This window comes from Sabethes cyaneus, chromosome 1, assembly GCF_943734655.1.
Source record: "Sabethes cyaneus chromosome 1, idSabCyanKW18_F2, whole genome shotgun sequence".
NCBI classification, from domain to species: domain Eukaryota; kingdom Metazoa; phylum Arthropoda; class Insecta; order Diptera; family Culicidae; genus Sabethes; species Sabethes cyaneus.
Window position 1 is genome coordinate 307,909 of NC_071353.1, and position 71,412 is coordinate 379,320.

At 37.1% G+C, this 71,412-nt stretch overlaps 6 protein-coding genes across 9 annotated transcripts; 2 read left to right on the forward strand and 4 right to left on the reverse strand.

The window, feature by feature from the left end:
* Positions 1-5,944: 5,944 nt before the first annotated feature.
* LOC128740512 (transmembrane protein 132E) lies at positions 5,945-34,766 on the reverse strand. Of its 2 annotated transcripts, none has more exons than XM_053836058.1 (15): positions 33,811-34,766; positions 33,519-33,661; positions 14,916-15,780; positions 14,689-14,862; positions 14,409-14,634; positions 14,201-14,344; positions 13,697-13,899; positions 13,331-13,643; positions 13,013-13,260; positions 12,760-12,952; positions 9,278-9,836; positions 8,233-8,413; positions 8,064-8,175; positions 7,176-8,003; positions 5,945-7,109 (listed from the first exon to the last, which is right to left on the reverse strand). In XM_053836058.1, exons 2-15 carry the CDS (start codon positions 33,550-33,552, stop codon positions 7,095-7,097), a joined length of 4,095 nt encoding a protein of 1,364 aa, XP_053692033.1. In that variant the 5' UTR covers positions 33,553-33,661; positions 33,811-34,766; the 3' UTR covers positions 5,945-7,094. The 2 variants fall into 2 exon arrangements, with proteins under 2 accessions (XP_053692033.1, XP_053692041.1); XM_053836066.1 differs by having other exon boundaries at positions 34,681-34,761.
* Positions 34,767-38,198: 3,432 nt separating this feature from the next.
* Positions 38,199-40,929, reverse strand: LOC128732927 (zinc finger protein 678-like). The gene is made up of 3 exons (XM_053826397.1): positions 40,820-40,929; positions 38,840-40,761; positions 38,199-38,781 (listed from the first exon to the last, which is right to left on the reverse strand). The coding sequence occupies exons 1-3, from the start codon at positions 40,828-40,830 to the stop codon at positions 38,246-38,248; spliced, it is 2,469 nt and encodes an 822-aa protein (XP_053682372.1). The 5' UTR covers positions 40,831-40,929; the 3' UTR covers positions 38,199-38,245.
* A 2,484-nt stretch (positions 40,930-43,413) lies between these two features.
* Positions 43,414-45,172, forward strand: LOC128732624 (spindle assembly abnormal protein 6 homolog). 2 transcript variants are annotated; one of them, XM_053825919.1, is made up of 4 exons: positions 43,414-43,634; positions 43,688-44,304; positions 44,361-44,911; positions 44,969-45,172. In XM_053825919.1, exons 1-4 carry the CDS (start codon positions 43,482-43,484, stop codon positions 45,079-45,081), a joined length of 1,434 nt encoding a protein of 477 aa, XP_053681894.1. In that variant the 5' UTR covers positions 43,414-43,481; the 3' UTR covers positions 45,082-45,172. The 2 variants fall into 2 exon arrangements, with proteins under 2 accessions (XP_053681894.1, XP_053681902.1); XM_053825927.1 differs by having other exon boundaries at positions 43,579-43,634; positions 43,677-44,304.
* LOC128732639 (coiled-coil domain-containing protein 12) lies at positions 45,096-46,374 on the reverse strand. Its single transcript, XM_053825937.1, has 3 exons — positions 46,289-46,374; positions 46,098-46,226; positions 45,096-45,495 (listed from the first exon to the last, which is right to left on the reverse strand). Exons 2-3 carry the CDS (start codon positions 46,220-46,222, stop codon positions 45,153-45,155), a joined length of 468 nt encoding a protein of 155 aa, XP_053681912.1. The 5' UTR covers positions 46,223-46,226; positions 46,289-46,374; the 3' UTR covers positions 45,096-45,152.
* A 9,230-nt stretch (positions 46,375-55,604) lies between these two features.
* Positions 55,605-58,535, reverse strand: LOC128742381 (zinc finger protein 883-like). 2 transcript variants are annotated; one of them, XM_053838728.1, is made up of 4 exons: positions 58,331-58,534; positions 57,056-58,273; positions 56,385-56,739; positions 55,605-56,325 (listed from the first exon to the last, which is right to left on the reverse strand). In XM_053838728.1, the coding sequence occupies exons 1-4, from the start codon at positions 58,339-58,341 to the stop codon at positions 56,014-56,016; spliced, it is 1,896 nt and encodes a 631-aa protein (XP_053694703.1). In that variant the 5' UTR covers positions 58,342-58,534; the 3' UTR covers positions 55,605-56,013. The 2 variants fall into 2 exon arrangements, with proteins under 2 accessions (XP_053694703.1, XP_053694711.1); XM_053838736.1 differs by having other exon boundaries at positions 56,194-56,325; positions 56,381-56,739; positions 58,331-58,535.
* An 8,171-nt stretch (positions 58,536-66,706) lies between these two features.
* LOC128743498 (zinc finger protein 420-like) lies at positions 66,707-69,902 on the forward strand. The gene is made up of 4 exons (XM_053840097.1): positions 66,707-66,759; positions 66,824-68,940; positions 69,002-69,244; positions 69,298-69,902. The coding sequence occupies exons 1-4, from the start codon at positions 66,749-66,751 to the stop codon at positions 69,561-69,563; spliced, it is 2,637 nt and encodes an 878-aa protein (XP_053696072.1). The 5' UTR covers positions 66,707-66,748; the 3' UTR covers positions 69,564-69,902.
* The last annotated feature ends 1,510 nt before the right edge of the window (positions 69,903-71,412 follow it).

Consider the following 71,412-nt stretch of genomic DNA (forward strand, 5'->3'; position numbering starts at 1 on the left):
CTAAGATCAAAACCTATTATAATGGATAAAATGATTACAGTTTATTAATTTTTAAAATAAACAGCGGCGCTTCATCTAGAAACATGGCCCAGCAGCAATTCGGCTAGTTTGAGTATAAATTATAAAGTATAACTAGCGTTTCTCGATTTGTCGGTTAGCGAATTAGCGTATTAGCGGTGCCCACCACTGCCCCAATATCTAGGGTACGCGAGGGTATTTTCACCAGGTTTCTAAATTAAGCCTATTTGCCTCTTCTTTCGTCAATAAAAATACTTTGCCGACATACAATTTTAATATGTTATAACTATTTTCTCAAGACTGTAAGTAATCTACTATTTTTTATTCATAGAACGTCAAAACCACCTGTTCTTCCACTAGAACTAGGCCATAGGCCGAAAAAATAGAAGCAATCGCTTAATGGGCTGAAAATACCCTCCCGTGCCCTATATGAAGAACATGTGCAGCGAAGTTACAACATAAAGCGTGGTAAATTATAAAATTTATAATAATCATGATGTTTTACGCTGGTGTTTAGTGTGCATTTCTACACGGGTTCATATTTAAGTAGAATTGTCGACATTCGCATCCAGTAGCAGAGTATTTTTTGTGCAAAATAATTCACCTCATGGACACACCAGCACCACTACTACTTACGTAGGGGTTTCGACGTCTGCTGATCTTACGGGCTCGTGAATTTTTTGCTTGCTTCTGCCAAAATGCATATGAACAGGATTTCTTTTTCAGCGCTTTTAACCGTTAATGTAAACGCATCAATATAAGCACTTGTTTATTTATACAGATACAAATAATTCTTCGTCTGTTTGTTTACAATTTTAATAACTTAAATAAAGTATTCAATTAATATCATTTTTGTGTGTTTTTCAGCTTCATCGCTCAGCCAAATATATTGATCAAAACAAATCTTGATCTCCATGCACCCTATAAACGCGGAGTAATTTATGTTGAGCCATTATTCATCAGTGCTATAAATTGTGGCGGCTGTTTTGTATTGTAGTCTAAAAGCGTTACCTTTTCTAAAGGTTATTATTTACGATTTGTAGCATTAACCTTCCTTTAAAATTCTTGTTTAACTCATCGATGGTAACTGAATCTACTTGATAACTCACAAAAAGAGCTATTTGCACGACTCTTTTTGTGGAAAACTATTGGAAGAAAAGTTGCACTTACTGTAAGTAACCGAGTTCAAAAATGCACATGCAACCATGAGAAAAGAACAAAAATCAATAATAAATTAACTGTGTATAACCTAAAACATTAAAATTAGTCAACGAAAAATATGATGGCAATGTTTTCTCATGAATGAAATATTTGTAGCATTGTTTATAGCTGGAATCGCTACAAATCGTCTAAACTATTTTCACACCGATTGGCGAAGATTTTTCTATCTATTTCAATCATTTCAATTTTACATCTTTGAACATGCCATTTTACGTCATCACTTAGATATCTTGCCTTCAGAAAAGCGAATATAAAACCAAGGTATTTGAAAAGTTGAATGAATTGCCAAGGATATATATCAACGCGATTCCATTCTTGCGATAGGGTGAGGGCGCCATTATTAGAGCCATTAAAGGATGGGCCTTTTTATTTAAATAGTTGGCAGTTACGCTGCGTTATGCTAGCGTTGCAGTAAGTTACACTCCCAACTTCATCGTTGCTAACATGAAAATTTTTACATTTTAATTTTTCAAGACGTTAAATGATATTTTATATAGATAATTTATTGAGAAATAACGATTTTGAAGCTCAAATCTGAATCTTATCTTGGACCCATGGCCTTCAAATTAGTCCTAACACCAATTGCCTATATTGGTCGTATATACATTTTTGGTTCCTATATTAGTCATGAGGTCCGCCAATAGGTTACAGAAAACGCTTAATTTTTCAATTTTTTATTGAAAACTGTGAACCAAATCAAAACCATGCATAAATAGCGATACTAGTGAATAAAGGAGACTGTAATTTAATTGCTGTTTTTGCTTTGAACCAGTATTAGAGCCAGTATTAGAAAAACAATATAATTGACATAGCTGGTCTTATAAAACAGACGTAAAGGTTCACAAAGTCTTAATTAGATAAAATCAGTTTTCATGAAAATAGGCGTAACAGACCAAGAAAATTCACAAACGTTTTCAAAAATAGTTATAGCAACTGGATTTTTTGTTTTAATTGACCTTAAGCATATTTTTCATGCAGGTAAGATAATTAAGCGATGAGAAATTGTTGCAGAAATTTGAAGTGAAGCATTTCCAAAAATTCGATGGAAAACTTTTTAAAATACTATGTCAACCATAATTTGAGTACTTTTTGATTAAAGCATGGATGAAACTAACATTAAAATGAGAAAAACACCGAGATATTTATTTACCTATGTAGATATAAACGTTTGGACCGAAAATAGAACCTATATAGGCAATAGGACAAAAGACCCCCACCCTGTATATTTTTGTAAAATTTAACATAAATATTTTTTACGCCCTGTTTTAAACATAATCATGTCCAAAATCATCTATTTGAAAGCACAAAATGGCACGTTTACAAATTGTGAAAACAAACAAATAAAAATCGTAATCAAATCCATATAAATCCATCGGTGCTTTGGCGTATAATTGCGCTTTATATATATATTGTTGAAAAAACAAAAATTATGCAAATTATCTATTTGTTGGACCTATCTTCAACTTTTCATCAGTACGATATTTCTGCTGGTTTGAAGCTATCAGGCTCGTTTTCAATTTGAAGTGTACCTTAGGATTACAAAAATGAGAAAGGTTTAAGTTCAGGGTACAAAAGTTTCACAAAAATTGTACAGTGGGAATCAGATTGAACAGAACAAATGTCATACTGGATAAAATTAAGGCTCTCATCGTTTCTACCATGACAGTATAGTTCTTTTTTATAATTTGCCTCTTTCCACATCAAATTAAGAAATTGAAAAACAAGCTTTGTTTGCCTATCTGGAAATACTTTTGAATCAAACGTAATTAGATTGAGAAAGAGAATATTTTTATATTTCGTATTGCAGAAAAAAAAAACATTCAAAACTGAAAATATGAAAATAAAAAAAAACGCGGTGTTAAATAGTTAGAGAGAATCATACTGTTTTGTTTGTTCACGATTTTTCACTGGGTATAGATGTAGTTTTCTAGTGTTACTGTATATGTACGCGCATTTATAGAGGTTACGATTTTTGCGTTCAGTGAGCGAAAACAGCAATATATACTTATGATAAAGTTATTAGATTGAATTCACGTCTTGATTTTAAGCAGGTTTTGCGTTCAGCGGTTTAATATATAGTCGTTTACATTCTGTATGATTTAATCTTTTGGTTTGACCTATAGCCCGGCACGGTAAAAAACATAACGTCAAAGAAAATAATAGCGCCGAATTATAATTGGGTATTCAATTTAAGCCTGTATTTTAGTTTTGTTTTGACATAGATAACATATGGTTAAATCAAGATTTGAGACATAGGAATACAGGTTATTTTCGTATCGAAAAAATCCTTCTTGCCATGCTGGGCTTTCCATTCAATAGAATTGTGAGAGATTTATGTTTTTTTAAATATTACCTCGGATTGTTTGGTTGTTCTACGACTCTCTAGCTATCAAGTAGTATATTTGCTTTCCCTGAACTATTCTAAACACGCTTGTTACTTGGGAACATACATTCATGTATTGTTTTTTTTTGGTTTTATTTTTCATTACTTCCCCAATGCTCTCATCATAACCGATTTTGTGAATATATAAATAGTTCTAGAAATCATACTTTTGTCGCGTTATATCGGATACAAAATATTTGTATTTGTTCTTATGCATTAAATTTATCTATATTCGGATGTAATTTACTTCTTCCATCTGTTATGTTATTCGTTAGTTTGGTACTTGCGAAATTCGTGTATAATCAAGCTCATTCATAAATAATACACATTCAGCTGGTCGTGTGATTTGTTATTGTTGTTGCAACATTGTCGTTTAAAAATGATTAAGAACTCAGACACATGTTTTGAATTACGAAATGTATGTATTATAATGGTTTTCGTTAAAAAATTAACAATGCACAGAAATTTTTAGAAAAAAAATAGTTGCGTACTCTAGAGAGATCTAGAACAAAAGAAAACGATCACTTAGTTTTCTGCTGTCATGATTGAGCAAATTAAATTGATAAATCGACCGGTTTTAGTACCTTTTCAAAATTAGAAGTGAAAACATAGGAATTTTATCGCTCAAAGTAATATTGTAATTATCGACAGAACAGCACTAGATGATAGAAGCAAATTTGTTTTGAAAATCAAAATTGATTAAACATAAAATCTACTCGCTCAAAACTGATTTGAATGTTAATCAACTTGTGCCAAACGAGAAACGAAAGTTATTTATTCTTAAAATTCAAATATTTTCATACGAGCTGGGCTTATCTGCATATAGAGTGACAGTTCTTTACGAGATTTCACTGTAGAATGAAATAATTTTTTTATTCTTTTGGTATTTGTCATGGAGTTTGCTGTATAGTGTCTAGTTGTGATAATCTGATGGAAAGAAATTCATAAAAAGAACATCGTAATTCTTTGAAAAGAAATTTGGCATTACATAAAAAAATACAATTGTTCCACGTTTTACTTCACATACAAGTGATGAAGTTGAAAAAAGAAATGTTTGCTTCAGTGCCACTAGCAGAGCGCGAGACACATGCATTGATTTTTTCTATTCAATTATCTAGTCGATCGCAATACCTTTTCAACATTAATACTAGGTTACACCTTCATGTCTGATTGACATCATGTTTTGCCATTAAAAATTGATTTCCGACTAGCTAGGTACTAGGTATATTAACCGCACTATACTGAAACTCAATGCATGATTTCGCGAGTATTGCCAATAACACAATGATAGCTTAATTTTTATAAAACATATTTTATATGTATACTGTGCATTCGACTTACCATTCAATCAGCAGTTATAGAATTAGAATAATTTAATAGTGCAATAATATAATTAAAAAAATATAATTACAATACGGAAGGAAAGCACGGAGATATTAATGGCACTGGTGAAGGATTCATAAGGGTAATTTTAACATAAGCTCTACGATTTCGAAATAACATAAACTAGCTATCAAAAATAAATATAACCACAAATATAGTACTGATACGTGTTACTTCTTAACGGCTTGATTGAAAATATATTTTAGCATTGGACTTATTTTAGTAGAAATCGAGTAGGGTGTAACAGGGAATGTTTCAACGTTTCAGCGATGATGACAACGATGATGGCTGACTCCACAACAACGTCATTATTAATAGGTACATGCGATATTTTCATATTATTCTCAAATACATGGTTTCACAAATTGTGAATCGTAATGCCTGTTGCCATCGCTCTTTGTGAGAAATAAACCACTTCTACTGCTGCAGTTTAAGCCTAATGTGTCCTTAGCAAGCTAATTTTTGGTATCATTTTCCGTATAGACAGAGTTGAGTTGCTTGAAATTTAACTTTAATATGGCAGAATTCTCCTAAAACGCATTTTTGAAATCGTGTCAGAATACAGTCAATTTCTCGAATATAGAATTTCGAAATCTACTTACTTCACGCCTTATGTTGAAATATTATTTACAAAATCAAAGATGTCTAATTGATTCGTGTGATATGGATCTTTTTTATTCGTGTATGCGATTCGTTCCATACTCAATTAAATGCGAAGCACTCCAATATCTATTTCAACATATTATCGGAAACACCAGCCAATCAATTGAAATTTGCTCTCCCGGTGTAAAACGACTTCTTTTAATTTAAAGCTTCAATTGTTTCAAAGTTATCATTAATCATAATTAATAATGATATTTACGATGATGATAATAATAGTAATAATATAATATAATAATCATAATAATAATATTACTAGTCAATAAGGTATATGCATTTCGTTTTATACATTGCTTTCAACTTAACCTATGTAACCACTTATAATAATATATACTTTTGTCAATAATATCATATATTTGTTTTTTCTTCTTAATTTTATTTAAACAAATGACTAGATTGGTAATTTGATTTACTGATTTGTTTATAAATAAACTATAATACAGTATGATTTGTTTTCAGCTCGACAACGAATCGCCTTAAATGACGCTAATGTGTGTTTCTTACAGTTGCTGATATTCTTATGTAACTTTGAACATCAATATTTGAAACACTTTAAGCATGTATCAAATGCGCAGTTTGTGAGTGTTGATGCGTGTATGTAAGTAACGTTTGAGTTAATAAGAGTTTTATTCTATTAGCTCGACTGCCTAAGTTTGTTGTTTTTTTTTTCAATTTTGAGCAGGCAAATTTTGGGAACTGGACGCAAAAAGCTTTTTTGTGTTTTTTATTATTCGCGGTACGATCAAGCCAGAGGAATTTATGTACTTTTTCGTTTATCTGTATTTGATCATCGTAGTTAATTTGCTTACAGTTATAACGTCACATAACACAATCATACGAATATATTCATTTGCTTTCGCTTGTATCTTTTTAGATCATGATAGTTGTGGGTGCTGTACACATTGATTTACTGTGGAAGTACTGATATTGTATTATGTATTTCTTCTGTTAACCTAACTCCGATGTTCATGATGTTGTTCAAATTTGAATATTTGCGATCACTGCAAAGACGCCTTGTTAGTTCCAAACACATTTCAACGATTTTTGTAACTGCGTAGTAATAAATAGGAAAAATGAGATCAATCATAATACAGAAGTGTTGTCACTTCGAAAGATTTTTTTAAAATATTATTTTACATTTAATTGATAACTTCCTCAGAAGTGGAACGGATTAAGATTTATTATTATATGTGTTGCTGAGTAATACTTTTCTAAAATTGGTTGATATTCGCAGATGAAAACTAAATTGCAACAGAGCGCATTTATTTTAGGCATAAGATTCACTTAAATGTTCGAAAAAGTGTTCGAAGTTGGGGTCGTTGATACCGGGCACGCACATTGGGCTGCTGACGGGCGAAACGGCCACATTTCGGTACTGTTGTTGAAATGTGGACAGTATTTCGCGAATCTTTGCAATGATCTCCTGCACTCAGGCGTTCGATTCCTAAAAGAATGAAAATTATTCAACTGCCATTGTCTAGCAATTCAATCGATCTCGACGCAGTTTTACCTTTAAATTGTCGAAATAGTGCATTATTTGTTCATAGTCCATATCTAAGTCATCGAGTCCAAGACTTTCGCCAGGTCCTAACTCGCTATCAGGTGTATTAGCAAACATGGGATTTCCCACTACCGTCGGTTTGCCATTCTTTAGTAAATGTGGTGACTTTGGTATTTTGGATTGACTGTTCTGCTGATGAAGCACTTGAATATGTGTTTCTTCATTAGGAGGTGTTACAAAACCTCCATTACCATCTGAACTGGACGCTAATGTTTTTATTTCACTGGTACTGCTTTCTTCTCGAGAGCGTCGCAAGTTGGTCGACGTAGGAAGAGCACTAATTTCGGCAGTTGTTTGCACCATGACTGGTGAGTCTTCATTATTACTACTAACCTCCAAGGGGACACTATTACAAACAGAGACCACTGTTTCATTATTTTTGCTATTTACTGAGTTATTGATAGTGTCAAATTTGAAAACCGATTTCTGAGAACATTGCTGCACTAAACGCTCTGCCATATGAAGCTCTTCTGGATTTCTAGCGTTTGAAAAGTGTTGCGATTGCGGCAAAATAGAAAATCCCATGTTTTCGAACGAATGTGGCGACTTTACTGATTGTCGAACAATGGGCTGTACTGAATACTGGGGAATGTTGTTATTAAACAGCGCCGCATTAATTTGTTGCTGAGTAAAGGTTAGATTTCGTTGCGCTGGATTGCCATGAAGTTGGATTTCAAATGCTGGATTCGTTGTTGAACAACTGCTTGCACCGCCACGGTTGTATCGAGAGTTAAAACGTTGTCTTGGATTTCTCATTTGTATGACAGGTTGATGATGCTGAAAAGATTCGGAATAAATACGGTAAACTCTGTATTCTGTTTTCGAGTATTATAATACCCTGTTACTAATCACGCCTAGGCTTCTGTGAGGAGGAACTGGAGGACGATATTCTATTCCTTTTATTACTGGAATTCCATGTGGAGGTAGTGGTGGTGCTCTCTCGTCCTCACTGAAAAAGTTGTATTTTCATATAAAAGCATATCATAAATTCATACTTTGATCTTACTCGTTTATCCGACTCCCTCGTTCTCGTTTGTTGTAAGTACATGAGTTGATTGAACTGTCTCTGGTGCTGGATGGTTGATGTAGGTGGTTCGGATTATCAAAACTATTTACTTGTACGATGCTCTCTTCTGCGTCGCCATATTTTAGATTCATTGGATTATTAATAATATGCATTCGTGAATCTGCGAGTAAATCATACCATACAGAAAAATTGAAACAACGAGTTTATGTTTGCATTTTCATTGATTTGCATACCTAGTCGTCTTAAAAATATTATTACACTAGAATTTCTTGCTACATTTAATATATCATATTTAACCACAAACTACACAACGATCATTACAATTACTTGATCATTTGCATCGGTAGATGAGTTTAGATTTGTTAAATTTGCAAGTTGAAGTCTATGTCAAACTATGCTATGCTTTAAATTTGCAAGTTGAAGTCTATATGAATGGTATTCTACATAGATAACAGAGAAGTGCGGCTTATGGGCATAATGTATTCAGTTGAGCTTGCACTTGTAATATGAGAAATCTTATCAAATGTCGACGATGGTGCCACTGTACTGAATATCAACTATGTCAGAATTTGACTGGCATATTTGACAATAAACGAGGAACTACTTCTACCTACCAGAAATTTGCAGACAGATCACTTACACTTAATGCCTGAGCCTGTATTGAATAACAAGCATTACTGTGTGGCGAATTGAAATCATTCTCAAAAAAAAACGTAGGTATCTGCGAAGAAAATTTCATCGTCTGGACTATCTTGCCAGGATTTTCTTTAAGTAATGCTTTAATTATTCTAATTGTCACTAATGTGGTCATTTATTGGCACGGTTGGCACACTGAAAATTAACTATTTATTTTGCTAAGAAGGCGATGATGAGGTTAGTTTCATTTAGTGTAAACAATTACACATATCGAATACCAACTTAGATATGAAAAAATGTGGAATTACTCCATCAGAATTACAGCTATACTAGCATAGAAAAGTGTAAATATTTTTCAGACGACTGCACATCGAAACGGCACACGTACCTCTAGGATTTCCACTCAGTTCTTGTCCATTAGATGACCTATCCATCGTAGCGCGACCCAGCCAAACCCAATCGTGGGCATTCGTCGTCGATTCGGTTCCTTTAACACCCAAAATAGATGCATTTCCCATTCCATCACGCACGCTAGCTTCCCCAGTTACATCGATCGTTACCGGTCGAAATTTGGATGCATAAACAATACAAGAGATGACGAAAACACCTATTGCTAGACAGAAAGCACCCAACAAGACGTACATTCCAATCTCCAATGAAGTGGCATCAGTATAAACCACACTCTTGTTATTGGTATATCCCGGTATTCCCCCACGATGTTGGCGAGATGGTTGCAAAGCGGATGGCTGTTGGCTATTGTCATCCTTTAAGGGTATACCTATCAAGATATCAGCCAAATCACTTAATTCGCGTCCCGGTTTCCTATCTCGACCGGCTATACCATCATTTTGAACTGTATCTGGCCTAGTACCTATATCTGACATACTGAAGTCCACCTGAACCGAAGCTAGGGCACTAACCAGTGGACCCACCGACGATTTTATACTCTGAAAATACAAGCAAAATATGTATGATGATAATTTCACGCATCTTCCGCAATTTTTATTTTTTCCGAGCTATATATTCCATTTGAATTTGCTACTATAATACACAAATCATTAATAGATACGTATATTTACTCATCCTCCGTATCATTAGTGAACATTTCTGTCTAATTATTCATTGTACTTTATATTTTGATAAGAAATTAGTTCCTATTCAGATTAGTTAGCGTTAGTAGATTCACATGGACAATATTTGCCGCTGTTATGGTACAGAATATTAACAATCCAAAATCCGGTAACTCACGAGGCTCTACGGTTAGTGTTTTCAAATGTTTTGATTTTTGACACACATTTTTTTACATTTTGGTTGATTAACAGTCGCACGACCTGTGAAATACTGCTTATGTATCTGTATCGTTATACAGTGGACTCTCGGAAAAGTTAATCGATTGGGGAATGGGTCGATTAACTTTTCCGAGTAGTCCTAAAAATCTTTGAAAATGATAAATACAAAAGCGAAAAATGCATTCCGGGATATAGGATACACATTTTTATGTATTTGGAAGTTGTAATGGAAAGAAATATGTAGCAAGATCTTTATGTAATAATACTTAGTTCCTGTTAGTAAGTTTAAAATAGTCGGTTACATTAGTTTACTTTTCTTTTTTCGTAGTCTGCGACTACGTTTTGATAATGCTTGCGCTTATTTTTAGTTCCTTGCTGGTCATTCTTTTGCATTTTAAATTCATTCTGAGTTTGCGCTTTTCCAGTATGTTATCAATAATTCTGAAGTAACTATGTGGCCGTATTAAACTCTCCGATACAAGATTTAATCCCAGTTATGATGCGACTCTGTATGAAACCATGGAAACGCGAAAATAGACCGAAAAATGAGAAATAAAGATAAAAGGTAAACACACGTGTGTAGATGAACGCTTGGACAACCAACAAATTCAAACTCTCAGAAAAGTTAAGGCAAAAATTGACATGACATGCATGAGAGCTGATATTCGCTTAACTTTTCTGAACAATTAACTTTTCAGAGAGTTAACTTTTCCGAGAGTATACTATATTATGAATCCTTCTCGTGCAAAAGTTGATAATATATGTAACATCTGCCGTAAAGACGGTCTTGTGGTAGAAAAAACTTGGTAAACAATCCAGTTTAGTCTTTAGTGTTCATCCGGCGTAAAAGTATCCATTGTTTAATATTTGTTATAGGCTACGGCTCGTAGTTAAACCGAGGGGATGCGCTGTGCTATCCCTTGCTATGTATTTGACAGGGGATAACATCGCGCTTCCAAAACTGTCAACGCTTCCAAAAGTGTCAAATTTCAATGCAGTAACATAGCGGAAAAAAAGAAAAAAGCAAAACATCGAGTTTCATTGTTCGATGTTGTACTCGCTGCTCTCGTTAATGGAGCATTCCCTTGAGTTAAACATGTTGATGAAATAGAAAGTTCTACTGAAGAGTAGAACTTTCTATTTCATCAACATGTTTAACTACGAGCCTGAAGAGTAAGATTGATCAGATTACTGAAGGGTAAGATTGATCAGATGAAACACCCTTAATATAATAAACTGTTTAACACCATGTTCCATCACTAAGTGGCGCTACTGTGTTTATGATTTTAATTTTTTTCTTCAAAGAACAAAACAGACAGTAAGTTTCAAATGCGTCACTAGGGCCACCTGACGAGTGAATTTGGCACAAAACTGTTCGACATATCATGGGTGTTGACTATTTGAACATCATTGTCAAATGACTACAAACTTAATCGTCTGGTAAGCTGCGATTAAAAATTTCAAATCATATCGTTTCACCAGTTCCGCCTGGTGACCAAATTCAAATCAAATCTGATTCAAACTTTTTCCAAAGATATTTTTGAGTACAGGAATCTGTCATGTTAAGACAAAAATGATTTTCCCAATCTTGTCAAATGTCACATTTGACGATCTTACATTTCCGAATATTTTTGTTGAAGGAAAACCCGGTAAGCGGGCGGTACCGTTAATGCAAGTAATTACCGATGAGCATCTAATTCCGATCACTCAGCCAAAGTAGTTGATTTTTAAAAGATTGAACTAAAAATCTTAGTTTAGGGGTAAGCTTTGATCATGAGGATTCTCATTAACTATGATTGAATAAAAATCTTCTAAAAATCGACTACTTTAGTAGAGTGACCGGGATTAGGAGTTGATCGCAATTACGTGCGTATGCGGTAAGCATTTCGTGAAATAAATGATATAGATACAGCGTGAATTGCTTAATTGGGTCACGACTGTACTCCAGCAAATTCGCTAGTTGAGCCGACTGACAGGTGTTAAAAATGTCTAAACTCAAATGTCTAAATTCAATAGAATTTTGTCATTCAAGCTCGAGCATGGCCCAACTAACGAACACTCAATTATTGCTGTATCAAAGTATCCCATTTTTTATTGATTTTTACAACAATTCCTCCATGCGAAAGTTTATTAAATTACTGAAATCTGCTAAGTTTTGTTGAGATATGACAATTCAAAATCTAAAATCGCATTGACTCCAAGTTACAGACAACGAAAGTTAAAATTAAATTCTTCCAAAAATTCTGAACTTCTGAAAAATAATATCCTTCTTTGAGACGCCGAGGCATCGCAACCTCTCCTAATACACAGTATTAAATTGATATCAGCATAACCTCCTAGTTAGCTTCGAGATACGATGCAGATCTAAACAGCAGTCATGCTTGAATTTGTGCTGGACGGAACTGCTAGAGCCAATGAAATCGTTACACTAGCCTCGTAATTGTCATGTACCACCCGGCTGCGAAGTCTGATGGCAAAAAAAAGGTTCAAGTCTCAGAAGATGTTTAAGTTAAAGGCTTTTTTCATTATCGGTAAAATAAATAGATACTGTCTACAGTTCCGCTTGAGGAAAAATGCCCACCTGTTTTGACACTGGAATGTTTCTTCTAAGTCGGCACTCTTCGGATAACAGTAAGGTAACTCTTAGCAAATCGCCGTTACCTTCTCCGACGGCAATAACCCTTGGGTGATGAGATGCTAGCATCGGAGCAAACGCAACAACTTCCGTGTCTAAACTTTCTACCAATAGAAAATAGTCATCCACCGAAATGTCTCTGTAAGAAATAATAAAAAATTACAAGTAACATTCCGCTTTCTCCAGTTACACTTCTCACCTGAGAGGTGTTTTAGACCCGTCGGAAAATTCCAAATCAATATCTAATAATCCTTCCTGATACTGAGCGGTTAGTTTTCTAGTGACCGAAGTTTCCGCAATATAACCATTTTCAATGGCACTGTCGCTGGTTATGGACAATTGTAATCCTGAAACTACTCGTACCAATAGTCTATTGATACTAACTTTGTCGCTTCCAACGCGCACTTCGCGTGCGCCAATGACTCGTCCGGTTATCGGAGAAAGGACCTACGGTTGGAGAGTAAGATAGTTTAAAATTTGGTTCATTATTGCAAAAATTCAGAATTTGGCTTTTTACCTGTACATCGGTTCTTCCCATTGCACGTCCTTGCAACGTTCTTCCTCTCAATGTTGCAATTTTAGGATCGGCTACTCGCAGCAAAGGTTGCACTAAATCTGTTACCCTTAATCCGGTACGCCTTGAGATCAGGTAACTCACCCGACCGGAATCCTGATCCATTGCTAAAAATCGGGCATAAACTTCCACGGGGCTTTGCTGGTAACGGGCGCGACAGATATTTCTTTCCGAGGGTACACCATTGATGAAATCATCTGCATGGTGGTTCCATCCATAGGCCCGTTTCCGTCTTCGCATTTTTCCGTTTACGCTTCTGAAAATACGTTTTCATGCAATAATGGTTATTTTTATTGAATAAGAACATACCCAATATGATCTTCAGGGATTTTCCATCCTTTGATTTGTGACAGACGAAAATCTGCTACGGACACTTCCAAAGGAAACTCCGGCATCCATACTGTGAATTTTGCTAAACCGGAATAAGTTCCATATTTGACTAGTACAGTGGCATTGGATGAACCTCTGGCTTCTGAACCATCTACGTAAACTGAACTGCAGGATGATGAGACCTACAAAAAGATATATGGTAAATAGTGTTGAAATTGCATGTTAGTGCATGTTAGTCCTTGAATACACAAAGTTTTATTTAAGTCTGGAAAATACGCTGTTGACCCAAAACCGAAACCAAGCCAATTAATTCGACAATGCAAGTAAATGAAATTATGCTACATATATCTGTTTAAATTTTATAGTAATTAATTATCCATGAAAATTTCACACGATTTCCACATTTTCCGAGTAATGCCATATTCGGTGAGTTTAAATAACAATAACAATATGTTAGCAATGGTATAATATAAAAAGATTTACTTTAACAACACTCTCATCCTCTGCTTGGCAGGAGCTTTGTAGCGTTACATCAGCAACTTTTCCTCCTTGTGAAACAATGAATACTTTCATTGCTTGAGATACTTGTCGGCCAGTTAAAACTGCAGTATTCATCAGTTCCCAGTTCTGGAATATAAAACAGTTACAATGTTGTTTTTTGGATATGACGTTCAGCGAGACAACAACTTACCTTAGCAATTGGTAGCACAGCTTGTATATCATCTTTTTGAATTTCCAATTTAGCCACAATTTTCTTTTTGCCTTCCTCATGTGGTGCTATGGATGTTTCCGCAGAAAGTTCTTTGATTTTTGGCCCATCGTGCACGTAACTTACAGACCATACAATACGTCCTCCATCCCAATGATCTTTGGTATCATTGGCGACTTCTAAAAGCCAAGAGAATACTTCCAGAACTCTACAAATGTAAAGATAGTTAAATTCGGTCACAAATAACGTTATTAAATTATACTTAGTGGAACTTATATCATCAGTAGTGACGGCAGGTGAATCAGGATCTTGATCCTTGCGGAAAGCGGTTACTCTTGCAACGGTGTGCTTCGTGTTTTCTTTTTCTACAGAAACATTCCAATCATCAGATGATGCACTAGCACCAAGAATACGCATTCCTGCCTTAACACGAGCTCTACGAAAAATAAATATAATATTTTTTTCTAGTAAAAAAGTCGCATAATTTACCTCACGATGAATACTGCAATATTTTGTCCTGCTTCTGGATGTAAAAATACTGGCACATGAATTTTGGACAATGGATATAACGGTTGTTGAGGAACCATCATGGTGAGAGTCTCATCGGCTCGTAAATCTTTGTAAGCCATTTGAGATTGTACCAGGGGAACTTTCGCAAATGGTGTTAATGGCTGAATTTGTACTTTAGGTTCACAGAGTTCTGGGCTTCTAATTGGAGGCTCGAATACGCTGTATGATACTTGCACCAATCGTTGGGGAGTTTTCTGAGCAACGAACGTACGACCATCCCTTTCTGGAGGTGGTAGTGAAGGCCACCAATTTGAAGGGATGACTACTTCCGCGACACAAACTCCGTCTTCCCCTTCCGGCATACAACGGCCCTTTAATGGGGTTTTATTGCTTATTGACGCATGCAGTAGAACGCATATTTTTTGTCGTTGTAAATGTCCACCAGGATCTGCTCCGGCATGGAATAATACTCGTAATACCGGTGCATCGCGAGGAATATTGTTTTTGACAAGATGCGCAGAAATGTCCAGGTGAAGATTTGTTTGTTGTAAATCCATTAATGCTGCAGTCGTATTTTGTGATGAGTCGCTGGAAGACTCCATAGCATCTGGTACAATATACCTAGCAGGGACTGTCTGTTTTGTGGAGAACGGACCATAGCTTGCGCGAATCGAGACCGGTTGACTCGTTTGCACAACAGTAAATCTGTCTATCGACAAAACTGAATCCGCACTCAGGCGTCCTTTGCTTGATGACGTTGATACAGAACTCTGCCGTGGAGAATGTTTGAGAAAAAAGCCGCTGTCTGGTGTCTCAAAATGAACTTCGACTGCCGCCGCTGACACTGTATAAAGGAAATAAGCCAGATAAGAAATCAATTCTCAAGTCTATCAATCTTTTAACGAACTATAATAATCGCGCCAACAATTCGTAGTACCCGTTCATAGTAAATAGTAATAACATTCAAATAATTATCTTATCTATGCAACAGTGGAACAATGCAATAGCTTTGATAATTTGTGCTCTATTTTTGTAGTTAATTACAATTGCTGATAAGCAAATTATCTGCACAGGAAGTTGGGTTATTCTGATGAACGCGGTCGATTATTCGGATGAACGATGGTCTGTAAGGTGGCTAATATGTTTGATTCTATGTTTGAAAGCATAACGAAATACTGTACCTACAACGCTTTTTTTGGTTTGAAACAGATGGCTGAGTGCATGATATCTACTCCGGTGATCTATTATACGTATCATAATACAGCGTTGTTATTTATTTATCAATGCGAAATATTGACTCACATCGATACATCTTAGTATAATCTCAAAATGTTTAAAGTTCAGGCTATTTTGAACGCAATACCGTAGACCCCCGTTCGTTTGACTGCTTTTAATTTGAACCCCGTTGGTTTGCACGACGTGCAAATTAAAAATGGTTCAAATGTCATTCTCAACATGACAACATTTGCTTATGCAGACAATGCACATAAACACGATTTGTTTGAGCTGAACTAGCGTGTTTAATATGTTTCACATTGTGGTTTCTCAACGATTATGATAGAAATCCGATCGGAGAATGGAATATTCGCTGCTAGCAACTGCCAACTGAATCAAACCACTAAAACAATAACAAAGAGCAGGGCGACCAGATCACACAAGTTCCAGCCAAGGATGGTTCGATCACTTTGACTCAATTTTGATTTATTTGACAGTACCGTCTCAGCCGAGCAAATTTTGTTGAAATGAAGTATTGGACATTTGTAGAACTAGTTATTAACTACAATTTTGTTGAACAAAGTTTTGCTGTATCTTTTGTAGTTACGGTTCTACAATGCTAGTACCTTTAGTCACTAAAGAGTTACTAGCATTGTAGCGCTGTAACTACAAAAGATACAGCAAAACTTTATTCAGCAAAATTATAGGTAATAACCAGTTTTACACATGTCTCACACATCACATTTTCAAATTTGGCTCGGCTGAGGCGGTACTCTCTAATGAATCAAAATTCAGTTAAAGCGATCGAACCATCCCTGGTTCCAGCATATGTAGAGTTGCCAGTTGTTCAAATTAAAAACCAACCCTGTTAGTTTGCATGAGGAATCGTTCAAACGAACGGGGGTCCACTGTATAATATTTCAGAAAAGTTTCCATTTTCCAATGCAGTATACTAGTGTGATTTCTTTTCAGGCTAAGTGAGCTATTCTCCCGTGTGAATTGAGATGCCATAAAAGCAAAGCCTGGGTGCTGCATTCCACTATCGAAACCTTCTGTTTTTATATGACTGATTTTGTAGCCAGCTGTTAGAGTACTGGACAACTGCGGGGTAAATGCAACGATCCTATTGATTCTAATAGCCTCACCCAGCCGAGACTCGAACATACAATGACTGGCTTGTTAGACCAGCATCGTTCCTCGAAGCCAACTGGGATGCAAACATTTTGATTTAACTTTTTCATTTTCATATATCTACTCTTCTCTGAATCGTTATTAAGTATTTCTCAGTTACACGCATTACAGTGAGTTTATTAAGTAACTGAATTAGTCAGTGAAATATGTTTTGTCTCTGCTCACGATAGCCACATAAACATACTAGTTTTATTAACAGTAGGGACCGCTTCTTGTTAATCCAAAAACGGATTTATATCTCTAAAAGAAGCAATCAAGTAAAAAGTAATTAACAGTTTATTCTTACATAATTTACATTCGTAGACATCACGAGAGTGCTGTTGGGGCGGGCGTCCATTCAAAGGGTAAAGGAAAAATAACTAACGTCGATATAGTACTTGACTTTTGATATCTTAAACGATTGAGAGATTTTCAAAGCCATATTTTTATTCCTCACAATCGTGCTTAATTCGGCTCAGCAGCGTATGGACGAATATAGTGATGAGAACAAGACGAAAAATAATCGAATATATTTCATGGAACGAGAAGGGTAATGGAATTGATGCGAGCGCCAAATTAGACTGTTTTTTCTCGACGGTTTTTTAAGTCGGCCCTATTTTTGGATCTCTGGTTCTCCTTTCCCGCATTGCGATATAGCTTTCAACGAAACGTCAACAGGCGGGTTTAATATGAGGGAAGTAAAAAAATAATTTAAAGTGGGTGTGAAAAACACTTGGAAAAATCCACACTCCGCTGCACGATACGTGTATAAGGCGTCCACTCGAAGCATAACGTGCTTCAAAATCGGCACTACTTTGAAGTTAGAAAAGGACATAGTAAAAAATCTCCAATTGATTTTCCCTCATTTTTGACTTTAGTTTTACAGTGTGTTGGTAAAGTATTGTTTTGTCGACAGCGTAGATTTAAAATTTTATTACATGCTATTATTATACCTATTATGTTATGTAGTTATTGTAATCTTGCTATAGAACAACAGACCTCATAACTACCAGACAAGTATTGGCGCTGGTATCACTGGATTTTTACAGATCTGTTTGTTGAACCACTTACGTCAAACTTGTTTATTTAATTAATGTTTAGTTAATTTTTTTTGTGTATGGTTTATGTATGTTTGTTTTTTTTTTTTGTTTCCGATATTTGACAGTAAGCAACCAACAGCTGTTTCGGTAACAGATATAAAAGCACTAGAGGGGTCAGTCCCGGTGTAGTGGTTAGCATTCAGACCTCTCACGCCGAGGACCCGGGTTAAAATCCCAACCCAAGCTGTTAAAGTGACTATAATCTAACAAAAAAAAGCACTAGATGATGGGATGGTAATTGTATAGACATTTAAGCAGACTTATCGACAATTCGTATCTAGTTCCACAGTAAAAGATGCTGCAAGATAATTATCCTTGAATACAAGGGGCACACCAGCGCCACTACTTGTCTAGTGACTATGAGGTCTGTTTATCGAACTTAAAAGGTATGTATGCACTATAGATTTCTGCTAGTTGGCTTAGCCTAGCTTAACTTAGACTGATTGCATATATCAATGGTTGTACTCAGTGATTGATCCGAACCAGTGAAATTGCACAATGGTTCTAATGAATGTGCGGCCAAGACTTCTACTAATTTGAATCAAAAGTCAAATTATCACGGAAATTGTATCTAAAAATGGTAACACATCAAGCGGTAAAATTATACATTTTTCTCATTTCCTCGAAAATATTGAAATTATGTTTATTTTCATGGTTTTATTAATTAATACACCATCCAACATCATGAATAGTGAGCTAGGTTCTACCGAGTTTTATGGTGAATATATACTATAGATTCGATAAACAAACTAGATAATTAGTAATTTTAGTTGAGAAAATTTAGCTTTACAAATATTCAAAAAGTTCAGAGGTATTTGATAGTAATGACAAAGTACATAATGGACAACAATTTTAGTAGCAGGTATTTCGTCTGATACAGCGACTATCGAGTGATTGGCTAGTTGTTTCGAAGTACATATATTCAGTCATCTATGATGATTACTCGATCAAATGAAAATATCAAATGAAAAATTATGATATAATTTGATCTAGTTTATATCAAGATGAGTTACAAAAATCAGCATTCTGTCCTGCTTTATAACCAAATTGTAACAAAGCATGTTATAAGTAAAAAAGCGCGATAAAATCTTTGTAGAACATTTTATTCGTCGCAAGTTTTTCCGTCACATTTATAATAGAGTTTGATAGAAATATCAACTTGAGCTACAATTCTGTAATATTTTTGTTAGAATCATCTGATCGGGTGTCAGGCCAAATACTAGTGCGTTGTAATATTCATAGTACTAATCGTGTAAGTTTCAAAGATCTACGACCTGATCGGGAACTGTATCTGGGGTCAGTATTTAATAAGTAATTAAAAAATATTGAACTATTATTACATATGCTAAAAACACTTTGAAGAATAAAGCATAGCATAATTTCTCTTGCACAACTTGTTAGCCTCGTAATTTAATAAATGATTCAATGCCAGCTTAGAACATCAGCAGTTGCGAATCGTGAACTGCTTCGTCACATCAACAGCAACGGCTGCTGTCTATAAATTTTGCCAACCGGCCATTTCCAGTTGAACAGGTTTTACTCTCCATGTTTTGTATTTCTCTATTATCCACCGCAGTTCTTTTGGCGCTCTTTGTTTATCTTTCATTCTCGTTACATGTGTATGAATTTGCTGTTTGGTTGGGAATGAAAGTTTTCTGCTAAAGAGTCGGTAAGAGGTAGACCTTTTTTTAATTTTTGCATTAATGCATTTTTGTTCCATCCATTCATACAGATTAATATGTTAGAACTGAAAGGTCATGAACTTAAGCGAAACGAAATTCATTATCACTTTCATTGGGATATAAATCGCAACGTTTAACTGCAAGGTATCCTGGCAAGTGGCAATCATCTTTTGAAATTGAAATGTAGGTAATATGTATTCTAATTGAATGACTTTTTTCTGTTTCTATCTAGTACTTTTTGTTGATTAAAAAATAAAATTTCAACTCTAAAGTATTCTTAAGTTGAAGCTTAGATTGATTAAAGAACATAGACACGCCACTCAGAACAGCTCTGATCGTTATTAAAGTGGCTCCTAACGGTGAAAGAGTTTACTAACTTGTCAAGTGTTCGTTAAACTGCATATGACGTGTATTAAATCTATCGTCTGTCGCCAATACTTGAGAAATATCAGAATACCATACAAAGAATAATTTCTCATGCTTGCGAAACAATATTCAGGTATATCTGGCAGCACTGAATAGCTTATACTATTGAGTGTCAGATGTAAACAAACAGTGTTGGGTAAACTGCAAGATGTCGAACAAGATAATAATCGTTAAAAGTGTCGGCAAGAACAGTATACTATATAAATGAAGGCTTGGGCTATCCTGCACACCTACCCGGAAGACATACAAGGATCGTTCCATTACCACTGGACTGAACAGGGTCAAAAAAGTGGTAAGAATGATTAAAAATAATCCAGCGAGGTCAATGAAATCCATGTCCTAATCCGGCGAGTAATGGCCAAAAATCTTAGTTATAAGTCGTATAGGCTACGCCGAGGTCAATTTACGAATGCAGCGACCAGATCACGGGAAAACCCCTGGGAATGAAGCATTAGCCTCTTCTCCCACTGGCACAAAACCTTCACATCATTTCCACTTAATTACAATATAGTGCCCTTCCAGTGAGTTTAGTGCTCTTTTAAGGAAGAGCAAGAACTACTATAATATATTACTACAAAAAAACGATCAATTAAATCACGTATAAAATATACAGACGGACATCTCAGGTACGGATGGTTTTTTTGATGAGGAGGAAACATCAGTTATGCAAAGTAGGGTGATGTGCTAGAAGTTGAAAATACTACAGGGACGAAAAAATCATGAAATCACGCATATTTGCCTGAAAACGCAGGCTGAGAGACCTTTGTTTCTACCCCGGCCTAAAGACCGGGACGTCGTAATGATAGTCTTGTAAACGCGTAGGAGTCTTAACCCTTTATAAGGCAGTGGCAACTATATTGCCACCAACAAATATTTTTTATTTTGCTTCTATAATTATATTGATGTCATTATAGACGCAAAACAAATATTTTTCGTTGGTGGCAAAATAATTGCCACGGCCTTATAAAGGGTTAAAAGGTGGAATCTTCGCAATACAACAATTCCTCGAATAATGCAACGGGTGGTGCTGCTTGTGCGCCCACTGTATTTTCTTGGATGCTTAACAAACAATAAAGCTGATTTTTGGCAATTGGTTCTGGTTTGAATTGTTCCGGGCTTTTTTTTATTGGGGTAAATATTCGATTACATAAAATACTTAAGAGTAAATATCCTGTATCATATTGTGTGAAACGATGGTTCTACAATTGATGAAGGTACGGTAGGGGAAAGAAATGAAAATTTTTTGGTGAAGGAGGGGGAAGAGCGGAAAGGTGAGAAGGGAGGGGGGGGGTATTGGTAGCTACGCCTAACAAGTAGTCGTTTTGACTCCCACCTTTTGTCCCATGCTGGAAGGTGCATGGGTCGAATAGAAAATCGTGCCCCGCATTTCGATCGCCGCTCATCTTATAACACCTTCAAGCGCAAGCACAAGTCGAAGTCCCCTGCGAGATTCGAATGGGTCCGACGATCCACCCGAGATTCTCACACAGCACTTGATCCCATTCATCGTAACCATGATAAGTCTAGTAAGTTTACCCGGGAAGCCGTTTTCGTTTAAAATTTTCCATAGCTCTTGTCGGTTTACGCTATCATATGCGGCTTTGAAATCGATAAACAGGTGATGCGTGGGGACTCGGAATTAGCGGCACTTCTGGAGGATATGCCGCAGAGTGAAGATTTGGTACGTACGGTCTATAGACCGACCCTCCATGAAGTCGGCCTGGTAATTTCCCACAAATCTATTGGCTATTGGTGAAAGTCGATGGAAGATGACTTGGGACAGCACTTTGTAGGCGGCATTCAGGATAGTGATCGCTCGGTAGTTCTCAGAATCCAGCTTATCGCCTTTCTTGTAGATAGAGTAGATAACTTCGTTTTCCCACTCCTTCGGTAGTCGTTCCGTGTCTCAAATTTTGACAATCAGTTGATGCAGACAGCTGGCCAACTTGTCCGGGCCCGTTTTAATAAGTTCCGCTCCAATGCCATCCTTTCCCGCAGCTTTGTTGTTCTTCAGCCGCTGGATGGCTTCTTTAACTTCCCTTATCGATGGGGGTGGCACATCTTCGTTGCTTGCTACACCAATGTGGTCACTTCTTCCGCTATCATGGTCTTCCGCCTGCACGCCATTCAGGTGTTCATCGTAATGCTGCTTCCACCTTTCGATCACCGCACGGTCGTTAGTCAAGATACCTCCATCTTTATCTCTGCACATTTCGGCCCGAGGCATAAAGCCTTTGCGAGATTCGTTGAGTCTCTGATAAAACTTCCGTGTGTCGTGAAAGCGGCACAGCTGCTCGAATTCTTCGCACTCCTCCTTCTCTTGATGACGCTTCTTCTCCTTGAAGAGTCGGGTTTGCTGTCTCCGCTTCTGTTTGTATCGCTCCACATTCTGAAGGATGGCTTTACACAGCATTTGTACCCGCGCTGCGTTCTTCTCAGCCAATATCTGCTGGAATACATCGTCAAACCATTCGTTGGGTCGATTCGGTGCCACACGGCCTAGGACTTTCTTCGCTACGCTGTTAATGGCTGTTTTCACGGCATTCTAACAGTCCTCAAGAGGGGCTTCTTACAGTTCACCCTCTTCCGACAACGCGGTTTCGAGAGAAACGCATAGTTTTCGGCGACATCCGGTTGCTTCAGTCGCGCTAGCTTACTCCGTGGCAGGCGCCGGTATCGTATGTTGTTCACAACAGATAGTTTTTGACGTATCCTTACCATCGCTAGATAGAGATCCGAATCAATGTTAGCGCCCGGATAGGTTCTGACGTCGATAATGTCTCCTCAGTTTGTTTGGTTGGAATTAAAATTGTGATAAATTTTCAGGTAGTGAAAGAAAATTGGTTTAGTCTGTCAGAATGGAATTTTTGTGTACCTTCTTGATAAAAAGAAGTAGAATTGTTAAACATTAATAGTCGTTTAATTCCTGGAATAAGCAAATGTTAATGGATGCTCATGCATACACAAACACTTTAAGAACGTCGCGAACATGCAATGCTTTACTTTACCAATGTTATTATTTCTCAACGTATCCAGTCAGCTGAATTGTTTTCTCAATCAAACTTTTATGCGTCAAGTCGTAACCTTAGAACTCGAAAAATATTTATGGAGAATTCTCATATAATAAATTACGCGAAAAATGAACCCGTCAATAGTATGATGCGTCTTGATAACCAAAATTACAAATAAATTGACCTTACAATGCCCACAATCCAAATTAAAAAGCGATTTAGCCATAGGAATAATGTATAGTATATAAGCAAATATTGTAAGATTGGAACATCATTATTATTATATGTAGTCCACTTATGCTTGACGAATGAATATAAATAAATAAAGTAAGTATGGAGTACTACCACCAGCACCAAGCGTACGCAGATATTTTCTCTGGGTGCTGTGTTTTCAAACCTTTCGAAGCTTAGGGTTTCTCTCTTTTTCTCTTTTCAACTTTGAAAAAAATCTTCCTGTATGATATCCTATGTAGAAAAAACTGAAAACACCAGCTGCATGCATTTTGTTTTTTCTGTTTTGAAGGAATGATTAGGATGTTCATAATGAAAACGGAAAGGTATAAAAATCAGGTAGAATATGCGAGCTTTGAGCGAAAGAAACATGTGGTGAAAAATAATTCAATCGCATATTTACAGGTCGATACTTTACGTGAGATACTGGTTATCGGATCATCTGCATGACAGTTAATTCACCTGCCTGACAAATAACGCATGCTCAAACCACTAATGTTATTATTAAAGTTATATTTGAGAATTAGATTTTTCAAGAATACGAAAGCATGAATTGATTCTAAGCTATTTTTTTAAATAAAAGGACCCGGTATGAAAAAATAAGCAAAAAAGTAAAGCCATGGGTATAGTAGTATAAATGCCCTTAAGAACTTGACCCTTCTGTATCGACAGACTTCGCAACCGGTTATTAGAGTAAGTACAGGAATACTACGGGGAACGGAGCTAGTGAAAAGATTTGTTTGACTCAATAGCGGCACCGCCCAGTCGAGATTCGAACCCACGAAGACTGGCTTGTTAGACCATCATCGTACCCCGGAGCTAACTGGGCGGGCGGGAAAAAATAAGTAACTTTACCCTATTGCTTGATTTCACTCACTTATTGAATTAAGTTGAAAACAGCCTTCATTTTGTTTACTTGTTACCAATCAACAGACCCAGATGGTCCTAATTCATGCCATAGTGAGTAGTGCCAAATTTGGATGTATTTACCATAATAATTAGATATGAAATATTCAATATTGAAATGAAAAGTCAAAGAATTTCATCAATAAACATTCCACTAAAACTAATAGCAAACGAATAGTGTCTGTGTTATAACGGTTTTCATAAAGTTTAGGCGAGTGTATTAAAAGTTACACTAATGTGAATCGCCTCCCGTCTTAACCCATTTCTCCTGATTTGCAATAATTACAGAAAATTCCAAAAGTATTTTTCCGATTTTATCAGATATCGCGTATTCAACAAATTTATCACTCTTGACCAACCATCGTACACTTTTGTATAAAAATACAAATTTTCTAAAATATTTTCCGGAATATTTTCTATGTTAGTGGAAAACTTAAAAGAAAAATAAGAAAAGCAATGTTTTATTTCTGTCAATTCCTAATTACCTAAAAATTGCTTAAAAATGTTTTTTTTGTTTTTCCTGAGACCTGAGTCCGTTACCATCTCCAAACTTTCCGCTACATCTATCTTCCGCGCAGAAAGCAATAATAAAACCATTTCATGTACATAAAACTCGACTACAAAACTTTTCCGAAACACTGGTAAAAATGGTCAGAGAAAATACTGTGCAGAAGCTTATCAGTAGTGTTAAGATAAAAGTTAGAGAGCTTGTCTACTCTACGAAAAAAGTGCAACTTAACTTAAAAATTGAAAGAAAACACAATTATGAAAAGAATAAAATAATTTAAAAAGAATACACTGAAGTCGCTTTTTACGCGGTTTTTACGTGACTATTTTTACGCGAATTTCGGAATTAACGCGGTTTTTACGCGAATTTCGGAATTTACGTGGTTTTTACGAGATTTTCGGAATTTACGCGGATGTGCTCAAAACGTCTATATTTTCGCGTAGTGTTGAAATCCACAAAGTTTTTTACGCGAAATTTTTGGTTTTTTACGCGAATTTTGGAATTTACGCGGTTTTTTTAAGCGAATTTCGGAATTTACGCGATTTTTTACGCGAATTTTGGAATTTACGCGGTTTGTTTTTACGCGATTTTCGGAATTTACGCGGTTTTTTACGCGATTTTCTTGAGAGAAAACAAAAGTTTCGTCCTTAGCTTGACAAAAAAAAACATTGAGCTACGAACATGATAAGCCTTATGAAGCGTTTGTTCCACTTTTTATTTTTTCGACCAGACTAAATAAAATAAACTAAATAAAATAAAAGACTCAAAAAAAATTTTTTTAAAACAATTGATTCCTTACATAAAGAATGCCCTTCCTTGAAAACGCTGACACTGAAATCAGATACAGCATTACCTACTATTTCATATCTATGACCGACTACCAAGCGCCAAATAATTTTGTTATAAAGTGGCTCCAATAAACAAGTGTAGTTTCAGAAAATCCATTCTGTCACCTTCTATATGCATTGTGCGCAGTAAAATGCAGATTCTTCTACTGAGTGAATATTAAAGCTGTATAAATAGAATTTTAAACACCGGAGTGCACACTCGTTTATGCCGTTTAAGCCAAATGAGAAACATATCGCTGAAGCTATGTCATCAAGCATGCTATTATAAATAAATAGCGTGGTAACTATTCCACGGGATTATGATAATTGCTCCTACTATTTAAAATACCGGCGCCGAGTTGGGTTTCCATGTCACCATAGCATATGCAAACTCAAGAACATAGTTATAAAACCGTTTAAGCAGAGCAAGCACAGGAATAGAAAACAGCCTTTGCGATCGAAACCATAAAAAGCTAATATGATCTATAGGATGAATATGAATCCAAATATTCCACAGACATGGCGACACTTCTCGTGCTTTCATCTGAAAGTTACTTGTTATTCAAAGTTTGCGAAATTTCAAATCATTATATTTCAATGTAGAGGGATGTAGAAGGATGCTCAGATTCGTGTATTAGCCTGAATGACATCCTTTTGCGTTCAAACAATGGGATTTATTCCATTTTTTTATGCCAATGGAGATTGTAAAAAACAATCGCAGTAACACATAGGTACAATAGAATAAAAATGCTACTCGAAAAATTCTTTCACATGCCTGTGCTCGGTCGCTCGACGAACCAGACGTTATGCTCTAAGTAGGTCAGGTCAAGTAACTAGAAGATAATAATAAGCGTAAACGACAAACAAAAATCGCCAATAGCATTTATTCTGTTTATTTTAGTAATTAAATATACAACACTACCCTCCTTTTCTTGAGTACGTATAACAATGATTTTTTTTGCTCAGATAAAGAGTCCAAATATAGCGCAAAACTCTTTACAGCCAATCGATGTCGCCGGCTCTGCCATGAGGCCAATGATTGATTGATTGGCCGTTGGCGACCTAATGGCGTCAGTCTGAGAGTACTGTCTCTAATTGAGTGTTTGCTTCACGGCTCTGTAAAAGCAATGCTTAAAATATAAGTACTTTCGAAATCAAACTGAGAGATATTTATGTTTTAATAATTGGTAACGCAAAATACAACAATATTTTTCTGCGTGTGATATGATGACTATTGTCATTGATAATTATTAAAATATCTCATTTCTTTTGTGGAGGATTTCAAACCGCGGCTTGCGGTTTGCCTCACCGCTATTGCGTAACAAAACAACTATCAAATATACAATTTGTATATGTATATAATAGCGTCTCAGATCACACGTTATTTTCATGGAATAATACTTGTAATGGTCGGATAATCGGAAAAAATTGGCCTAATTGTTTCGAGAGAAAATTTGTTGAAAATTTTGATTTGTTCGATAGTCGGATGTAGTCACTTTGCTTGTGTTATTTCCGTGCGACCATATCATCTGTCTACCTTTCGTTTTAACCCACTTCTCCGAGAAAGTTCATGGCAATAATTAGCTTTGATCAAGGGGTTATACACAGTTGGGAGACCTAAAAACATATTATAATTTAAAAACCTAAAATTAAAAAAGAAGAAAACTTATCCAATTTAATTCTACTATGTATATTTTATTCACGACAGATACGTATTTCGCCTACGACTTGCAGGCTTCCTCAGTGTCTGTTTTCGAACTATAATTGTAAAAATAGTTTTTCAAATAGCTGCTGCAGTTCGTCTCCTGGAACACTTCTAAAACAGGGCGTCTTGCGTTGTGCATGATATCTATGGACTAAACCATAGGAAATTTAAAAGAACAAAAAGAATTTAGTAGGTAATTAAATATTTTAATTGATTGACAGAATACGCGAAATAATTTTTCGCAGTATGACAGTTTTTGCATAGATTATACTCTTAAATGTTGTTTAGTATGTTTAGAAAACTTGTGTTAAAATTTGAACTGGGTCGGTTCTAACGTCTTCGACAAGCTTTGAAAACACAGTTTTGTGAGAAACACGTAATCGTAGTTTCACACTCCTACAATCGCTCTGATACGTTTTTACAAATGTTCATGTAACGTCGTAAATAATTGACGAACTAGCATGAAATTTTCTGTATGCAATGTATGCGATTTTAACGCTATTGTTGCATTTGAAATGATTTTTAGCCCAGATTATCGCTGTATCAAATATGGAAAATATTGTGGAAACCTATTTCGAGATAGAGTTTTCCTGGATTGTCGATAGTTTTTTTTATATTTTTACCGTATAAAAAGGTAATGAATTTTTGTAACAAACGATATCCGAGGAAACCAAGAAATTTCCATTCCATTTTCTAGGAAAATTTGTAAACTCCTATTTTTTGAATATTGTTGTACATCATAGGTCCATAAACGACGTCGAAGTACAAAATACAATCAAATTCTTGGACTTTTCAGCCTTCTGGGTTGACCGTAATACCAAGATATAACGCAACTTTATTTTTATTCGTTACGTTATACCGTTATGTTATATTAGTCACGCAGCTAAGCACAATGTGATTTCTTTTTTCTTGTTTATTGAGCTATATGCTTTAATTAATGCTTGTGGGATATAATATTTATCAAACACAAGGTATTTGTCACAAAGCAAGACAATTGCATTCGTTATACGAGAAGCTTTTTAAAGAAAAAAAACGAATTTTCCGATTCAATTACAGTATCAATAGTTGCGCTAATATTACTCAATTAAGTTTGGCGTTCCTTTAACGTATGACGTCTATAGTTCGTCGAATTAATCGCGTCAACTCAGAGGCGCTATCGCTGGATGATATTGTAGCAGCCATCAAGAGTATGAAATCCAATAGAGCGCCAGGGAAAGACTGTATTTCAGCCGAAATGCTCAAAGCTGATCCATCTTTGTCAGCCCAGATGATGCATCAGCTTTTCAGCAATATATGGGAAACCGCAACTTTTCCGGTGGACTGTATGCAGGGCATATTGGTCAAAGTCCCTAAGAAAGGAGACCTAACTGAATGCGGTAACTGGCGTGGCATCACGTTGCTCTGTATTACTCTCAAAGTACTCTGTAAGGTAATCCTCGACCGGATCCAGGCGTAAGGTAATCCTCAACACTCTCCGGCGGCAGCAAGCTGCAAGCGCATTATATTGGAGCAGATCAACGAATTCCAGGACTCTCTTCTGCTGGTGTTCGTTGATTTCGAAAAGGCGTTCGACCGACTCAACCACGAAAACATCTGGGGCGCACTTAGGCGTAGAGGAGTTCCAGATAAGCTAGTCCATCTCAATGTAGCAACTCAGTACGAGGCGTTCTCGTGCAAGGTTTTGCACGACGGCGCGGCCTCTTGTCCGACCCCACAAGGGTTACTGCTGGCGTGAGACAGGGCTGCATTTTATCACCGCTTCGGTTTCTCATCGTTATGGATGAGATATTAGTTGGAGCAATTGACAGTAGACCAAATCGAGGATTGGCTTGGAATCCTCTAACGATGGAGCAGCTAAATGACCTCGACCTAGCCGACGACATTGTCTTGCTCGCACAACGCCGAAACGATATGCAGAGCAAGTTAGACGACCTCTCCGAGAGCTTCCAGACAGCAGGTCCCACAGTCAATGTAGCGAAAACTAAGTTTATGGTAGTGAACACTGACAATTCCACCAACTTCACAGTAGCGGGACAACAAGTTGAGCAGGAATTTTCATAAAATTTCTTTTATTGATTAAAGAAATTTTAGATTATAAATATTTTATAAAATGATTTTTTAATATCTCATATACTACTACATTTGTTATTCAATACCTTAACAATACTAAAATATGTTATTCTAAACTCTAAATACAGTCATGTTATTCGTTTGCTATTCAAATAACACAAGTAGTTATTCTTTTGGCCTTAAAGGAGTAAAATTTTGATATTATTTATTGTTATTTTACCAACTATGTCAGCCAAAACAAGACTAAATTTTGATATGAGTTATTCGATTTTCAATAACACATCTTGATATTATTTTGCACTTCGCTCCTGCTCGGGTATGCCTGCGAATAGTGGCGCGTCTCAGTGGAAACAACGCAAAAACTCCAGGTATTTATTAAGGTGAAACGGTACTGAATCCAACATGGCCGGACATCCTATATCCTCACAAGGACGCCATTGTTCCGGCCATGTTAGGATTCAGTACCGTATCACCTTAACCGGTGCCTGCGATATATGATTCGTGCCTGGTGGCCTGATAACTGGATATCCAATGAGGAACTCCATCGTCGATGTCATCAACGGACGATAGCCATCGAAATTCGTGAACGTAGTTGGAAATGGAGCGGACACACCTTGAGGAAAGGAGCGAACGAGGTTTGCAGAGAAGCACTGGACTGCAATCCACAAGGACAGCGTAGAAAAGGCAGACCCAGAGGCACATGGCGACGCAGCCTAGCCAACGACATCCGGGCTGTAGACGAGAACCTGTCCTGGCGACTGGTAAAAGCCATGGCGAGTAACCGTCAGCAGTGGAGATCTCTGATTTCATCCCTTAGTTCTGCCGGACCGGCGGACGTGGACACATAAGTAAGTAAGTAAGTTCCTTTAATTGTGTTATTCCGTATACATTGCTCAGTTGCTAGGTGAAAAAACATTGTAGCGCAAGTATAAAAATGAGTGCCTATAGTTGTGCGCTTCAACTGCGCCTATAATTGAGTTAGATTTTAGAAAATCAGCAATTTAGCAAATAATGCTTTTTGAATGGTATAGTCTAACTACCAATACTCCTAAGAACTTGTTTTATATAATGAACGTAATTGTTTTATTTAAAATGCCACGGTGACGAAAATATGCATTAAAAATGAATAGTAGCGCAACTATTGGTACTACTACAACTATTGGATAAACTATCCTACAATTATATTGAAGTATAAACGATTGTTTATATTTGAACAAAATTTATTGCAAATAAAAGGGGATCTTTTCAAAACATTAACTTTTAATGATGATTTTCATTTTAATGATTTTAATAATATCACTTGTGGCTGGAAATATACATTGAGAATTGCGCAGAAACGATGCGTGTGTAAAGGTTTTGGTAATTGAAATTTGAAATTCTATATAACGGAATTATATATCATCATATCATTTAAAAAATTACAATGGTTTTTGCACAGTAGAAAGGCGAAGTCGCACCACACAAGGAAGATAAATTTAATTTTTTTTATTAGTTTTCTGATTTAAAAAAAATACGATACATCGAGGTCAAAAAATGTTAAATCGAGTTACGTTATATCGAAGCTGCATTAAATAGAGTTTGTTTTACATCGAGATATAACAGTATTTAGTATGTGTAAACGTTGTTACAATTCGTCCCTAGTTTTTTAAAATGTGCTATATGTGTTTAACAACTATTGTATTTCTGTACTAGTAATTGTTTTTTTTTTTTTTGTATGGGCTTATCACTTTGACCACAACATTATTGATCTATTGTAATGTTGCCCGGGTGTATGCTGTATTCTGCACTGCATTTCTGTGCTTAATAATTGTTAGTAGTATAGTTTAATATTCACTGTAAATTGAAACCCATGCCAACCCACTTCTCGGTTGACGTCGGGATACGATACTGGGTCAACATACCAGTTGTCGTATGCTTAAACGTTGACTGGCTCCGGCTGTTACAATCTGTATATTGATTACATAACTTTAGGGGACCACATATTATTAATGGCAAGGCATCTCTGTCGATTTTTGTTGAGTTTCCCTTTAAAGTCAGGGAAATTGGCTTTTATATACTAGCAGGGTCCAGCGAAGTCTACCAAGTGTTAAGCAAACCATATTGTACGTAAATAATGCATTGTAATGTACATTTCACAATAAGTTGGATAGTAACTATAAATAAAAATTAAATATACTTTTTATAGTTTTAGGCGGCAGAGACAATAATGTTCTATATGGAAGCATCACGGGAAGTTACAATTAGGCGATAATTATTTTGAGTGAGAGTTGGAATTGGAATATGAGATACGGCGAACGCAGGTAATTCCGATCAATTCCTAATTTCGATCGCTCAACTAAAGCAGCCGATTTTTAAAAGATTGAATTAAAATTCATAGTTCAAGGGCAAGCTTTGATCATGAGGATTCTCATAACTAAGGTTGAATAAAAATCTTCTAAAAATCGACTACTTTAGTTGTGTGATCGGAATTAGGAGCTGATCGCTTCACGGTACATACATCTTTAAAATTATTTAACAGAACTAGTGACCATTGACCATGCGATAAGTAATCAAATACATCTAAGGCCCAAAAGAGTATTTACCCGAGTAGCACGCTTTAGGTCCATTTAGTTGAAGCAACCGAATTAAAACTGAAATTAGGCATATTTCGGTTACCACATCAACTTTGTAAAAGCCGTGGTGGTAGGGTATCAAACCTCCATCATCTTTCCGTCTATAACTATCATATCTATTACTCTTTCTCACCACTATATTCAATGACTACTCTCCCTATCTAGCATCATATCTAGCAGCATCAACAGGATTTATTTGACCCCTGCGGTTAGTATTCCGTGATGCGAATCTATTCCCTCTCTTGGCGTAATATGGACAGTGATTTGTCACTGGAGACCTGATCCTAGGCTCCCCTTAAGACCCAAACAGAATGCTGCTTCAACGCGTCTGTCAGCGTTATTCTGACAGTTTTCCCATGTGTTAACTGTCAAATTGACGCTGATGGAAGCGTTGACGCAGCATTCTGTATGGCCTATTATACATTCAAAAAGGAAAATGGAATGAACATTTTTTTCACATTCCTTTATATAACATTTAAAATACAAGTGCAATCCTCTTTAAATTTAATAATTAAGGGTTTGAAAGTCTCTCCTTTCATGTTCAATCAATTTCGTACAAATCGGTTAAGAAACATATACCTATTCAATCCTAATTTTTGAACTAAAGTTCGGTTCGGTTGTCAGAGTGATTCCGTACCTTTAAACTACATATTTATATACTGGAAAGGCCGAAAGGCTTTTTTTTAATGAAAACTAAAAAGCTCGGAGGTTGCTCAACACACTCGCTGCCAAAGTATCCCCGAATTCTTGGTTGCTTGTTGGTTATAATTCTATAACTATTGAATAGTTATAGAGGACGACGCAGTGAGAATGCGTAGTCAATGACTGAAGGGAAGTAAGTCGAAACGTCCGCTGAAAGCATCACAGTTTTTATTTTCATCGAAAAAATCAACGAAGGTGATATATAAAATTCCCGGTGACAAACTCGAACAATAAAAATAAACACCAAAAGTGTTTGAAAGGTATTTTTTATTGTTCAAAATGACTTTCTTTAACATTTCATCAAATTAATGATGTTCAGTTTAAGCTAATATCTACTACTTCTAACAAAAATCAATATGATCGAAATATTTGAAAATACATGACTGATTGACATTATGAAAAATGTAAAATATTTACCAATAAAAAGCAGTAGCGCAATCCGAAAATCCATGATTTGCTTCTAATTCATGAGATTTCTCACCAGATGATCACGTAGCTCCTTCGCTCGTTGTCAGAGTATTCAGCTGTCCTTACAACTTCCGTCAATGGTATTTAGAACCCTTAAAAAATGCAGTCAGTTGATTTTCAATTCTTAACCAGACTTTGGAAACACCCCTCGAAAGAAATGGTGTTTCTTCTCTTCTTCGGAAATGTATTTTTGATGAGAAGCGAATTGTTTTTATTGATTTTTTCCTGCTTTGCTACTCACTTGGCACTCGCTCTCAAAGCTCTTTTTTCGCTATCGGTATTGTCGCTGGCAAAGTAGGATTTGCTGCGGAATTTGCGCTTGTTAATTTCTGCGATAGGTTATCGATATACTTATTCGCTCATAAGTACAATATTCATTGACTACCAGCAACACATACACGTTATAGAGAAAAAAAACTTCGATAGACTTTCCATTATTTCCTGAAAACTTTCCAACATCGCTATCCGGCCACTGCAGGACTTCTGCCCACACAGATTGTGTCGCGTGTCAGACGTTCGCCTACTCTTCCCTGGTTACTTCCAATGGGTATACGCTCACTCGATTTCCTTCCAAATCATCTCTTAGCAATTAGGAACAGGAAAACTACGCTATTGACATTTTTACAATATTGCTGCCAATTTTTTACATCTTCATGTTAAAGCGGTGACCCAGAGCTTCTTCACTGCACCAACTTACGCTACTTCTATAGATTTTTTTCAGGCCAGAAACACACGAACTAAACTTCTCTGGCTTTTTCAATTTTTTTTTTCCTTTTCAATGCTTCCTTTTCTTGCTTGCGTTCTCGATGCAAAACTGGAAATTATTTCACTCTTTACTCAACATTTTAACTTTCTTTCACAGCTAAAGGCAGGCAGCTTTTATCACTCAAAATGAATACGAAAGAAAACTATTAGTATCGTAATCCTTGGGATACGTCTCCGCCTAACTCGACAGATAACACTTCTTTTCTGAACATTTCCCAAGCTGACACGCACATACTTTCTGATTCTTTTTCTCTCGTGATGCAAGAATCATGACGGACAAGAGGACTGGGCGTCAAGAGTGGGGTGTTATGTTATTATGCTGCCACCCGCCCTGTTCGTAACTCACACTTTGTTGCTACTGCTGTTGATATTGTTAGTTACTATGCCTAATAAGGGTATGGACGCACGCGGACCGACGAAAAGTAGCACGTTCACTAGCGACAACGTTTTTAACTCAACTGAGAACAGGAATTTCTTCGCTTGCATAAGCGAAACGCTACACAGTTGTTTGAACGAACAAAACTGACAGCATGTGCTCAGCTCATTCGCCATTGCAGAATTCGTTGTGACGACTAGATCGAGAAAGCGAGAGCGAAGGTGAGCTAAGAGCATAAACATAACCTACACATTCTTCGTCTTTACGGATGCTGCATGTGGTTGTGTAGGGCTTGTATCACATATTCGTCTACAAAATGTTAGTTTTATACGGCAAAATATGCGCTTCACTGTGAGTTAAAGTATCGGAAATGTGGTACATGGAGAAAATTTATTCATGCTATACATCACTGATGGTTATCCTGACGGCGGCCGTGCACGGCGTATGTGGTCCACTGGCCCACAGATGATTTGATAATGGAGACTTAAGGATATTTGAGAAATGATAAAAATTGTTAGTAAAGTTGTTAATGAAGGCTCGCATGACGCTTATACTGCCAGGCTCCATTGATATACATTATGCAAATACACGCTATCATAAAAAATATTCAGTTTAATATTTCTGTTGAATATAATATGTATTATCAATTGGTAACGTCTTTCTAATACTTGACTCTTCTTCATCGATAGCCTCCGCTGCCGGCTCTTAGAGTACAGCACAATTACCGGGCTAGTGCAAAATTCTAGACTCATCCTAGCCAAGATTCTATCATACGAAGACTGCTTTATTAGACCAGCATGGTACCTCAAATCTAACTGGGCGATTGGTAGTATCACATATGTTTCATAAATTTGTGATACAATTCAAATGTACGTCGTCGATTTCCAATATAACATACCTATGTAATCGGTTAAATCTAAAAACATTGCCAATTCACTGACCACCAAAAACAACAGGGTCAGTGCTGCCACAAATACAGATATTTGTGCATACATAAATTTTGGACCCATCAATTATTTCAGTTGCTGTGATTTCTGGCTCTACTAGTGTTCCTGAATTTTAGAGTACTCCATAAACTATTTATGTTATTTAAAAGATTAGACCGGGAAAACGGCAGGGTCTTAAATTTATGTATGCACAAAGATCTGAATGTGTGGCAGACCCTAATGTCGGAAGTAGTGCGCTGTATAGCGCAGTATTTTCGGAAGTTTAATTTTGTGCTAGAGAAACAATAGGTATAGGTATGTATATAAAATATAATATAAAGAAGGTAGGTAGGGTAGTTGATCCAATAGTTGTAGTAGTACCTATAGTTGCTCTAATATTCATTAATAATGCAGCACCGTAGCGTTTTAAATGGAACAACTACTTTTATTATAACTAGCTGACCCGACAAACTTCGTATTGCCACAAATTAATCTCGAGTTTCGCAAGTTTCTGAGGAGGATGGGTGTTTTAATATACAAATTTTTCTCACAGTAAAATAGAAAACAACTCCCCCTATTGCTTAACCTGATAAAATAATGCGGATAGCATTTAAATATTCGCCATCATTACACACGATTTCGCCGAATACCATTTTGCGGAACACCAATTCTCGGTTGACCATAACGCGGAATATAGAGTTTCGCAGAATACCATTTCGCGGGACGTACAATTTCACGGAAAATTTTTTCATAGAAAGTACCATTTCGCAGGGGTGACCCAACTGAAGGAAAGTAATAGAGGTCAGTAGATCTAGGAAAATAAATAAACCTAGATAGATGTAATCTCTACGAGGGGAAAAAATTTTTGCCCCCAGTCGTCGTATGTTCGAATCTCGGCTAGGCGGTGCTGCTAGAGTCAGTAGGATTTTTGCACTAGCCCCGTAACTGTCTTGTACTCTAATTGAAGGCCGTGAAGTCTGGCGATAAAGAAGGGTCAAGTCTTAGAACGACGTTTAAGCCCACTGTTTTTACTACTGTTTTTACTACATCTTTTAAAATTTAAGCAATATTTGCTAAAATACCGATGTTCTAAAACCAAACACTACTACAGGCGCAGCTGAAAGGCGCTCATTTCTATAGTTGGGCTACCCGTTTTTTCATCTAGCAACTTAGCAACGTCTATGAAATAACACAATTAAAGGAACATCAAATCAATGAAAGGAACTTTGGTACAATCCAATTAAATAGGAAAATTCATTTTTTTATAAGTGCGTCTAATTCTGCGCACCGCATATTGCACTCACATATTTTCCTAGTGGTGTTGTGTTGGGTGTATTCCATCGGGCCCTGCTCCAAGCGAATGTGTGTGTGTGTGTGTGTGTGTGTGTGTGTGTGTGTGTGTATGTGTGTGTGTGTGTGTGTGTGTGTGTGTGTGTGTGTGTGTGTGTGTGTGTGTGTGTGTGTGTGTGTGTGTGTGTGTGTGTGTGTGTGTGTGTGTGTGTGTGTGTGTGTGTGTGTGTGTGTGTGTGTGTGTGTGTGTGTGTGTGTGTGTGTGTGTGTGTGTGTGTGTGTGTGTGTGTGTGTGTGTGTGTGTGTGTGTGTGTGTGTGTGTGTGTGTGTGTGTGTGTGTGTGTGTGTGTGTGTGTGTGTGTGTGTGTGTGTGTGTGTGTGTGTGTGTGTGTGTGTGTGTGTGTGTGTGTGTGTGTGTGTGTGTGTGTGTGCAGGAGGGTGGGTGGTCGGCTCTACGACAAGTTTTGCGGGGCTTTCTCGCTCTATTCTGTGTATTTGTTAGAGTACTGAATACTAAGACTGGCCATGGTAACTCAGTAGCTCGTGAGTACTAGAGTTCTGAATTGAGAGACTGGCCATGTCACTCAAAAACTCACATCATTAAACCAACGACACTCACTGATTACGTGAAACGTGTGTCGCTGGTTTAATGATAACAAGTTCTCGCGAGCTACTGAGTTGCCATGGCCAGTCTTTCAATTCAGAACTCTAATGGTCATGTGCTCCCGTTACTTTTCTGTACAGAACCTGTACTTTTATTTGTGATGGTTCTGTTTTAATTCAAAATTTAACGTCGTTTAAGTGCCTTGTCGGGAGTCCATAATCTCTATTGGTTTCATTTACAGAGCCGACAAGGCACTTAAAAATCGCTAAATTTTGAATCAAAACAGAGAGTACCATCACAAATAACGGTAAGTAAAGTAAACGGGAAATGAGTCGTCCTTGAGTCTGTAAATTTCAAAAAGTATTTTTTGTTTTAAATAAAAATTCTGTCCAAGAAAATGTAATTCAAGAGTTCAGATTGACATTTCTAAAAACAGAACTCTAGTTTTGGGTCCAAAAACTGCTTCCGAGATTGGGCTTTCTAACGAAAAGTTAATGACTACTCATTTCTCCTTAATAGCTTCTTTAGGTGATGCTCCTATTAACCAAATTCACAGCTGGAGAAGCTGTCAGTAAAACTTCTGAGACATTTAAATAATCATGGACGAAGGACGAGTAATAAATTGGCACTCTTGTGAAGGTATAATTTCTTGATTTAGTTGTATCGAGATGTAAACAAAGTTCCTGAATTCCAGACAATTAAAAAGAATAATTTTCTAATTATTAGTGTTGAACGTTGGGCTTGTAGGTGTTGCCGAATTAGGAGTTTTGACTTTACACGTTTGCTCCTGATGTTGTAATATTGTTTGCGGAATCAGTAGCTTCGCGTTCAACGCTACATGTCGATCCTGATGCTTTGTTGCTGCGTTCCGATTCTCGGATTTCCCAGAATTTACCTCAAAACTGCCAGTTACCATGTGGTTGTGCGATGAGCGAGCGAGCGATTGTGACTGAGAAAAACAATTCAAATCTTCGGATGCATGAATAACGGTTGGATCTAAGTCAATCAAATCTTTTGCTTCCGGCAATTGCAGTTCTTCCTCGGCAACAAGTCCAGATCGGTTTATCAAAGCAACAGGCATGACTTCAGGAACAATTGACTTGTTTTCTATTTGATTACTTGATTGCCTAACTTGATCTCCAAATAAAAATAACCTGCTCTTTGTTTTATAGTGAGAACGTTTATGTCTGTTCATAGTCGAACTGTGATAAAAGTTTTTATTACACAGATCACATTTGTAAGGCTTCTCTCCTAAAAGATCAAAATATGCAATAATTATCGCATTTATTAGAAGCAATTGAATTTTTACCAGAATGAATGCGTTTGTGTACTTTAAGGGCTCCACTTTGCGAAAAACTTTTCCCACATAAATCGCACTGAAAAGGAATTGCGTCATTACTGTGTAGACGCTGGTGGCGTCGTAGATTAGAAAGCTGTTTAAATATTCTTCCACAAATGTCACACTTTATTGAATTAGGATTCCGATGGTTGTATTCATGTTCTACCAATTGCATGGCACTCTTAAATCGCAAATCACAGAAATCACACTGTGTCTCTTCGATAACGGCAGAATGTTCGCTGAGGACATGATCTTGTAAATCACAATACTTGTCAAAAACAACTACACAAAACCGACATTTGCACTCCACATTGATCTTTGGCGGATTGCATTGCATGATATGTTCCTTCAGCAGAGGTTTAATTCGAAAGCTTTGGAAACAAAATTCGCACGCGAACGGACGTTCTCCACTGTGAATTCGACGGTGCTCAATAAGCCTTATTGTTTCTTTAAATCCACGACCGCAAATTTCACATTTGTATGGCGCATTCTGCAGATGCGTTCTTTCGTGTTGTAGTAAACATGATGATTTACTAAAAATTTTACCGCAAACCTTGCAGATGTATTGGATCTTTCCTGTGTGAATATTTTCATGCCTCCGAAGCGTGCTTAACAAAGAGTACGAATTTCCACAATAACCACATTCGTATCGTTTCATGCCATCTACTATTATTATCTTCGTTGAAATACGCTCACTTTCGATTTTTGCAACAGCTTCCTCGTCCGCCTGTTTTTCCTGAGTATGGGTCCGTTCGTGAGCTTGGCAAGCTCCTACTGAGATGAATCTTTCATTACAATATACACATTTGATAGGCTTTTCGGGCTCCTCGTGAGAAGCCAAATGCTTATTTAATAGACGGACGGACGTGATAACTGACGAATCTTTACACTGTTCACACGAATAGGGTACTTTATCGACATGAATACTTAAATGAGCATTGAGAGCTTCTTTCGAGTCACACGGTTTGGAATCACATAAGAAACACTTATTCCTTCTATTTAAAAACGACTCATCGCTGGTAATTTTTCTTTCGTGATTTCGCTCATGGCGTTCAAGATTAAATTTAGCAGCAAATCGCTTATTGCAATAACGACAAATAAATCGACGATTTGCATTTCTGACGGTATCGTTTTCTAAATCAACCTTATGGAAGCGTCTTTGATGAGCCGTTCTATAAATTCTCAACGAAAAACGCGCTTCGCAGTAATAACACTTATGGGGTTTAGTTAAGTCATGCATTCCAAAGTGTCGGTTCAATGAACAAAGGCTTTTGGCTTCACTAGAGGCACATTGGACACAGCGAAATGGAAGCATGCTGGCATGATTTTTCTGCAAGTGACGTTTTAAAATGGTTCTTGTTGGCAATTTAAGAATGCAAATATTACATTTTGGTTCCGGATGATTTGTGTTGTTTGATTCACTAAATCTCCAATCGTCTACTAAACCATTACTATCATCTGAATCCATGCTATTTCTGCTAGTATTCTTATGTATTTTTATGTCAATCTTATTGGATTTCCGCTTTCTGGCTCTGATTCGGGCGGCCAATGGAACTTCATCTTCATCCTCGCTTTTCAATGAAGGCTCAACAGACTGGATATTACTATTGCCTATTACATTTTTATTAATTTCATCCGATGGAATTTGCAAAACGTTCGCGATCGTCGTAACAGAAATATCGGTATCATTACATTGCTCATCTTCCGGTTCACTTTTAATTTCCACTGGTATCGTTTGCACATTCGTTCTAATTATAGGAGCAACCATTGAAACCGACACAGCACCATTTTCCGGAAGAAGATTTCCAACCGGTGGGTGATCCTCGTCGCTGTCATCTTCCCGTTTAACTATATAGATCTCTTCTATTGCATTACTAGCTGAAATAACTTGCCTATAAGGTATACAACGTTTAGTCAGTATCACAAAAGATTACATTAAAAAATACAAACCTTAAAAGCATGTTTTCATGTGACTTAGTACTTAATGCTAGTGGTTGGCAAAATATTTCAAAAGTTTAATTATTTAACAGATGCAAGACGGCTAAGGAAATATTTTTAAGGCCCGTTTTCCGACTGACCTTTGCTTAACAAATTATTTCTACACAGACACACTGTTTTTACTACGCAGAGTTGCCAGATTCGTAACAATAACATTTTTGTAATGTATCTGTTTAATATAATTTAGTCAATTTAGCTGAAAGTACACTGAAAGCAATAAAACTATCGTTAAAAACAAACGCAAATGAAAGTATCCAAAAATAAAAATAAAAATAAATTTTACACGATTACGCTCTTCGAGCCTGGAACTCTCACTCAGTTTGTTTACATTCGCTGAAACATTGACCATAGTAATTGTTACCATATCAGGATGTAAAATTAAGAGGACACACTAGTAAATTTTAGTTAAAAAGATTATATACGTTACTACCGGTGTTATCCCAATGCATAAGAAAAAAAACATAATCGTAGTCCAAATTAGTGGACATTGAAAGGTGGTAAAAATATTTGAGAACGTGTTACCACATGGTACTTGTACCACAGAGAACAGACATCCATTCAGGAACAAATTTTTCGGGAATTCTTGGATAAAATTTCAAATTAAAATCACCTAATATGCTAGCGTCACCACCACTATAGTTTCCCAACTAAATGATTCTTTTGATTTGCACACTGACAACCTTTGGCTCCTCTGGCGCTAGTATATATGGACTAAAAGCGTTATGCTAGCGCCAGAAGCTAGCTGTTGTGAGTTTATTGTAGAATTGTATGCGCCTTCAGCGACATCATCACTATAGTTTCCCAACTAATTTGACATAAGTTTTATCCAAGTGGGGACCTTTCGCTTGGATGTCTGTTCTCTGTGCTTGTACGAGAATCATGGTAAATTTAAAGAGCTTTTTCATGGTACTAGCGTTTTCAAAAACATGGTATAAGATACCATAGAGATTGCTGCTATTTACCGCACGCACACTTCACCGCGTATACGCATATACGTAGTTTGGTAGTATTTGTAATTTTTTTTTCGAAGCGATAATTTTTACCTGACGCACACAAACCACTAATAGAGCTTTATGACAGCTCATGCACCCACACAAGCGAACACCGAAATACGTGTGTATACATGTTGTTTGCCTCATATTGGGGAACAGCTGACGCTGGAGGAGTAAATCTAAAAGTAGCGATTATTAAGGCCCAGACACAATGAATACGGATTTTACTACGTTGCGGAAATTTGACAGTTTTTCCATAGGTTTTCTGTCAAATATCCGCAACGTAGTAAAATCCGTATGCATTGTGTTTGGGCCTTTATAGTTGTGTTGCTCCGTTTATCACACTGCAGAGCACATATGTCGACCAACATTTGAAAGGGGCGGATAAGCCAATTGTCAAACAGAACGGGTGAGAGTTATTTTTTGCTGGAGCAGCATAGGAAAATGAACTCTCACTCGTTCTGTTTGACAGTTGGCTTATCCGCCCTTTTCAAATGTTAGTCGACATATTTTGGTCAAATTTATCATCCTGTTTCCGATTCAAGCACACAATTTGAAAATTTGCTGGTATTTAAGCCAGCGGAATACGAAAATAATTCTGTACCTTGGTAAGCTTTTCAAAATCCAAAATGCAGGAGTAATGTTAAAAAAAACACACTTTATTTTCATAGAACTAGTCATTTTCAATACCCGCCAATGATTATTTTTCGTAAAAACCTGCACATTTTACCTAGAGTGACTATATACAGAGTGGCGACAATGTCAAAATTGGAATGATAATTATCTGTCAGTGTCATTCCAATCGAGCAGACGACCTTTCCAACGCGTATGCAGGAAAGAGAAAGAAAAACCTTGGAAAAACCGCATTGCATACATTTGGGATGACTTGTCGCCACTCTGTATATAGTCACTCTAATTTTACCATAATTTCAAATTTAATTTCATAAATCAGGGATGCCAATTCACCTGGTTTTCTATCCGCCGAACTATCCAGCTTTTTACGCGCTATAATGATGGCCGCTATAAATTGTGTTCGTAATATGCGAACAATCTTTTTGACAACTCTGCATACATCAAATCTGGCATTTTCTCTTGCAACACTACCGTGCTCTTTCTTTCCTTTACGTCAAAGAAGGAGAGCAAAAATGTGCGAAATGTAAACAAAACTATTGCTCTTCTTCTTTTGCGTAAACGAAAGAAAGAGCAACACTGCCGTACATGAGAAGAGTGCCCAGTTTTGATGGATGCAGAGTTGTCAAAAAGATTGTTCGAATATTACGAACACAATTTATAGCGGCCATTATTATAGCGAGTAAAAAGCTGGATATATATAGCAACTATACGTCCAAGCGGTGCGTCGTAATGTTGGTTGTAATTATTGTTGTTGGGAACCCCTTTACGGCTTTAGCTTTACCGCAACCGCAGTTAGCTATATAGCCGGTTTAGCTCTTCTCTGACATTTCCAATTTCAAAAGCATCATATAGCAGATCGTAGATCGTAGTAGATCAGTAACTTTTATAAATATATATTAAATAATATTGGAAAGCAGGGATCATTATTTTCTGGATAGCGAATTAATTGAATAAACAGTTTAAAGTTTTGATGCTCAAAATTAGTGAAAATGGATAGCAGTTTTATAGATATTCATCGAAGAAGAGGAGTAAAAGTGCTATTTCCCAATTATCAATTACCGTTAAAGGCGGACAACTACGGAATACAGACACTTCAAAAATATAACGTTGTAATGGAAAAGATGGACCTGCAAAATCTGATTGTAAATATTGTTAAGTCGAAGTCTAAATTCCTATTTTAAAAGAATAATTTTAGCAAATTCGCCTGACTGAATGTAACGATCAATCAAAAATGTTTATCAGTACAATAGATAATAATAGCTATGAACAGATTCGATCAGAGCAGTCACTGCATGTCACGTTTCAAGGATTTATTGATCATTTGACAAAAATCTTAGAATGCTGCAAAAAAGAAGAGCTTCACATGAGCCTGGTGCGAGATAACAACTTCTATTTGTTGCAGTTTTACGAAAAAAGCCCATTTAAAAACCTAATTCACCTCTTTCTGCGAATAGAACCAGCTACAACTGAGACTGTCTTGTTCCACATCAATCTTTTACTACAATCGTTTCAGGATCAGGCAGCAGACTGTGCATGTCAGGTTCAAAAGTATCAGCGTGAACTAACTTTGCGTGATGATACAATAAATCGATTACAGAATGACCTGCGAACTTTAAACACGAAGCTGCAGGATCAGGAAAACATGATATTTAGTCGAAATACAGACGAAATAAATCGACTTCAACAAGCAATCAAGCATTTGACTGATTCAAAAGAATTGGAAGAGAAACGGCTAAAGACAATGATTTCTGCTATGCAAGAAAAAATCGATCAGCAAAATAAGGAATTATTAGCTAATACCGAGAGGATACTGTAGGTTACTACTTCGCAAATGCGTTTTCCTTAATGATTACTACTTTCCATTACAGTCAAGACACCAAACGCTGCGAATCTGTACGAGAGGAAAATCACAAGCTAAAATCACATAACGCTCAAGCTCGAGATGAAATCGAAAGATTAAAGGCAGAACTATATTCTTATCAAAATCGTGATGGAAGACACGAGGCTCTTGCTTTGGATTTACGGAAGCAAACAGTTGAATTGCAAAGTAAATTAAAAGTAAATGAAAAACAAAAATCTGATCTTGAAGCTGAACTGGAAGCCGAACGGAACATATGCCAAACAAAGAAAAATGCGTTGCAGCTCACTACAGACGAGATAGCTACCGCCAATGCTGTAATCAGTAATTTAAATAAGGAAATTATGAAACTGAAGAGCAAGATCGAACTGCGTACTGAGATTGCGATGAGACAGGAAAAGTTAATTCAGGATAAAGAAAAGCATTACGATGAATTACAGCAAACTGTAAAGAATATTCAAGTAGAACATCATAAAAATCGAGCATTGAGTGAGGAGCATGCCCATACTGTACGAAGGATTAAAGAGAATTCTGAAGCAATCGAAGAAAAATACCGAAAAAGTAAGATAAGTTATTTTTTACACTCACAGCTTTACCTAACTTACAGGTGTTTTTCAGAAATCAATGATCTCATCGTTAAAGTATCCCAGTGTCAAAACATGGAGCTAAACTCAATTGAGAATACGAATTTTTCCAGCCGATATCTTAAGCCACAAAATCGGATAGAATAGTCATCTAATTGCACAAAATAGTTGATTTTTATTTTAAAGAAATATTAAAGTTATCGTGGAAAAATAAAGAATTAATTTTCGATTTCTTTCGAAGCCGTTATCGTTGCTGCAGCTACATTTACCGCCTGAAGAATATCATCTTGACCTGCTTTTAAACGATCTCGAATTAGTTCCGCTATCGCTTTTTGGGTTCGTCGCTCTAGTTTTTCAAGTTTCTTCGAAACATCTCTTTTCAAATCCCAATCTGGTTTTCTCGGAGCAAGGTTTGCTATGTCAATATCCTCAATTGCGATGGTTGTTTTCATCATTTCCAGCTGTGTGCTGATTTCAGAATCTACATCCATAGGTAAAGTTTCCTCAACAACATTCTCTTTTATTCCTTCGCTTTCCGGACGATAGTTGCGAAAAATGGGCCTGTAAAGAATAGTAAGACATACGTTGATATGTTATGCCAGCTAATGAGGATATGATGATTCGTTTATAATCTTCGTCGTCGTGACACCACGGCGGAAGTCCGATATATCATCTTAGGGAGAGCTCCACTAGATAACTACAAACTACGCATTTACTGTTTCCTACGTCGTGGCTACCTACGCGAATTACCTGGGTACCTGCTTCAACATCTTCACCCAGGGATAAACATTTGATCAAAGTCATTTGTTCTCCCACATCATACATGTAGTGCAAGGAGCGTGCTCATAAGTGGGGCCACAATATGGAATCAGATACCCTTGGCAATTAGGTAGTTACCATCTTTGGCTTTATTTAATAAAAATTTAAATTAGAAATGTATATTTTAAAAATTTTAAACCTCCAAATTGTTGAATTCGTTTATCTATTTAGTTTAATTCATGTACCATCCTTGACTTGAGTAACTGACAGGTTTTCAATCAGGTTGCAAATTCGCCTAGGATAACTATTCAAACTGACAAGGTCTGAGAACGTAATGTCATTAACTGGTTTGCTGCCTGATACTAGTTGCTTGAAAAAAATTTCCAAACTTTTGAAGAACTTACTTTGGAACACTCTCAGTAGATCGATCTGTTTCGGCGCTATTTGATTCCTGTTTTCGCTTAAGATTTTTTAACCTTTCCTTACGCTTAAGGGCTTCTTCTTCAAGTGTGCCAATGGAATCCGTCATGATACTAAAAATGATAATTAGTTATTAATTCTTTATTTATAAATATCGAATCTAAAATAAAAATACCAATAAAAGAATAAAGCTTCAATGATGAATGAAAATGATCAGTTCACTGACGAGGCACAGACCGACGAGACTACTTCACATCAGGACGAGACGAGCGAGACACGAGACTGACGAGCAGAGATGCCATATTTGAAGATAGAATTAACAAAAGGGCGAATGCCGCAAGCGTAAACAAACCGAGTGAGGGTTGGTTTTCCTATTCGCTATGTCGGTGTTGCTGATATTGTTCAGGGTTTTGCGTGAGAAAAAAAGGAAGGGAAGTATTTTTGCTTTTGTCATCACGCACACGTTGACAGTTCGGCATGAGATTTGCTGTAAGTGCGAGCAGCCTACGAAATCTTTTTCAATGCCGTCATCGCGAATGCTGGTCCAGCAAAAAATAACTCACCCGTTTTGTTTACATTTGCGACATTCGCCCTTTTGTTAATTCTATCTAGATTTTTCTGAAATACTAGAGAGTCGCCATCTGAAACAAATAATCTATCCAGCTTTCAACGAGCGATAATGGCGGATATTGAGCACAAGTGGGCACAATCTTTTGACATGCATTGGAGGAGCGTCGAGTTCGCCCTGACGGAGTTACTATGGATACATTCATGATTGTTTGTGGTTCGAATGTAAAAATGTAAACATTGTTCAATTTTGCAGATCAGCTAAAGAGGAATATACAGTGGACCCCCGTTCGTTTGAACGATTCCTCATGCAAACTAACGGGGTTACTTTTTAATTTGAACAACTGGTAACCCGAAATATGCTGAAACCTGTGTGAACTGGCCGCCCTACTCTTTGTTATTGTTTTGGTGGTTTGTTTTAGTTGGCAGTTGCAAGTGCGAATATTGCATTTTCCGATCGGATTTCTATCTTAATCGTTAGGAAAACGAAATGTAAAACCGATTAAACACGCTAGGTCAGTATAAACAAATCGTGTTTATGTGCATTGTCTGCATAAGCAAATGATGTCATGTTGAGAATGACATTTGAACCATTTTTAATTTGCACGTCGTGCAAACCAACGGGGTTCAAATTAAAAAGTGTTCAGATTAAAAATGGTCAAACGAACGGGGGTCCACGGTAATTGAACGGACAACAAGTTTTATGGATTGTGGTTTTGCAGTTTTCGCTAATTTCAGGGAGAATGTCCAAATACGCAACGGAAAGTTTCTTATCAAGTCGAGACGCTGTTCGAGAGCAAACTTGACAACGGCTCGACCAACATGAAGTCAATGTTTGCGTTAATGTGTAATGTTTCGAATGTTTAATTCGCACGATTGTGAAAAAGTATTCTGAGTCAGTGCCTTCAGCAAATTATGGCCGCAGACCACTATAAAAGTTGGAATCCGTTTAGTTATGTTCCATTTCAGCTGATCTGCAAAAGTAAACAATGTTTACATTTTCACACTCGAACAACAAACAATCATGAATGTATCCATAGTAACTCCGTCAGGGCGAACTCTACGCTTCTCCAATGAATGTCAAAAGATTGTGCCCACTTATGCTCAATATCCGCCATTATCGCACGTGGATAGCTGGATAGCAACAATGCAGCTGCGTATGTCAGTGTTGCCGCACGCACAGATTATTCTGTGATCAACAGACATTTGGAGTAAATAACTTTTAAAATATCTGGATATGCAATTCCTTTTCATGATAATTTTACCACAGTTAATGGTCGTACCTTAAATAGTTATGCTGCTGTTGTCTGTTATTGCTAATTATTAATTACACCTTGCGATTTAAATTAAAGATTTCGAGTTTCTCAATGCTACATATATGTAATAATAACACACTCTATAAGGCTCTCTAGTGAAACGCAGTGGTGAAATGTTATTTCATTTTCGCACACACGAGATTTTGGCGGCGAAAACATGGTTGCCTGCCTGCGGGATGAGTTGAGTCACCTACGACCCGCGGCTCATCGCCATTTTTCTGTGACTGAAACTGAAACGTCAAAAACACAGGGCGGGAAATCACTTCATAGAAATTCAATGCGACGGCCATTGTTGTTTGGGGTACAATAGTGAGGGGTTCAACTTAATGGGGGTACTGTCAAACTCTGTGGACCAAGATAGCGATGTCGAGGAGGTGGTCATCTAAGGGGACTTAGAAACAGCTAACTGGCACCTTTATTTCGTTTGCTTTGCTTTGACGAGAGCTAACATCAGGCGGGCTCAGGAGTCGTGGGCCCCACTGACAGCTGAAGAACTAACTTGTGTGAAGAGTGGAGAATATATGATTTCTCGTTTACGCTAACGCTAACATGTTGGCATCGAAAACATGGCCGCCTGCCAGCTACTTGCTTAGAAAGCATTCATAGGGCAACATAATTCAAACTTTAGCATACATTTGAGTGGAAATTGCATGTGACATTCCGGTAACAGAAATTCAAACTTTAGCATAGATTTTAGTGGGAATTTCAAGTGATATTTTGGTAACAGAAAGGTAATTATTGCTGGGAGCTGGAAGCCACCTAAGCAGAAAAGACCAAATTACCATACCGTCAATTGACAGATACTGGCGCCCTTGTTTACATTTTGGTCAATTTTTCTTTTTGTTTATATCGAATGTAGCGTGTTGTATTTAACATTTCACAGGTATTTTTTTTTTCCTGTATGGACTCATCACTGCGACCATTATGGTTAGATCTATTGTGATATCGCCCGGGTGTTTGTTGTATAACCCGCACTGCATTTATTTTTGGCTATAGTCGCTATTGAGTGAGCGATATGCTTATTGAATTTTTTTATGCGTGCTTGTGTGTAATTGGGTACCCTTCTATCAATACTTTACTCTACTTTACCCACCTCGTTCCACATGACAGCGCACAGTCCCCAATTATAGTCATCCCTGGCGTAGCAAAACCAGTGCATTTTTACTATAAGGGTCTCATTTTTGCACTGTCAATAGGCCATATCGGGATAATATAGAACTCAGCATGAAGGAAGGGCGATGAGGGGCCTGAGAATAAACCCATGCTAAAGTCACTTTGACATCGAATGGCCTGATTCTACTAAGATTCACAAGGTATAATGGCTTTTCTAATTTAGTCATATTGCTGTTTAAACTACAAACTTGCCGTTTAAACAGCTGAATCTTTGTTGGACTATGCGGTCTGTGTTAACCGTCCAGCTAGCTTCGAGGTACGATGCTGGTCTAACAAGCCAGTCGTCGTATGTTCGAATCTCGGCTAGGCGGTGCTTGCTAGTTAGAGTCAGTAGGATTGTTGCACTGGCCCTGTAATTTTCCTGTACTCTAACAGCCGGCTGCGAAGTCTGTCGATAAAGAAGGGTAATGTCTAAAGACGGTATAAACCCATGGCTTTGCTTTTTGGTCTGTTTGTAAACAAGGGCGCCAGTATCTGCCAGATGACGTCACCTTGATTTGGTCTATTAGAGAGCTTTCAATGGGCAACATAATTCAAACTTTAGCATACATTTTAGTGGGAATTGCAGGTGATATTCGGTTAGCAAAGTGCTACCAAGCGTAGACCACGATGGAGGGTGCATTTAGAGCAGCATAATTAGAATAGTTAGGAACATTTCCTACACGCTTTGAACGGTATTTCCGGCGACAATGTGTTAGCAAAATGGTAACTAACGCTGGCTGTGTTAGGTGCAACGTTATCAACCATGCGTGACTGCAACTTGCGTGGTATATAGAGCATTACACGGGAGCTCTTAACCACACTTTTTTGACATCATCTGGTGGTTTGTTTACATGGTGTTAAAGTTTGAATTGAGTTTTATATCTTTGTCCGGCAGAAAATGATAAAAAAATTAGTTTTTATTTAAGAGAAAGTGCCTTACATGCATTTTACAGAAACTGATGCAGTAATCCTTCACGAAATTTCAAATCAAAACCGCTGGATGTGACAAAAAACATGTAAACAAACTACCAAGTGGTGTCATTTGACAGCAAAATGACGTCATCGCGGCAACGGTTACAAGCGACATTCAGGCGGTCGAGCAGTTTGCTCCTGCGCTTTTTGCAGTTTTTCCGTTTCACTGCCAGGGCGACGCAGTTGTGCAGCTGGTTCAAAAGCTTCAGCCAGCTTCAGGCGAAAGCACGAAAGCGAACAGTACGACCGCAACTAAAGAAACTGACTAAAGAAAAGACACTGGAGCTCAGTCACTCACGGCCTCCTGTCATCATTAAACCTGATTTGCTCAACGATGATTGTTGTGCGTGACTCTGTTCAAAGTTGCTAGGAAAAGTTCGAACAATATTTTTTCGAGTTCAACATTTAGGCGATTTTATGAACTGTACGATACAAATTTGATTGCCTGGTGTGTTCGTTAGGCAGCATGGATCGATTTCGTGATGCTACGATGATATTTGTTGCCGTTTGCTTGCAGTCAATATTTTCTCCCGCGTTGATCGACTGATACTCCGCAAGTTTTCGAGCAAAAGATTCAGAAGGTTTCATCGAGATTCATGCGCACTTGGTTTCGACGAACTGAAAATGAGTTACCTGTCAATTCTTTAGTCAGTTTCTTTAACCGCAACTAAAGAAACTGACTAAAGAAAAGACACTGGAGCTCAGTCACTCACGGCCTCCTGTCATCATTAAACCTGATTTGCTCAACGATGATTGTTGTGCGTGACTCTGTTCAAAGTTGCTAGGAAAAGTTCGAACAATATTTTTTCGAGTTCAACATTTAGGCGATTTTATGAACTGTACGATACAAATTTGATTGCCTGGTGTTTTCGTTAGGCAGCACGGATCGATTTCGTGATGATACGATGATATTTGTTGCCGTTTGCTTACAGTCATTATTTTCAGTCGCGTTCATCGACTGATACTCCGCAAGTTTTCGAGCAAAAGATTCAGAAGGTTTCATCGAGATTCATGCGCACTTGGTTTCGACTAAAGAAACTGACTAAAGAATTGACAGGTAACTCATTTTCAGTTCGTCGAAACCAAGTGCGCATGAATCTCAATGAAACCTTCTGAATCTTTTGCTCGAAAACTTGCGGAGTATCAGTCGATCAACGCGGGAGAAAATATTGACTGCAAGCAAACGGCAACAAATATCATCGTAGCATCACGAAATCGATCCATGCTGCCTAACGAACACACCAGGCAATCAAATTTGTATCGTACAGTTCATAAAATCGCCTAAATGTTGAACTCGAAAAAATATTGTTCGAACTTTTCCTAGCAACTTTGAACAGAGTCACGCACAACAATCATCGTTGAGCAAATCAGGTTTAATGATGACAGGAGGCCGTGAGTGACTGAGCTCCAGTGTCTTTTCTTTAGTCAGTTTCTTTAGTTTCGACTAAAGAAACTGACTAAAGAAAAGACACTGGAGCTCAGTCACTCACGGCCTCCTGTCATCATTAAACCTGATTTGCTCATCGATGATTGTTGTGCGTGACTCTGTTCAAAGTTGCTAGGAAAAGTTCGAACAATATTTTTTCGAGTTCAACATTTAGGCGATTTTATGAAGTGTACGATACAAATTTGATTGCCTGGTGTTTTCGTTAGGCAGCACGGATCGATTTCGTGATGATACGATGATATTTGTTGCCGTTTGCTTGCAGTCATTATTTTTTGCCGCGTTCATCGACTGATACTCCGCAAGTTTTCGAGCAAAAGATTCAGAAGGTTTCATCGAGATTCATGCGCACTTGGTTTCGACGAATGGAATATGAGTTCCTATGTCAGTTCCTTAGTCAGTTAGACAAATATCATCGTATCATCACGAAATCGATCCGTGCTGCCTAACGAAAACACCAGGCAATCAAATTTGTATCGTACAGTTCATAAAATCGCCTAAATGTTGAACTCGAAAAAATATTGTTCGAACTTTTCCTAGCAACTTTGAACAGAGTCACGCACAACAATCATCGATGAGCAAATCAGGTTTAATGATGACAGGAGGCCGTGAGCGACTGAGCTCCAGTGTCTTTTCTTTAGTCTAAAGAAACTGACTAAAGAAAAGACACTGGAGCTCAGTCACTCACGGCCTCCTGTCATCATTAAACCTGATTTGCTCAACGATGATTGTTGTGCGTGACTCTGTTCAAAGTTGCTAGGAAAAGTTCGAACAATATTTTTTCGAGTTCAACATTTAGGCGATTTTATGAACTGTACGATACAAATTTGATTGCCTGGTGTTTTCGTTAGGCAGCACGGATCGATTTCGTGATGATACGATGATATTTGTTGCCGTTTGCTTACAGTCATTATTTTCAGTCGCGTTCATCGACTGATACTCCGCAAGTTTTCGAGCAAAAGATTCAGAAGGTTTCATCGAGATTCATGCGCACTTGGTTTCGACTAAAGAAACTGACTAAAGAATTGACAGGTAACTCATTTTCAGTTCGTCGAAACCAAGTGCGCATGAATCTCAATGAAACCTTCTGAATCTTTTGCTCGAAAACTTGCGGAGTATCAGTCGATCAACGCGGGAGAAAATATTGACTGCAAGCAAACGGCAACAAATATCATCGTAGCATCACGAAATCGATCCATGCTGCCTAACGAACACACCAGGCAATCAAATTTGTATCGTACAGTTCATAAAATCGCCTAAATGTTGAACTCGAAAAAATATTGTTCGAACTTTTCCTAGCAACTTTGAACAGAGTCACGCACAACAATCATCGTTGAGCAAATCAGGTTTAATGATGACAGGAGGCCGTGAGTGACTGAGCTCCAGTGTCTTTTCTTTAGTCAGTTTCTTTAGTTTCGACTAAAGAAACTGACTAAAGAAAAGACACTGGAGCTCAGTCACTCACGGCCTCCTGTCATCATTAAACCTGATTTGCTCATCGATGATTGTTGTGCGTGACTCTGTTCAAAGTTGCTAGGAAAAGTTCGAACAATATTTTTTCGAGTTCAACATTTAGGCGATTTTATGAAGTGTACGATACAAATTTGATTGCCTGGTGTTTTCGTTAGGCAGCACGGATCGATTTCGTGATGATACGATGATATTTGTTGCCGTTTGCTTGCAGTCATTATTTTCTGCCGCGTTCATCGACTGATACTCCGCAAGTTTTCGAGCAAAAGATTCAGAAGGTTTCATCGAGATTCATGCGCACTTGGTTTCGACGAATGGAATATGAGTTCCTATGTCAGTTCCTTAGTCAGTTAGACAAATATCATCGTATCATCACGAAATCGATCCGTGCTGCCTAACGAAAACACCAGGCAATCAAATTTGTATCGTACAGTTCATAAAATCGCCTAAATGTTGAACTCGAAAAAATATTGTTCGAACTTTTCCTAGCAACTTTGAACAGAGTCACGCACAACAATCATCGATGAGCAAATCAGGTTTAATGATGACAGGAGGCCGTGAGCGACTGAGCTCCAGTGTCTTTTCTTTAGTCTAAAGAAACTGACTAAAGAAAAGACACTGTGTTCGTTAGGCAGCATGGATCGATTTCGTGATGCTACGATGATATTTGTTGCCGTTTGCTTGCAGTCAATATTTTCTCCCGCGTTGATCGACTGATACTCCGCAAGTTTTCGAGCAAAAGATTCAGAAGGTTTCATCGAGATTCATGCGCACTTGGTTTCGACGAACTGAAAATGAGTTACCTGTCAATTCTTTAGTCAGTTTCTTTACTTTAGTCAGTTTCTTTAGTCGAAACCAAGTGCGCATGAATCTCGATGAAACCTTCTGAATCTTTTGCTCGAAAACTTGCGGAGTATCAGTCGATGAACGCGACTGAAAATAATGACTGTAAGCAAACGGCAACAAATATCATCGTATAATCACGAAATCGATCCGTGCTGCCTAACGAAAACACCAGGCAATCAAATTTGTATCGTACAGTTCATAAAATCGCCTAAATGTTGAACTCGAAAAAATATTGTTCGAACTTTTCCTAGCAACTTTGAACAGAGTCACGCACAACAATCATCGTTGAGCAAATCAAGTTTAATGATGACAGGAGGCCGTGAGTGACTGAGCTCCAGTGTCTTTTCTTTAGACAGTTTCTTTAAGTTGGTACACTTTTCGACAATGTTTATTTGCTTTTGGGAACTCCGCTCACGTATGTTTAAAAGTTCTACAACAACAATTAAAGGTGGAAATATCAACTTGACGTGAATAAAGTGCCAAAGGCATGCTAACGTTTTCCGAAAGTTTTACCCACTAGTCGCTATCACGCACGCGAAAAGGTCGATTCCTTGGTCTGGTGATCTCCAGGTGACCTCATGGTTATCTTTGCGGAGGAAGAAGGCACTTCGGATTACCATACCGCGGGAAGCTGCAAAATGTACGCATCGTTGGCCGTTGTCGTTCATTGCGGCATGCAGGCTGTTTGGCCCGATTACCGCTCTATATATATCTTCCCGTCCTACCTGCGCGTTAATGTCACCGATGACGATTTTCACGTCTCGTCGCGGACAGCCATCATACACCTGCTCCAGCTGCGCATAGAACGCCTCCTTCTCGTCATCGGATCTCCCTTCGCGAGGGCAGTGCACATTGATGATACTGTAATTGAAGAAACGGCCCTAAATCCTCAACTTGCACATCCTTGCGTTGATCGGTTGCCAACCAATCACACGCTGGCGCATCTCTCCCAGTACTATAAAGCCGGTTCCCAGCTCGTTGGTGGTGCCACAGCACAGATTATCCTATCGCAACCCGGGAAGCCGAGCAATTTGCAATTCCATTCCGTAGTCCTTATTTCGTCGCGTAGGTCGACGACGATTGTTCCGATCCCTATTTTCTTCTTCGTTGTTGGTAACTTTTTGTTTTCCAGGGCGGCTTGTTGGGCTTGCGCCTAACCCCCTGTCTCGCCGGAGGATCATCATGCACAGCACGGTTTAGAGTCCCTGCTGGCACGAGGACGAGTATAATAATCAACCGCCCCTAACATGGAGAGCCACACCCCCTTGGTGAACAGACGCTCGTGTTTGACGACGCATTTCCTCTACCGCCATGCCATGGTTACCACGCTTGTATTCTCGTCGCACCTCTTCACTTCGCTATTATCAGATTGACAACATCTTAATTGTCCGTGCATTAAATCAATGTGGCACATTAAAAGCTTAAAAGTATGTGTAAGGGCACATAATTTTTATGGCAGTTCACACATAAATATAATTTATAAGTGATATACCTTTTATAGGGTGCCTCATAATAAAGAAGAAATTTTCTTTTGATGTTTATGTTTAAACATATAAAAAAAATGTTTTAAGAAACATAAAAAGTATGTCTTTGGGTCCTATAATTGTTAGGTTTAAAATTTTATTAGTGATAGATAAAACTGTCTATAGCATTATGGTTTACGGGTCGATCTATCAAACTGCACGTATTGTTCAAACCCAAGGCAATTTATGAATTCGCTATTAGAGAGTTGCCAGCTTAAAACAATAAATAAAACAATAAATACTTCCATTGTATGCTATCGAACTTCAAATTCCTTTCGTAAAATAGATTCCAGCTGCCAGGTACTATATATATCATTTTTATTTGGAATATTTATAAATTTGTACACACTTGATAGTATTTGCAAAACCGTCAAGCTACTCAACCTAAGAGAGGAGATATTTGGATATTTTTAAACATACGTTTATATTTATTATCTATATTTTTAATAAACACCAACATAACGTGTCGAACGAATTTTATCGTGCTTTTTTACACAATAGCCCGTATGAATAAAACAGTTTGCTTTGCTTTACCCGTGTCAACCTTGTGGGTGAAGTAAAGCAAACGCTTTTATTAAGACGGCCTAATATCACCTTAGCCTAGATGTTATATTACAGTTCGTTCAAGGGTCATTTGCTCAATAAGAGGTACACTATCGACTACATGTATTTTACTTTTGTCAATGGTTCCTACTCCCCGCTGGTCCAACGATGGGATATAATTTTTGCTACTTCCCTTGAAGTGAGTTAAGCGATGGCGACGCATAGTGTTCGAGCTTAAAAAGCTTTTAGGGCATAGATCGCAAACGGCCGTTCTTTTTGCAGTATGTATTCGTTTGTGGATTCGCAAATTCACACTTTGGCTGAAAGTTTTTCCACATATATCGCAAATAAACGCCTCGGGTTCATTGATGTGTGACTGTAAAAATAATATAAATGTACTAAGAAATAATCCAAGCTATAGTGCAATGTACCTACTTTAATATGTGTATCTAAGTGATTTTCTTGTTTAAAAATACGATTGCATTGGTTGCATTTTAGGACGTTCGGCATATTATGTCGTTGTTCGTGTATTATAAGCTGGACAACGTTTTTAAACTTTGACGTACAGTATTGGCATTTAGTTTCCGGTGCTTCTAGCGCATGTGACATTCTCACGTGTTCAACCATTTCCAAATAGTGGGAAAATGTTTGTTGGCAGAAGCGACATTCCGTACTTCTTATTGTATCCTCTGGAAGGTCGCATATTTGTCTGTGCTCTTTCAAAATATACTTCTTTCGAAATGCCATTCCGCACTGACATTGGTATGGTTTTTCACCGGTATGAATACGTCTGCAAAATAAAATAAAAATAAAACTGAAAATAAATTTAGTAGAAAAAATTGAACATAACAGCAAAATTTCTGACGTAGTTCGATCGAAAAATATAATAGATAAGAAAAAAACATAAACGCTAGCAGGAATTCATGTAAAAGCTTATCTATTGTACATTATTTTTCGTATAATCAAAATTATACGTGAAACAATTTTATAAATTTTTAGTAAAGCTGGCAGACACTGCTTTGTTAACGAACAGATACAAAACAACTCTTTTCTTTCAAAATAACTGAATGTCTTTATAACAATAAGAATATAAAATATTTGTTAACCTGTGCTGAATCAATCTTATTGTTTCCTTAAATCCTTTACCACAGGTTTCGCACTTATATGGTTTAACATCTGAATGCACTTTTTCATGCAGCGTTAGTGAGGATGCTTTATTAAAAATCTTTCCACACATCTTGCACATGTAAACTTTTTCAAGGGTGTGCGAATTAGTATGTCTTCTCAAAGTCGCTAACAGTGAGTAAGATTTGCCGCAATATTCGCACTCATATCGCTTTAATCCATCAACGATGATTACTTTCACATTAAGTCGCTTACTTTCAAGTTCCGCCCTTGCTTCAGCTTCTTTAATGTGTTCTCCTTCAACATGACCACGTTCGTGCTGCCGACAACCAGATAATGAATGAAACCTAGCCGAACAATACATACATTTAATAATTCCGGTTTTCATTTCTTTGTGCAGTTGGAAATGCTTATTTAGTAACCTAACGGAGAGTACATTTACTGGTTTCTCACAATTGCTGCACATATATGGTAGCATATCCGCATGGACACAAAGATGATCATGCAGTGCATCCTTAGTTTCGTTTTCTTGTTGACATATGAAGCACAAATTTTTTTTCTTGAATTTTTGTTTCTCAGCGTTTGTCTCATGGCTCTTTTCATGCCGTTCCATATTAAACAAAGTGGAAAATTTTTTGGGGCAATAGTGACAAACAAAACGTTTAATAACCTTTCTCCTCATTTGCTTTGGTTTAACTGTAGATTTTTCTTTTTTCTTATACGGGCCTCTTTTTTTCGAAACTTTTACAGATTCATCTGAGCTGAGATCCGACATATATTTAGCCCGCAAGCTCTTGATTTGTGCGCTTTCCATTTGTATATGTTCCTCTTCGGATGTGTCCGTATTTGAATATGACAAATCACTGCCATTACTATCCTCATTACTAGTATATTCGTTGTTGATTATTTGTTTTTTTATGCTTTCTTTTCGAAAAGAACTCGATTCACCCATGTCATCTCGTTCAAGTTCATCTACCTCCTCTTTAATAATAACATCCAGCATTCCGAAACTAGTTGACACAATTTCACCGTTCCCTGGTTCCTCATTATCACTTTGCGGTTCTTGTTTAATCTGATCCACCTCCTCTTGATCAAGTGTAGAGCATGCAAGAGCATCAACCCCATCTCTGCATTCAGAATTCACTTCAGATTTGACGATATAAATTTGTTCAATTCCGTTTGTGTCGGACATCACCTGCCTGCAAGGAATAACACCTATTTCAACAATATAAGATAATATTTCATGTAATACAAACCGGCACAACATTGTAGCTAGTTTTATTTTTAGCTAGTTTTCGCAATAAATTTTAATATTCACTTTATTCTCAAATCCAACATAATGCATAGACTTCATCGTATGGTATTATTTCAATAACTTCACGATGGGTGTTGCAGTTAATAGAATAGCAAGAATAGCTTAATACTGCCGCTACTCCCATAACAGTCCCATTTATATAAGAAGCTCGATATAAAATGGGATTGTTATGCGAGTAGCGGCAGAATACCAAACACACCGCTGCAAAATATTCGTGTTGACAATAGAATCCACGGTGACGTATACGTTAAGTAAATAACAAAAATGAAGTAAACTGGGAGTGAGCAGCTTAAACTAGAAATACTCACAGTTAGAGATACGCGGAAACTAAAGCTAACGATTTGGTATCAGTGTACAAAAACTGCCAGCACTTACTGCGGAGCAAAATGCTGTAGGGCTGTAGCCAGTGTGACTAGATTGTTTTTTTGAGTATTTTTAATTTGAACCCCGTTGGTTTGCACGATGTGCAAATTAAAAATGATTCAAACGTCATTCTCAACATGACATCATTTGTTTATGCAGACAATGCACATAAACACGATTTGTTTGTACCAACGGGGTTCAAATTAAAAAGTGTTCAGATTAAAAACGGTCAAATGAACGGGGGTTCACGGTACATATATGTTCTTATATGGCGTGAAATATAACTTTTCCTTTAAGATATGATTTCGTATATCTCAGTTGCAATCGAGATATTCAATCCAAATGGTTTACTGGGTGTGCCCACCCCAAGTAACCAAGAGTTCGAATAATGCCCAAGCAACCAAAAGTTCGAATATTACTTGACACGCGAACTCGAAAGTTCATAATTAGTTCAGATTCAGTTCCGTGGAAATTTCTTGCTGATTAGTAGTGTATATCAAGTATACGTGGAACTAAATGCTTTAAGAAGTGCTGCGAGTACTTCATAGATACTTCAAAGCTATTAGGATGCTACATGAAGTTCTGAAGTAACTTTAGTTGCTAACAAGTTCTGCGTGCTGCTTTTTTGTTTATATTTCTGGTGATCAAGCCAGCAGAACCTGAAACTATTGGAGATTAATTATTTATATTTCACTTGAATAAATTTAATCCTCGCACATTTCTAATTACAAATATAAATTAGAATGTAATGCTCTTCATTATTGTGTTGTGTTGTGTAGCATATGCTGTCGGTATAGTAAATTGCCTATAGTTAATTGCCTGGTTCCAAACTTTATGTTCTATAATTAACTCGCGCTGCATAAAGCTGCTGCAAGTTGTAAAACGAACTTTTACTTAACAACTCATTGGCAAAATTCGCATCGCTTGTATACGACAAAGGTGACGCAGTGGATCGGTATAGGTTTACAACGCGGAACACCCGGGTTCAAACCCAACAGCAGGCAAATGCAACGAATATAGAAGTTAGGTAGAAATATAAAAATAGAACATAGAAGTGCTGCTAAATTTGTTTTTTCTTAGTTTTTGACAGTTTATTTCGAAGCTGCTTAGCGTTCTATGCAGTGGACCCAAGACAGCTTGAAAGTTCGGTTAATTACTTAAAAGTGACGCTGCTTAGCAAGTTATAGATTGATATACATAAAGCTGTTTAACCCTTGTTAGACACCATTATTCGAACTCTTGGTTACTTGGGTGGTGTCTAACAAGGGTTAAACAGCTTTATGTATATCAATCTATAACTTGCTAAGCAGCGTCACTTTTAAGTAATTAACCGAACTTTCAAGCTGTCTTGGGTCCACTGCATAGAACGCTAAGCAGCTTCGAAATAAACTGTCAAAAACTAAGAAAAAACAAATTTAGCAGCACTTCTATGTTCTATTTTTATATTTCTACCTAACTTCTATATTCGTTGCATTTGCCTGCTGTTGGGTTTGAACCCGGGTGTTCCGCGTTGTAAACCTATACCGATCCACTGCGTCACCTTTGTCGTATACAAGCGATGCGAATTTTGCCAATGAGTTGTTAAGTAAAAGTTCGTTTTACAACTTGCAGCCAGGCTTGCTGATTATCGCGAAAGCGCTTTACTCTCTTTGTTAGTTATTCTCCAGAGAGTTGCACGACCTGTGAAAAAAAGCTTCTCAGATCAGCTTTGCGGTTGAAGCTATTCGGCATATTTCGCTTTTTCATGTTCTTCGTTCTTCTCTGAATTATCGCCTGCATGGCAGGCAACAAGTATTGCTCACTCTTGAACTACGGGTTAATGCGATTCACAAAGCAGTCTTCAGCTAAAGAAGCATTCAATAGTGAGCGATATCATCTACATTCTTCATGAAGAATATTTTTTGGTTCTTCCTCGCGAATGAATGAATGATTTTAGGAAACAAGGGAAACCAGTTATTCATGTCGAATGGCAAAATTCGTTGTGATGGTAAACAGAATCAGAAGATTTGTTGCATTGCGGCTAGATAAACCTAAAACTTTTCCTCTTAATTCTATTATTTGGTCGGCGTTAAGTCAAACCGAACCTAGTAACAAAACTTTGATTTCGAGAAAAACGCGTTCAAAGTTTGCTGCTCTGTATGGTTTATAGCTATGAATCGTTCGAAATCTTCTCATAACTCTGGCTGTTTGCAACATTTATGTAGTCTGATTAGTGTATAATGTAGCTTAGAAATTTCTTGATCGTTTGCTGTCATTAACTCATTTTATTAAATGTTGCGACTTGGGCCGGTCGAAGTCAAAGTCCAAGTTTGCTACTACTGTGTAGTTTAAAGGTTTCAATCGTTCGAAATCATTTCGTATCTTTGGCTGTTTAAAACATTTATGTATTCTGATTAGAGTGAATTGTCGCTTTGGAAATTCTTAACCGTGTGTTGTCAATAATTTAAATTATTTAAATTTTGCGACTTGGTCCGGTCTGATTTGAGGGGGTGAGAAGGAAAAGGGTGTAAGTGACAAAATTGGAAAAATCGAGATAATGGTAGGAAAGGATACTTTGAGTAAGGTTTTATGCATGCCAGAAAATTCACGTCAAAATTTTACCGTTTAATGACTTTTTTAAAAACATGAAAAAAACGAGCAAAATAAAAGTTGGTTTTCGTTTGGAAGGAAAGGGGTGTAAGTGCACTATCTGAGCAATTCTAACTCAACTAACAAAACGGTTTGTCTCGAATATTTTTTAATGAAATGAAAGTTTGCTGATATGTTAGATGCCACACAAGGATTCATTTTCTACGAAACTTAATTATTTTCGTCAAGAGTAACTTTTCAAAAGGGCGTAGGGTAGTTGATCCAGTAGTTGTGGTAGTACCAATAGTTGCGCTACTATTCATTATTAATGCATATTTTCGTCACCGTAGCATTTTAGATAAAACAATTACATTCATTATATAAAACAGGTTTTTAGATGTATTGGTAGTTAGACTACACCATTTAAAATTAAAGCATTATTTGCTAAAATACCAATTTTCCAAAATTTAACGCGCAGTTGGAGCGCACAACTATAGGCGCTCATCTATAGTTTTGCTACGATGTTTTTTCACTTAGCAACCTAGCAATGTATATGGAATAACACAATTAAAGGAACATCAAACTTAATTAAGGAAACATTAGTGCAACTGTTGGTACAATATAATTGAATCGGAAAATTCATTTTTTCTTTATAAAGCTTCTCGTACAACGAAAGCAATTGTCTTGCCTTGTGACAAATCCCTTGTATTTGATAAATTTATATCCCACAAGCATTAATTGAAGCATATACCTCAATAAACAAGCAAAATGAAGGTATATTGTGCTTAGTGGCGCAACTAATAGATCATCTACCCTATTTATAAATGGGATTTTTTTAAATATCGTATCTCGGAAACCACTTCTTTGTTAAAAATGACGTCAACGGAAAAGTTATAGGAAATTAAGTATATTTTCGGAAAAAATACACTGAAAGAAAAAACTTTTCAAAATCAAGACAAAAATCATTAAACTTGAATTATCAAAACATGTCCCCTCAGATTTATCTCATTTTTATTAAAGATAGCTTAAAACATGTTCTAAAATGTCTTTCGATTTTTTTTTAAATCTGATAAATTTTTCAAAAATATCCAAATTTTCCTTTTTTTGTAAAACCAGAACAAAATCGAATGCTACGCATTATCATGTTATGTCATTTTAACTTTTTTTAGGGCCAGCCGTCTCAAGTTATGCCACTGTTTGTATTTTATGAAGTTTTTGTCCTTCCGACGTGAGGCAACTGAAGGGGGAGGGGGGGGCAATGTGATTTTTTTAATCAAGTAAAACAATTTTACATACTATCGGCCAGGCTGCTATTACTCAAACTATTTTCCCGAAGAAAGTAATATTTTACCATGATATATAAAGTATACAAATATACGCTTCTAGCACGAATTCGAACAATGGAATTTCCGAAAACCATTCAAAAAAAATTTCCCTCGGTTTTGTCTTTTTTCGTATATTTTTGCATAGAAAATAATAACGTACATATTATAAGCAAGAATAGATTCGGTTTTCATGTTTAAACCTTAAATAAAAATTCTTAAAATCCATGTTTTTTTTGCTCGATTAAAAAATTCACTTTGCTTTTTTTTCGTCCCTCCCCCTTCAGTGGCCGAACACCGGAAGGACAAAAACTTTATAAAATATGTATTTGTAATGGCCTAATTCAAGAATGTGCTAGGTGCAATAGTGATATTTCTCTTCCTGGGGCGCGTAAACATTTCTTAGCGTCACCCAGTTAATTTATTTTATCAACACCTTTATTAATTTTAAATATATTCGTATGGTTAGGAAAATATATCACATAGATGATCATTTTTTCAGTCCTCTACGAATATATGTAAAATATCAGTAACTACGGAAACAATATGAAATTGAATGAGATAAATAATTGTTTGTCCAGTGCAAGTCTTTGTTGATTGCAAGAACGCAAAATTTGTTTGAAATTTGTATAGGAAAACTAGTTCTTGCTATTTTAATTCTACGAGTAACTATTTCTATAAACCAGCTACAGATCAAACCGATTTTGGCACGTTTCACGGATTATTTTTGACACGACCGTATTCGAAAATCAGTTTTATTCTTTTTTAAAAACAAAACTGACATCTCAGAATATTTCTTCGAGGCAATTCTGAAGGCTTAGCGGACAATTCCCGGTTCGGTTTGGCGAATTCTGCGCGAAGTTACAAGCACACGTACATACACCACAAATACACACATACTCATATACATACATGCAAGCACACATACATACATCAATACATAAAATCGACACTTGATAGATGTTTTGGTTATCCTCGTTTTGACGGTTTTATATACGTTCCTAAGTATTCAAGTTTAAATATAGTTTATTTTCGTTTGATAGGTTTAAACAGAACAGTTTTCAAATAACGTTTGCTTATATACTTATATAAAATTCAATAGTGATCTTTCATTTGTCACCAAGATCATCCAAATCTGTCTATCGACTCTGAGAAAAGTGAGTGCAAAACGTTCTTAAGTACACACATACGTACACTCGCGCATACGTACACTCACACATACATACATACACACTATTTTCTAAGGTTTCCAAAAATAAAATACGGAAACAGTTTGCTTTTACATTTTATCCGTTATCTGCATCCAACTAAACTAAGCTATTAATCATCGCCTCGGTGATAAATTTTTGTTCGCTTCTTCATGAAGATCGAAGCATTCGAAGAAGAGTGAAGAATATCATGTACGCTTCGCACCGCAAACGGACCGAAGGCGAAGAATAGAAAGCGCAAAGATAAAACACAAATGTTCGGCCTATGTATTATTCTCTCGCAAGTCACATCGCTGCAAGCTTTGTAGTGTTATTATTATCTTCATTCTGGAGCAGTGAGGCGTTATTGAATCTTCGAATGCGTTCCTGCTTGAAGACTAAAAATAGGCGTTATGATGCGATTATCAGCAAGCCTGCTTGCAGCAGCTTTATGCAGCGCGAGTTAATTATAGAACATAAAGTTTGGAACCAGGCAATTAACTATAGGCAATTTACTATACCGACAGCATATGCTACACAACACAACACAATAATGAAGAGCATTACATTCTAATTTATATTTGTAATTAGAAATGTGCGAGGATTAAATTTATTCAAGTGAAATATAAATAATTAATCTCCAATAGTTTCAGGTTCTGCTGGCTTGATCACCAGAAATATAAACAAAAAAGCAGCACGCAGAACTTGTTAGCAACTAAAGTTACTTCAGAACTTCATGTAGCATCCTAATAGCTTTGAAGTATCTATGAAGTACTCGCAGCACTTCTTAAAGCATTTAGTTCCACGTATACTTGATATACACTACTAATCAGCAAGAAATTTCCACGGAACTGAATCTGAACTAATTATGAACTTTCGAGTTCGCGTGTCAAGTAATATTCGAACTTTTGGTTGCTTGGGACTACCCACTTGTACTCAATAGGTGAACAAAAGTTTCATTCGACAGGTAGTTGGCGCCGCGGTATAAATGATATTTTTATTTCAAGCTGTCAAAACACATAGAAAACTAAAATCATCAGAAGCTAATTTGATTTTTTTTTAAATATGCGCCTTGGAATTAATCAAATGTTATGATTGGGTTAGAAAATAACATATATACTTACTATAATTTTTATTTGCCCTCATTTTATTTAAAACTAATAAAATTTTATTAGATAATAAATATTAAACATTAAGGACATTGATTCAGCATGCCTTGGATGAAATATTGTTATAATTTTGCTTTAAACCATTAAAATTACCTTATACAATTAAGTAGAACACATTCATGAATACATCTGGATCTAAATTTTTCGGTCCCGCACCTATAAACATAACCACACACACCTAAACTAAATCCGGATCTCAATATACTTGTAATATACTACTCAATATACATTTCATTTGCAACCACCAGTGCGCTAGCTAGCAAATAAGATTTCTAACCCGCTGCAGAAAATTTAATGTTCGCAATATTCATTCTACTGAGATGTAAATAAAAAATGTTTTGATTTGTATATCCGTCCAGCGAAAAATTGTAAAACTGATCATCATTTTCCTATAGTTCGGACAGCCAAATGTAGGAGTCGCATGGGCTTCATTAGTTTTGCGTTTATTCGCCTATAGCCGCCTCACGAGCCGCCATTATCGCTCGTGGAAAGCTGGATTATTCCGTTCGGAAAAGTGACGTTTTAATTCACTTGCGTGTAAAACTGCGCCATCTGGACGTGAAATCATATTTATTATGAGGTGCGTACTGCTTAATACCAGAGACAGACATACAATTGTACCAGCGTTTAGAGTGACTATATACAGAGTGGCGACAATGTCAAAATTGGAATGATAATTATCTGTCAGTGTCATTCCAATCGAGCAGACGACCTATCCAACGCGTATGTAGGAAAGAGAAAGAAAAACCTTGGAAAAACCGCATTGCATACATTTGGGATGACTTGTCGCCACTCTGTATATAATCACTCTACCAGCGTTGTACCTGTATACAATTGTATGTCGTCACCGTGTACAACGATAGAATCACGCAAGCAAAGTGGTACAACGGTGGTTTCTGTACCTACCTCTTTCAACATTGTACGAAGCTACAACTGCTTGATTTTTACTGCGCGCAGCGCCAATGACTACTAGTTGTGATAACAAAAACTAAGCAGAATTTTAAATTAATCATTATTTTGCAAGATTTTGGCAAAGATTTAACGCTAAACGCTCGGCATCTTGAAATTTGTGTTTACATTTCGTGAATAGGAACAAAAACCAACGCTTAGACCATGCAATTAGAGAATACCAGTGATGAGCACAACCACGTACAACGTACAGCAGTATGTCTGTCACCCTTCCGTTGTACATGTACAACGCTGTACACGTACAACGCTGGTACAATTGTATGTCTGTAAGAAATCGATTTCTTGTCCTATACCTTTTTACCCATTACTTTTCAGCAGCGTACCCCGCTTAAGCCGTGATTTAAGCAAATAGTATGCGTGCTTGATTTTGCTCCCTTTTTGACAATTCCCTGTCTCGGTGCTCAATTGGTTCCCAAGATGGCTGCTTTCGCGTATCTCTCACCTTTGAGTATTTTTAGTACTTCTAGTTGTTGTCGTCGATGCCGATAGAGTGACTATATACAGAGTGGCGACAATGTCAAAATTGGAATGATAATTAGCTGTCAGTGTCATTCCAATCGAGCAGACGACGTATCCAACGCGTATGCAGGAAAGAGAAAGAAAAACCTTGGGAAAACCGCATTGCATACATTTGGGATGACTTGTCGCCACTCTGTATATAGTCACTCTAGATGCCGATATAAATATTTAAAAAAAATCTGGCATCTCGGCAAGTACAGACAAGAGACAGGACAGGACACAGGACAACTATTTTTGTATGGTAATCCAGTAGTGAAGAAAAATGTTACTTCGGTAAATAAACGAAAAATATTATTGTTACCTAGTAGATATTGCAAATATTGGTTATTTGTTGCAGCCATGTCATTCCGACGAACAACGATGTGGAAGAAATCTATATTGTTAAGCAAGAAGAAGATGCAAACGAGACTAATGGAAATCCTCTAGGGTCTGCTGGAGTAAGCCGACCTGGTGGCTTACTTCCAACTGCATTGCTTGAAAACGAAGACATCGAAGTTAAGGATGAACCATTAAGCATTCATGGTAGTGAAGAGGAATACGACACCGACGAGCAGAAATTCGATCCTCCAACTCCTACGTTCCATGCACTCCCTGTCGAAGTGAAGTTGGTGGAAGACCTCCCGAAAAAGCTTGAAGCTATAAAAAAGGAACCAGCGGAAATTTTGAACCTAACCCAATCCTTGCAGCACCATCAAAAACAACATCTGGTGCCTGCGCAATCCGTTACATCTACAGTAAAAAGTGAAGATGATAATTCAGATTGGGTTCAATATGAAGATGTTCCGCTTGCTAGACGACTAGCGAAGGAAAAAGCTAAGCGGCGGCGCAAGAGGAAATTACCAGTCAAACACGAAGTGACGAAATCGGAGTCAAGTGACAATGGGGACTTCCAGGATGACCATGATGACGACGATTACAGGCCTTCATTAGGGGACGTGAAAAAAGAAAAGAAAGAGCGGAAAAAACGTTCCAGAAAAATGAAATCAGAAACTGATAAAAATGCCAGTGATGACACCGACGAAGATGATATATTAAAATGTTTTATTTGTGTCACAGATTACAGTGAATCGTGGGCATTAATAAAACATATGAGACAGGAACATAAACATATGCTGCCGTTCAAGTGTAATGTTTGTGCATCACGTGAAATCAAGAAGTTGAAAGAGTTAAATTTACACTTTCGTCAGCACGACGAATCTAGGAAACATAAATGTTTGTACTGTGCGGCACGATTTCCTTCGGCACAAGGCCAGAGTAGTCATATGCGACGAATGCACAGCGAAAAGTACAATGCAGACATGGAAAGGAATCGTCGATTCCTTTGTCGTTTTTGCGATAAAAAGTTTACTAAGAAGCACGATCTTGAAGTTCACGAGAAACGTCATTTAAAAGCTCAATCAAGCGATGCTCAGTTTTTGAAACGAGAGTTGAAATGTTACATATGTAATGATTTTGTAGGCAAATCAAGAGATGACCTAAACGTTCATGTCGTTCAACATAGCAAGGAATGGCTTCCATATTACTGTCAGAAATGTGACAATAAAAAAATTACAACTGTACGTGTACTATGCGAACATTTGCGCCAACACGAAGAGGGTTTGGCAATTAAGTGTGTTTATTGTGACGAGCGGTTTGTAACTTTAGCGGATTGCCAGGCACACGAGCGAAGTCATGCTGCTGAAAAGGAAGCAGACGAGATTTTAGATGCTAAGATTATAGCTGCGACACACAATACAAACGTGGCTGTCGTCGATGGTCTGAAACGCTTCCAGTGTGACAGATGTGATAGGACGTACACACTATTTAGTAGCCTTCGAAAGCATCAAAATTTGCACACTAAAAGCAATGCTTTTATTTGTACTAAATGTGGTAGAGCGTTCATTAAAGCGTCTTCGTTGGCACTCCATGAACGTCGAAATCACGACGAAAAAGCCAATTTCAACTGTGAAGGTTGTGGCAAAACATTTCGGACAATTGGTCATTTATTGGATCACAGAACGCGAACTCAACATTATGCTGGTAGGCCTTATATATGTGAAGGCTGCACAAAAACATTCCGCTTACCAGATGAGTTAAAAGAACACCAGAAAACGTGTTCTGAAACCGAGGCGAATCGTCCATGTTTCTGCGGACTATGCAGTGAAAATTTTCCTTCTCTGACTGTTGCATTGCAGCATGTCAAGGCAGATCATGATCCGGAAATTCCTGAAACAAAATGTCGATATTGTGATTTGACATTTAGGGACGCTGAACGCATTGTTGAGCACGAGTTTAGACATACACTGCCAGGAATAATGGCTTGCACGATGTGTAATCGAATTTTTAAACACCTCAAAAATCTACAATGTCATATGAAAAATCACGGAAAGGTGGCCATTCCTTTCATGTGCGATATCTGCGGTAAAACATTCACCCAGAAGGGTACACTCACTATCCATACCAGGCTACACACTGGTACGAATTTTTGTGTTTGGTATTATAGAAAGATATATTTATTTTAATTCTTTATTTGAAGGTGAACGTCCGTATACTTGCCAGCTTTGTCAAAAAGGATTCGTAGACAAAAATGAAATGCGGCGTCATTACAATATGCACTTTAATCCCCAGAGCAAATTGTATATACCGAATGCAGAGCAAATTGCTGCCCCGGTTGACATAGGAGCACAAGGCAAAAAATATAAGCAATACACTTGCAAGATCTGCAGTCGTCAGCTGACCACTTCGACTGCATTAGCCAAGCACATTACAACACATACAGGTTGGCTGATCGTACTTTGTGTTATTCTCTGTCTTACTATCGAATTGTTTTAGGTGAGAAAAAGTATCAGTGCGACTTTTGCGAAAAACGTTTCGCACAAGGTGGTCAACTGACAGTACACCGACGCATCCACACTGGTGAGCGACCATTTGCATGCGAGATTTGCGGGCAACGATTTGTCGGAGGAAGCAATTATAAGCGACATTGCAAGCAGGCACTTTGCAAAACTCCTCCTGTCGATGTGGGTTTGCCTCTATCAGCACCGGTTGCCGACGAGTCGGTTAGAGAAGATGAGCAGATTTTTCCAGTTGACTCGTAGATGTATGTTTACGGTGACCGTATTCGTGTATAATTCAGATGGGTTCAAATGTGGACGCAGAAATGTACTATGAACGGATAATTCGACGGTATTACTTTCTTGGGCGTCAGTTATGATTTTGGTTTGAGATGCAGGAATGCAATGAAAAATATAGATGCATGTTCATTTTACTCCTGCTGCAATCCAAATGCATATTCGTTTTTGTTTACTTTCTAAGATTGCATTGATTTAGGATGTTTTTCTAGCAACGTGTGTCTCTTAAGCAGAATTAACATATTTGTCATATGGGTATGTCTTTTATTCGGAGATATAAACCAATAGTAATGTACAACTGTAATATTATAGATCCCTATTCAAATAAATATACATGAATCTACTGGTGCGTTTGGATTGTCCATATAAACCAATAAGCCAAATATTGTTCATTTTAGTGGCATCTGTTGGAATTTAAAGCAAACTAATGTATACCTATAAAAACGTCATTTAAATTACAGCATGGGCTCAAACCACTTCTGGTTTCATTCCTGGTTTGCCATAAAGTTTGATCGATTATAGTGAAGCTACTGTAAGGTAAGGTGCATTTGCCAGTAGCGACCACTGTTCGATTTTTATGGGTATGCTGGTATAATTTTAACTATTTCAACTATTAACTATTTTCTTTGAATCAATGGCGGTACCGCCCAGTTGATATTCGAACCTACGATGAGTGGCTTGTTAGACCAGCACCGTACCCCGGAGCTAACTGGGCGGGCAAATTATCAAATAAATGATACCGAATTTCTCTGAACTATTTATGCAGACATATAATGATAATCATAATGAGTGTTAAAATATCTGAAATTACAATTTTCTTGATTTGGTATGGTGTTCGGAACCCTTAGCTGAGCAGGACAGCTTTCTTATTCTGGCTTAGATTTTCGTTTTAGTAGCATGAGAATTTTCATTAATGATTGCTTAAAAAATAAGTACAAATACATCTGTAACTTTACAGGATAACCGGCAGGTACAGCAAATCATATAGGTTACTGGATATGAATGAAACAGTTGTAAATGTTATATCAGTAGTAACATAAATCCTTCTATTCATACCATCTATTGTCATTGTAGCACAGCCTAATTGTAGTGTGTTGTTAGTAATAAAAGTTTAGATGTTTGCTGGTCTGGATGCTTGGCTATTTTATATCGGGTTTTCATTCCAAATTTACTTTTTCAGTTTGTTACATATTTTTATTATCCTAAAAACTTCTAGATTCACATTTTTCCTGTACGAATAGAGTAAGGTGGGGCATAAGTGCGACATTCGAAGCTTTCTTCAATTTTCATAAGACAATCAAAAAGAAACACAATAATAAAATATATTTAATATTGATGAAACAATTCAATAACTTTACATTCAACTATCACTTATCAACCATCTGGAAAATAGTACTATGCATAATAAATTATTCATTTTTCAGATCAAGTGCCAAATCGCACTTTTGTCCATCTCGCGTTTTCCGCGGGGGCAAAACTTCAAAGTGTGAATCCATGAAATTAGCTCAGTAGTAGCTAATAAAACCATAATATCTTCAATCTGCGATAAGTTCCAAATAAAAATATCCTTAATTTTCACTTTTCTATTTAATCTCTGGTGCAGCTTCCGTTAGACTGAAGTTTTTTGCAACCGTATTTTTTTCTTTGACCCATAGATAGAGCTATTTTGCTTCTTCCAGTATCTGTAGTCTTCTGCCAGACATTTCGTTTCTAGTATCTGTAATACAGAACCTAAAACGCACTTGTTCTTTGTCTATGAATCGCACTTTTGCCTCACCAGGCGCTTAGCAAAGTTTGATCAAATTAAGGAAAAAAG

What these genes read in the sequence shown, in the direction of transcription:
- LOC128740512 (XM_053836058.1), bottom strand. Translation starts at nt 33,552, where the DNA reads ATGGATTTTCGGATTGCGCTACTGCTTTTTATTG. An exon ending in ATCCCTGAAGATCATATTGG is followed by an intron (nt 13,644 to 13,696) that starts GTATGTTCTTAT and finishes ACGTATTTTCAG; the next exon opens with AAGCGTAAACGGAAAAATGC. An exon ending in ACTGAGTGGAAATCCTAGAG is followed by an intron (nt 8,414 to 9,277) that starts GTACGTGTGCCG and finishes ATTTACTCGCAG; the next exon opens with ATTCACGAATGCATATTATT.
- LOC128732927 (XM_053826397.1), bottom strand. An exon ending in ACACAAACGCATTCATTCTG is followed by an intron (nt 38,782 to 38,839) that starts GTAAAAATTCAA and finishes TTGATCTTTTAG; the next exon opens with GAGAGAAGCCTTACAAATGT.
- LOC128732624 (XM_053825919.1), top strand. Translation starts at nt 43,482, where the DNA reads ATGGATAGCAGTTTTATAGATATTCATCGAAGAAGAGGAGTAAAAGTG. An exon ending in TGGACCTGCAAAATCTGATT is followed by an intron (nt 43,635 to 43,687) that starts GTAAATATTGTT and finishes GAATAATTTTAG; the next exon opens with CAAATTCGCCTGACTGAATG. An exon ending in GCTAATACCGAGAGGATACT is followed by an intron (nt 44,305 to 44,360) that starts GTAGGTTACTAC and finishes TTTCCATTACAG; the next exon opens with TCAAGACACCAAACGCTGCG.
- LOC128732639 (XM_053825937.1), bottom strand. Translation starts at nt 46,222, where the DNA reads ATGACGGATTCCATTGGCACACTTGAAGAAGAAGCCCTTAAGCGTAAG. An exon ending in TCTACTGAGAGTGTTCCAAA is followed by an intron (nt 45,496 to 46,097) that starts GTAAGTTCTTCA and finishes TATTCTTTACAG; the next exon opens with GCCCATTTTTCGCAACTATC.
- LOC128742381 (XM_053838728.1), bottom strand. An exon ending in ATAAGATTGATTCAGCACAG is followed by an intron (nt 56,740 to 57,055) that starts GTTAACAAATAT and finishes TTTATTTTGCAG; the next exon opens with ACGTATTCATACCGGTGAAA. An exon ending in ACTTAGATACACATATTAAA is followed by an intron (nt 56,326 to 56,384) that starts GTAGGTACATTG and finishes TTATTTTTACAG; the next exon opens with TCACACATCAATGAACCCGA.
- LOC128743498 (XM_053840097.1), top strand. An exon ending in CCATACCAGGCTACACACTG is followed by an intron (nt 68,941 to 69,001) that starts GTACGAATTTTT and finishes CTTTATTTGAAG; the next exon opens with GTGAACGTCCGTATACTTGC. An exon ending in GCACATTACAACACATACAG is followed by an intron (nt 69,245 to 69,297) that starts GTTGGCTGATCG and finishes GAATTGTTTTAG; the next exon opens with GTGAGAAAAAGTATCAGTGC.